Source organism: Podarcis bocagei (genome assembly GCF_964188305.1).
Source record: "Podarcis bocagei genome assembly, chromosome: 1".
NCBI classification, from domain to species: Eukaryota; Metazoa; Chordata; class Lepidosauria; order Squamata; family Lacertidae; genus Podarcis; species Podarcis bocagei.
The window spans coordinates 86,821,174-86,873,446 of NC_138125.1; the positions used below are offsets into that span (position 1 = coordinate 86,821,174).

Sequence of the window (52,273 nt, forward strand, 5' to 3'; positions counted from 1 at the left end):
GACTGAGCCATCAACAGACCACTTCAGCTACCAAGTCTGGGGTTTTCAGACTAACCATAAAAAGTAAATAAATAAGATGTATTTTTTTAATTCTCCCCCCCCCCCCAGTTTAAATTGAATTTAAATTAAATTTATGCAATCTCTTTTTCCCTATCTTTTTGCTAACATGGAATAAACTTCCTATCCTTTCCCAATGGATGTAACCTTTCTGGTGATGAATGTACTTATCATTATTACCTTATGCTTTCTGTATGTTCTAATACTTTCTTACAACTATTTGTACCTTTTTGCTTGTTTTAGACAAGCGTCATTCAAACGCTGCCATAGATATTGTACCACTGTTACTATTCTGTAGATATCTCTTATACATATCCCATTTTTGAATAAATGATTGCCTAGTATTACCTCTTAAAGGTAAAGGTACCCCTGCCCATACGGGCCAGTCGTGTACGACTCTAGGGTTGTGTGCTCATCTTGCTCAAGAGGCCGTGAGCCGGCGCCGTCCGAAGATACTTCCGGGTCACGTGGCCAGCGTGACAAAGCTGCTCTGGCGAGCCAGCACCAGCACAGCACACGGAAACACCGTTTACCTTCCCGCTATAAAGCGGTACCTATTTATCTAGTTGCACTTAAGGGTGCTTTCGAACTGCTAGGTGGGCAGGAGCTGGGACCGAATGACGGGAGCTTACCCCGCCGTGGGGATCCAAACCGCCGACCATACGATTGGCAAGTCCTAGGTGCTGAGGTTTTACCCGCAGCGCCACCCCTAGTATTACCTCTTAGTCTTAGTCAATTGCGCCATTTCCACATATTCCAGGAATTTGCACTTGCCAATACAAGATGTATTTTTTTTATTCATTCAATTTCTATAATAGCCTTCATCCAAGGATTGTAGGGTGGTTTACAATATAAAACACAAAAATACACAACATAGTAACAAACAAAATAACAACACCCACCCAGCCCAGTTTCAAAGGTCATAAATTGTTTAATTAGCCAAAGGCCTGCGTGAAGAACAATGTTTTTGGAGGGCACCTAAAGATATGTAACAAGGGCATCAGGTAAGCCTCCCTGGGGAGAGCATTCCACAAACAGGGAGCCAGCACAGAAAAGGCCTTTTATTGTGTTGCCACCCTCTGAAGCTCTCATGGAGGAGGCACAAAAAGAAGGGCCTTAGATGATGATCACAGGGGCTGGGCTGGTTCATATGGGGAGAAGCGGCCCTTTAGATATCGCAGTTGTGGGCCATTCAGGGCTATATAGGTCAAAACCAGCACTTTGAATTGGGGCCATAAACTAATTGGCAGGCAGTGCAGTCGGGCCAGATCTGCTGGGCTTGATGTATTTCAGGATCAGGATGTAATCTGGCTCAGTCAGAGATCTGCTGGATCATAACTATATTCATCCTGGCAGTTCTAGGATTGTTTCCTTATTACTACAGTTATATACCATTTAATACAGTTTCTAAGCAGTTTACAAAATAACAATTACATAAGAAACAATGAAACTGATAAAATGCAATACAATGCAATAACCCCCTCTAAATAGCAGCACATTTTGAAACATTATTAAAGTCAGGGCTTAAGTTCCTCTTCAGCCTCCCACTTGCCAAGGTGGTACATCCTCATTTAAAGCCCATCACTGAGGCTTTGGTCGAAGAAAATAACATGAACTATACTGTAGATGCAAATCCTTTCCAAACTTATTTTTGTTATGCCTGAAAATTATTGCAAGGCTTGATAATGAGCTCCAACAAAACCGCTTTGTTCCAAAGGAAGCTTTGACACAAATCTCTGATAAATGCCACCCACCACTGCTGATTTATCCATTTAATAAATAAAATTGCAGGCTACATTCTTTAAGAAACTTCAATGGAACAATAAACACTTTGCAATACTTCAGAGTACGATTGTTGTTGTTGTTTAGTCGTTTAGTCGTTTAGTCATGTCTGACTCTTCATGACCCAATGGACCAGAGCACGCCAGGCACTCCTGTCTTCTCAGAGTACAATATACATGCTCAAACAAACACAGTAGAGGTAGATGAAGATCAAAAGGAGGCTACGTAATCTGTCCCAAGGTAAAGGACCCCTGGATCCTTTCAAGGTCAAAGTCAAAGGTGACTATGAGATTGCAGCACTCATCTCGCTTTCAGGCCAAAGGAGTCAGCATTTGTCCACAGACAGCTTTCCAAGTCATGTGGCCAGCATGACTAAACCGCTTCTGGTTCAATGGGATGCCGTGACTGAAGTCAGAGTGCATGGAAACGCCGTTTACCTTCCCACCGGAGCGGTACCTATTTATCTATTTGCATTGGTGTGCTTTCAAACTGCTAGGTTGGCAGAAGCTGGGACAGAGCAACAGGAGCTCACTACCATCATGTGGATTCAAAATGCCGACCTTCTGATTGGCAAGCCGCAGAGGCTGAGTGGTTAGACCATAGTGCCAGCCGCATCCCTATAGAGCTTGTTGGTGAACCTGCTAGTCACAGGAGCTATGACAAAGCACTAAGCACACCAGCGTTCTCTCTTTTCAGGGAACTGTGTGAGTGAGAAATTCAGTTTAGTTCGCATTTAAAAGTGAGCCTCTCCAATTTGCACTATCATAAATAGTACTGGAACTGAAATACGGCCATTTTACAAAATTCACAATGCTTCTAATTTTGCAGTGCAGTTCTCCAACCACGTTATGTGTACAATAATGTGTGTGTGTGTGTGTGTGTGTGTGTGTGTGTATGAATGTGTGTGTGTGTGTGTGTGCATACACACACACACACACACACACACACACACACACTCGTATCTTTCCATGTATAAGACTAGGTTTTTTTTACCAAAAAATAATGTTTAAAATTGGGGCTCATCTCATACACAGGTAGTGCTGAGGGGTGCTTTTTAATTTAGAGTCCCCAAAAATAGGGGAGTCTTATACATGGGGCCATCTTATACACGGAAAAATATGGTGTGTCTGTATGTGTGTGTGTGTGTGTGTGTGTGTGTGTTTGCAAGAGTAAAAGGTGAATAAAAAACATATAATAATAGCATACAAAAATGCATTCTATATGAGGAAATTGCTTTGCAAAATATGTGTGTATAGGGCAAAGGTGCATACAAAAATGTTGCATACAAAAATACTAAGAGAAGCTCACACTCATGAATTTTCATTAGAGCTTAAAAAGAAATGTGAACCCATCATGGAGTGCTGATTGGTTAAAAAGAGAAAATTCATATTGAAAAGTGCTGTTTAAACGGTATTTGTTTTCAAAAGACACCTGGAAGGTGGGGAGGATGGTTCCTTCTGAACCTCCACTGGTAGGGAGTTCCACAGGGCAAGGGATTGTCACATTAAAGGGGACAATGGATCTGTACTCTGCTGTAGGAATGGGGAACCCTTTCCAGGCCAAGGGCTTCACGCCCTTTGGGCAGCTGTCGAGGGACCACATGCCAGGGGTGGGCAGTGCAGAGACAAAAGGGGGCGGAGCAATGCATCCCAATGATATAGTAGGCTAGTTTCTACACACACACCTCTCCTCCATTCAGGGAAGCAAGAGGCATGGTTAGAGTTCACAGACAAATTGCAGCCAGGCAAAAACATTCAAGGAAGACTGTTGGGAGGTCCAAGGAGAGAGGTGTGGCTAAGGAGGGGGCATTACCTGGGGATAATCCCAAGGGGGAGAGACTTGGAGGGTTACATTTGACCCCCAGGCCTGAGGTTTCCTACCCTGAGTCTACTAAATGTCAGCGAGCAAATATTTCCAATCCTACAACTTTATTTGTCAGTGAATGCCATGCATATTGTTTTGAGTTTATGGGGGAGGAAGTAGGACGTATGAAAGATCCTTCCTGCCCTTGAACCCAGCAAGTGTTTAAATATAAACCATTAATGGAAAAAGGGACAAAAAGGACTGTGTGAGAAGACAAATGACTGGGGGCCCTCCCTCAACTCTGAGATACATAGAAGGAGAAAGCCTGAGTTTAGATTTGAAAGTGGCAGTAATAAGACCTGGAGGTAAAGCAGCAAACTGGTGAGTCAGTCAGAACAACTTTTGAGAGCAATGTTTGATTTTGTTTGAATCCGTGGGAGAAACAAGATCCTTTTGGAGAGTGAATGCTGTGAACCTCTGCATCACAGAAGGCTCAGGTTGCAGATATGCGTGAATAAACCATATATCCTAAAGACACCACAGTCTCCACTGTCCTTCATTCCAAGAGGAAATACAAACTGAACCCTGGCTAAGCGCCTGAAACCCCTTGAATTTCACACTGTTCAGAGATTAGGGAGGCACACAACAAGTGCATATTTTGCACATTACCTTAGAACCCACATCTCTCTGGAGCAGGTCCTAACACCTTAATTGCTAAAGCGTAATCATAAAGCTTAGCCATATGTTTACACTGTGCCGGTGTTTAAGTGATGACGAACGACAAAGGATCCTATAAACTGCCACTTTAAGGCAGGTACAGGAAATTCACAAACAGCCGCACAGAAGAAATGAACCAAGAACACCCACCGGTAGTGACCTGGCAATCCTCACATTCATGCAAGTGTTATCCAGTTTGTTTTTATGACGTGGAAGTCAAACGTGCAGACTTTTGCAGCAGGCGGCCCTCCCTCTGCTATATTGCCAATGCAATTGTTCATCCTTTTTGCAAAGTACTTAGGAGAGCTTCGGGGTGTAGGGACATAGGCGTATTTATGGAAGCAAAAATGTTTTGATCATCAGATTTTTTTTCTTTAATCTGCTCTATTCCCCAGGCTTCAATATAAGATAATCCCCTGAAGAGCCTTCAGACAAGTTCTGAGGCAATCAGAAGTGAAACTCTCCTGAAAGCACAAAATGTTCTTCCTACTCTACAGCTGCCTTTAAGCCGTAAATGTAGCCTGTAAAGGTTCAGAAATATAGATTGGACACTTACTCTGGAGCAGAGCCTGTAATTGTTTCCACATTTTCAGGGAGCCCTGAGTGAGACCGCATCTTGTCACTGTGGTCTTTGCTGATCCGCTTGCATCTTCCTCTGGGCCCAGTCCAAATCCCCTGCCAGAGGAAAGGGACAAGGGGCATAGAGGTTACTGCTCCTTCCCCACACTGCTTACCTGCTCAGGTAGACCAGGTGAATTAGGCAACAGCATGGAGGAGAAGCAGCAGACCAGGAGGCTCCCAGGATTGGCAGTGGGGTCTCTACTGGGATACAGGTTTTGACAGGTGCCTCAGGTAAACCCTTATGCTAGATTTAGGTGGAGGGGGAGATATACAATGGTACCTCAGGTTACAGACGCTTCAGGTTACAGACTCCGCTAACCCAGAAATAGTACCTCGGGTTAAGAAATTTGCTTCAGGATGAGAACAGAAATCGTGCAGCGGCAGCAGGAGGCCCCATTAGCTAAAGTGGTGCTACAGGTTAAGAACAGTTTCAGGTTAAGAACGGACCTCCAGAACAAATAAAGTTCTTAACCCAAGGTACCAGCGTACTGCGCTAGAAGATAGGACTCATCTCATGTCCTTTCTAAGAGCATGCATAAACAAGGCTAAAATTTATGTGGCACACCTACTCCCTCTAGTGGCTGGTTTACCTATGAATTTCTGTAGTACTGTACAGTACTAGGTCTCCTCAATGGTTGCACTAATCCTGCTAACTGCTACAACTGCTCGAGGTGTTACCTTTTGCACATTGCACCTGTGGAATCTCAAGCACGCTGTTACCAAAGCTAGGGGTGGAGGAAGCACAACAGTTGTGAAATGCTAAGTTCATTTTAATTATTTTAATTTAGGAGAAGCAAATTGTATTAGCCTATAGACTGATCAATGGTTTCTGGTAATATGTTTGGCTGATTATTTTCCTGCGTCTTGTTGCACCAGTATATAATAGAGTTGCTCCACTTGTCAATTAATGAATTGTCTGCCTATCTCCCTGATCTTACAATGATGCACTAGGTTTAAATAGGGAATTAAGCCTAAAGAAGCCTACTTCTAAACAAATTTGCAAAATTAGGATTCCTTTTTAAGGAAGGATTAAATTTTAAGTTTTGCACTGGGGGAGCCACTTCCATGTGTCCTGCTCTATGCTGTTCTGGTTACATATGAAAGCAGAGACTCATAGTTCCATAAGTTTAACTAGGCACTTAATGAAGACATGGGTGGGTGAGCTGGCAAAATCCCAGCTGAATTGCAATAAAACAGAGGTACTATGAATAGGCAGTTCCTTCATCAAGGAATTGGAGAAACAGCCCATTTTGGATGGGGTAGCATTCCCTTGATGGAGCAGATTTGCAGTTTGGAGGTACTCCTTTATCCACAATTGCCACTGGAGGCTCAGCGCCTATTTCCAGCTATGTCTGGTTCACCAGCTAGTCATTCTTGGACTGGGATAGCCTGCTGTCAATAACTCAAGTTCTAGTGATCTAGTGGTTGGATTTTTGCAATATGCTTGTCTATGTGGGACTGCCCTTGAAAATGGTCAGAGGCTTCAGCTAGGGCAGAATGCAGGTGCCAGGTTATTAACAGGGGCAGTGGGATGGAATGGTACAACACTTTTTCTCAAAGCTTTGCATTGGCTACTGGGGATTTGTGATGCTTTACAAACCTTGGATCCTAAATACCTGCAGAATACCTCCTCCAAAAACCAGCGAATTTGATCTCAAGATCAGCAGGGAAGATGGAAACTCTGCTCACGGTCCCATCAGGATTTGAGGTGAGAGGATGCATAGAAGGTTCTTCTCCATGGTTTCCCCTTGGAGCAGAGGTTTTCAACCTTTTTGAGTCCACGGCACCCTTGACCAGCTACAGTCTTTCTGCGGCACCCCTGTGGGGCTCAGGAACCCAGTTATGTCACCCCTTGCCTGCAGAGCTGGGAGCCTCTCACCCTTTTTCGAACACCCTCCCTTGTGGAATGTTCCCTCAGCCTTCTCTCCCGTCTCCTTGGGAGTTATAGGGGCAGCAGCTGCTGCTGCCTCTGGTCTCTGAGCTGCCGCCCCCACTTCCCCAAAGAGAGGTGTCTCCTCACACTGCCCCACAGGGGCCTGGGAAGCACCCCCTGGCCAGTCCCGAGGCACCATTTGCCTAAGGAGCTTGTAGCCAGGGCTGCTGCAACAAACAGCTGTGCAAGCCTTTGGGAGGCAGAGATGCAAGGAGGGAAGGAAAGAGAGACAGAGGCCAGTGTTGCCCAGAGCACCACTGACTATCATTCAAGGTACCCCAGGGTGCCACGGTGTGTCTGCCTTTCACATTGTTGGGTTTCAGACACCAACCATAATAATGCTTATTTGTCCAGGGTTTCACAAGTTGATAGCTAAGAGGTGCACTCAACATCTGCAATATGCACAGTATATGAATTGCTGTTTTAAATGATCTGCAACTTGTTTATGTTTGTGTGCTTAGCACTATTCTATTCTATTGTATTTTGTTCATATGTTTGGTGTACATCACCCTGGTATCTTTCAGAGGAAGTGCAACTTACAAATAAAAAAAATGTGTTAAAATAAAATGTGCACAAAAGCCTTTTATCACATTGCCTACAAAGTATACAGAACTGAAAACGAAAGTTTGAGAATGACTGTGCTTAAAAGCAGAAGTTAAAAGGGAACTTGGGGAGTGTGCAGCACACACGGGAGAAATGGAACTTGGAGGAAATGAAACCTAAATGATCCATTTCCACCTACTCACCCTTGCAGGTGGACGAAGAGTCTGCAAAAAGATGAGCTCCACTTGTGCAGAAGTGCCATTATTCACTCTTGTGAACTCACTCAGGATCCCTGTGAGATACATGCATCAGATAGCTATTCTCTTTCCCTTGTTAAAAAAAATCACATTTCATTCATATTATCCTGGGATTTATGATAGCTGAATGTAGGGGCAGATGGAATGCAGAAGAAATTTTAGTTGAATCCTTTGTGTCGAAGAAGAATCCTCTGTCTGTACTGTCTTTACTGGGGTGGGGAACACGCAGTGGGCTGGACGCTTAGGTCCCCTAACCCCCACGGGCCACTTTTGACAGGTGGGCAGGGATGCCCATTTATCAACCACCTGACATCCCCATGATGTTTCCCTTTGCCTGTGTGACTTGAAATCAAACCACCCTCACAAAGTCACAGGGTTTTGCAAGCACTTATCATCTGATTGTTGGCAGGGCTTTGCCAATACCAACAATCAGATGATCAGTAGTGCCTGTACACCTCCCTTTTCAGCAAGGAGCCATGTCTTTGCCTGCCCACACATATATCATATATGATGTCTGATGTAGGTCAGGTGGGTGTGGCTTGACTGAAATGGCTCAGGGGCCAAGTAGGGAGGCCTGCTGCTAGGCCTTACTGGACCTGCTCACCCCACAACTGATATAATAAGACTGCAGCATCTTAAATAATGCCTCCCATCTCTGCAGGTTTCTTTCTCTACCTCCTCTTCTTCATCTTTTGCAGCTTTCTTTTGAAAACAGAAAGTTTGGGGAAGATAATAGACCATGTCATCAGCAGCCATTGCATCAGCACCCCTGTTCCCTTTCAGACCTATTTGCATGCCCAGCAAGGGAAAAGGGGAAGGAAGGAGCCATGATCAGGTGCCCATGGAGCAGAAGGCAGAAGCAAAGGTTTAGGGAAGAAGAGGAAGCTACAGCCTTTCTCTGTGGCAACAATCCTTATGTGTCACAGGCCAAGTGAAGAAGTGAGCATGCCAGATTAGCGGGCGCCTTTGCTTTCTGGCATGGACTCCCATGCTTGAATATGATAGCGAGATACTCTATAGGCAAAACTTTCCTTTGGTATAAAGCAACACTGGAGAGAATTTAGCCAGTTGGATTTTTGCTTGTTAAAGCTACAATAACTCTTCTAGGAACCCCAGTGATGATGTTAAATTAGATTTGCCTGAAGGACAGGAAATGAATTCAGCAGAACACGTCCCGATTACTTGGGCTCCTGCATTACATGTTTACAAGGAATGAGAGATTTGGCTTTTTTGGGGGGTGAAGGGGGTAGGAATTGAGAGATGAAGGAGAAAACAAAGCTTTATTGCTGAGTCTCACTTTGAGAAAAATGATTGAGCCTTGCCGCATACATCTCTCTATTACAGAGAAAGCAAATGTTGTGCCTTTCTGATATTGCTAGACTCCAGATCCCATCATCCCTGGCCATTGGCCATACTGGCTGGTGCAGATGGGAGTTGGATCCCAACAACATCTCTAGGGCACCGTGTTGACAGCTGCCGGCCAGTTAGATGTCCTGCTTTAATATGTGCTCATCTCCACAGTAAACTGTTTGATATAGGATGGGGTAGGAATTATCCTGCCCTGGGAGCTGTCCACACTGCTTTGCCTACTGCAGAAGAAAGTAGGGATGTTGGACTGTGAGCAAGGACCCTGGAACAGGGGAAGAGAATGGGTTAGAATCCAGCCTTTGAGTCCCCAGGTGTTGTTGGAATACAACTCCCACCATCCCTCGCTAGCAGGACCAGAGGTCAGGGATGATGGAAGTTGTAGTCCCACAATGTATAGGGACCCTAGGTTGAGAAAGGCTGGGTTACACTGTTCCTGAAGACTAGTGGGCCTGAGTTGCTGCAGTAGTCAAGGTACTGTGATAAAAGAGAGACAGAGCTCTAGGGTGCAGCAACTGACTCCACTGCAACATCTTACTCTCCTCCCATTCTTCCTCCAGCCCATGCCTCCTGCGTTGTTATTGTTTTAATTTTATGACCGTTCTAACCATATTTATATCATGTATCTATATATCTATATATCTATATTCGCAAGGCACATCTAGGCTGCAGAAATGGATGGGAAAGAAGAGTAGGTGCCTTTTTAAAATCGGTTGTTATAAGTACCTGTATTAAAAGAAGTAGTAGTAGTAGTAATCTGCTCCCCGATTTATCAAGAGTATTTTGGGCGAACTATTTCAATGTTTTAATGCAGCCGTTTAAGTAGAGTGAGCACAGAAACCGCTTTGCACACACGCACACGCGCTTACTGTGTATAATATGACATACGTCTAGAATCCACTCCCCTAGCTTGCCTTTCTGATACTCCTACCTCTTTAACAGCTCGCCCCCTCCCTTTCTCCACCCCGCCCACCCCAGTGGAGCCGGAAAAGCGCAGCGAACCCTCCACTTTTTGAGAAGCAGTGACGCCTCTGGAGCTGCCATGGAACCAGGTATACTGTAATTGATCCTTGCGTGGGAGGGGAAGCTGGATCAGGATCCGGGATGGGTGGGGGTGGGGTGGGGAAAACAACCTGGGAATTTGCGCCGCTTCCCCTTCGTGTGCTTTTAGAAGCGCCCTCTCTTTCCTAGAATCCCGTTTTATCCTAGCACAACTTTCTGACGTTCCTTATCTTAGCATCCTTTCTTCCAAAGTGGAGCGAGCGTGACCGCCACCTGTCCCGGCATGAAATCGGTGTCAGTGCCGATGAAGGAAAGATTTAGTTATTGATTACTTCAGTTTGTATATTCGTGTATTTTTCTTTGCCCGGTAAGCCGTAAAACGGTGCAAGCAGAAAACCTGACGTGGTCTAGACGTGTGGGGAGGGGTCTCTTTTTTTACAAAGGGGAGCTGCTGGTCGAACTGCTCCTCCGGGACCCCCGAGCCTGCGGCGGAGTTTGCAGCCCCGAGGGAAGGGAGAGGCAGGCGCGGAGTGTTCAGCTTTCGTTTCCTCCTCGCCGCGTGTTCCCTGCAGGTGGCAATGTGTACGAAGAGGCGCCGGGCCACGGGCCGCCCCCCGACGGCCAGGGGATCGACGTTATAAACGGCCCTATCCTGAATGGCCCTGAGGTTCAGGTAAGAAGCCCCTCCCACTCCCCAGCAAAGTATTCATAATGGATGGAAATTGTCTTTCAATGCGTTTAAGAATGCGATCAGTTCCGCAGAGTGGTTAGAGAGTGTCAGACTAGGACCAGGTTTCGCATCCTCACTGGGCCATGGAGCTCGCTCACTCAGCCTAGCCTACTTCCCAGGGTTGTTGTGAGGATAAGATGAGGGTAACAGGGGCTTGCTTTCTTTGATGTGGAGCGGGGGAAAGCCCCTCCACATCAACATGCTAAAAAAATTATTTTAGGCATGTATGCTGGCTCTTCAACATGCATGCAAGAACACGTGCATACCACTTATTCTCAGCAGCCTAATAATAATACAGTGGTACCTCGGGTTAAGTACTTAATTCGTTCCGGAGGTCCATTTTTAACCTGAAACTGTTCTTAACCTGAAGCACCACTTTAGCTAATGAGGCCTCCTGCTGCTGCCGTGCCGCCGGAGCCCGATTTCTGTTCTCATCCTGAAGCAAAGTTCTTAACCCAAGGTACTATTTTTGGGTTAGTGGAGTCTGTAACCTGAAGCGTCTGTAACCTGAAGCGTATGTAATCCGAGGTACCACTGTAATTCAAAAAACAGCCTTGGAATGGAGAACAGCGCTCTCTAGCAGTGCCTTCCTCACCCTAAGTCGTGGCCTTTTTATTTATTTTAATAATAATAATTTATTACTTATACCCAGACCATCTGGCCGGGCCTCCCCAGCCACCCTGGGCAGCTCCCAACAGAATATTACAAACACGTTAAAACATCAAACATTTAAAACTTCCCTAAACATATTTATTGCATTTATATCCTGCTTTCTTGTCCAGGGAGCTCAAGGTGGTGAACATGGTTGACGGCCTCCTCATTTAATCCCCCAAACAACCCTGTGAGGTTGGTTAGGCTGAGAGGCAGAGACTAACTCAAGGTCACTCAGCTTCATGGCCAAGTGGGGCTTTGAAACCTGGTCTCCCAGCTCCTAGTCTGGCACTCTATCCACTACTTCACAGTGGCCCTCATTTCTTTCTCTCTCTCTCTCTCTCTGAGATGGGACATGGGTGGTGCTGTGGGTTAAACCACAGAGCCTAGGACTTGCTGATCAGAAGGTCGGCAGTTCAAATCCCCGCGACGGGGTGAGCTCCCATTGCTTGGTCCCTGTTCCTGCCAACCTAGCTGTTCGAAAGCACCTCAAAGTGCAAGTAGATAAATAGGTACTGCTCCAGCAGAAAGGTAAACGGTGTTTCCGTGTGCTGCTCTGGTTCGCCAGAAGCGGCTTAGTCATGCTGGCCACATGACCCGGAAGCTGTACGCCGGCTCCCTCGGCCAATAAAGCGAGATATGCGCCGCAACCCCAGAGTTGGCCACGACTGGACCTAATGGTCAGGGGTCCCTTTACCTAGAATCATAGAATCATAGAATCATAGAGTTGGAAGAGACCACAAGGGCCATTGAGTCCAACCCCCTGCCAAGCAGGAAACACCATCAGAGCACTCCTGACATATGGTTGTCAAGCCTCTGCTTAAAGACCTCCAAAGTAGGAGACTCCACCACACTCCTTGGCAGCAAATTCCACTGTCGAACAGCTCTTACTGTCAGGAAGTGCTTCCTAATGTTTAGGTGGAATCTTCTTTCTTGTAGTTTGGCTCCATTGCTCCGTGTCCGCTTCTCTGGAGCAGCAGAAAACAACCTTTCTCCCTCCTCTATGTGACATCCTTTTATATATTTGAACATGGCTATCATATCACCGCTTAACCTCCTCTTCTCCAGGCTAAACATGCCCAGCTCCCTTAGCCGTTCCTCATAAGGCATCGTTTCCAGGCCTTTGACCATTTTGGTTGCCCTCCTCTGGACACGTTCCAGTTTGTCAGTGTCCTTCTTGAATTGTGGTGCCCAGAACTGGACACAGTACTCCAGGTGTGGTCTGACCAGAGCAGAATACAGTGGCACTATTACTTCCCTTGATCTAGATGCTATACTCCTATTGATGAGGCCCAGAATTGCATTGGCTTTTTTAGCTGCCTTTACCTTTACCTCTCTGAGATATGTGGCATGCTGGCTCTCTGCCATGGGGGGGGGGCGAGTTTACCAGGGTGTTTCTCTTAACCCCCATGTGATTCTTCTGTCTTTAGCTGGATGACTTTGTGGGTGCTCACGCCGAGTACGACGAAGAGAAGGAGGAGAGCAAGTACTTCCGCCGCAAGCGCTTTGGTGTGATCAAGAACCTCTTGGCGGCCAGCCTGGGGGGGATGCTGACCTACGGGGTCTTTCTAGGTATGCTACACTTTCATCGTCTTCATCTCCTGCTGCTACCCATAGCCTAGTCTCCCTCAGATGTTCATCTACCTGCAAGCCCAGCCGTACCTCTAGGTCAGGTGTGGCTAACTTTTTTCTGGTCATATTGATCCATTGCCAAGATTCTGGGGCAAAGTGTAAAAGTGGGTGTCATGAAAACTGCAGTTCCCAGGGCTGCCTTCCGAAAAGACTTTCCCACCAGCTATTTTATATTTATTTTTGAAATAATTTGATCCCTGCCTAATCACTGACGTGGAATGGACTCCCTGGGGAGGTTGTGGACTCTCCTTCCTTGGAGATTTTTAAGCAGAGGTTGGATGGTTATCTGTCATGGATGGTTTAGCTGGGATTCCTGCATTGCAGGGGGTTGGACTAGATGACCGTTGGTGCCCCTTCCAACTCTACAATTTTATTATTCTATGATCTTCAAGGGGAGTAATTGTTAGTAATCCCCTATGGTTCAGATGCATGGCTTGTATCCATTAGGAACTGTGCATCCAACATTGTGGACCTAATTTTGCAGAGTTGAGATCAGGCAGGATCCCGCCCTTTTGAATTTTCAAAAATATATTGCATCAGGCATTTTAGCTGAATTCTGGTTTTATGATTTTAACAAGATTTATGTTTGCATTATATTGCGCTTCTTGTACATCACTTAGAAGTCGTTGAAATTAAGTGGTATATAAATGGTTGAAATAACGATGTCTCAAGGCAACTTGCAGCTTCCAAATTTAGTGGTATAGTGAGGCATGGAAGGACCAGGCAGCTGGATGGGAAACTCCAGGATATGTTGGCTAAAGTGGATGATTAGCAGGACTCCACCACCATAGGGAGGTTATAGCCTGCTGAGATGTAGAGCAGATACAGGTTGGCAACCATTTGGAATGGACCGATGTTTCTGCATCTCTCAATACTAGAAGCTGGAGCCATCCAATGAAGTTGAATATTGGAAGACAAAAGGAAGTACTTCCTCATACTGTGTATAATTAAACTCTGGAATTTTCTATCACAAGATGTAGTGATGGCCACCATGTTGGATGGCTTTCAAAGGAGATTAAACACATGAATGGAGGATAAATATATCTGTGGCCACTAGAGGCAGCATGTTTCTGAATAGCGTTTCTGGGAAGGCGAGTAGCGAAGTGCTGTTGTGCTCATGTTCTGCTCATGGCCTTCCCAGAGGCCACTACAGGGAAGGGGATGCTGGTCTAGATGAGCCTTTGGTCTGATCCGGATGAGCTCTTTTTGTGTTCTTGCCTGTCTGTTTCTTGTGGTTCGGTTCCCTATCTTTGTTTTCAGCGGCTGATCCAGTCCTGTGACAGCTCAGTGTTTTTCCTGTGGTTCTGAACACAGCTATTTTATACCAGCTTAGGACATGATGCCGTGTGTTCCTTAGATACCGCCACAATTGTTACGATTGCAGTATTTCTGGTCTCTAAGCCAGGATTGCAACATCTGCTTGGGTGAAACCTTTATTTCCTCTTTCAATTGAAGCTGAAGTTGCAACCTAACAGAAAAGTGTTGGTTTGCTGTGATAAAATTAAATCCGAAATGGTGACCTGTTGCAAACTTAAATCTCTAGTGGTGATTCGTTGCATGGAGCACACCCGTTACTTCATAAAATGGAGGAAAGTGCTACTTTGTAGTTCATAAAGACCCTTTGGGATTACAGGTGTTGATTTGCTTGGTTTTTAGGGGCTCAGTCCACCAAACAACACTGTTTTGAAACTTGTCTTCACTTCCATGGTCCTTGTACATGGTAATTAATGGGAGGCAACACTGGTGTTTAGGTAACTGCATGTGTATCTTTATGTGGGAGCATTAAAAATATGCTGCCTTCCTCACAAGGGCATTCTGGTGGCAAAGTCCCAGAGGGAGCACTATCTGTTTTCATTTTCATTTTGCACATTTGATTCAGATCAAAAGGTTTTGGACCTTACCTTGTTGTGAAGGAGCAGGACGTGCAAGTTGCACCCTACTATTCCTCTGCAGCAGAATAACAGAATAGTATCATCCTGCCAATCTAGAAGGAGCAGATCCAGTGGCAGGGAAGAGAAGCAGCTCATGATGCTTGACATCCTGATGAAACCTGGGCCTCTGCCTCAGCTTCCAAGAGTATATTAAAATGGGTGGCTTTTTAACGATTTCACCCACTTGGTCCTGTTGGATGGTGTGGGTCTCAGTATGGTGTTGAACTCACTGAGGAAGCAAGCAGAGGGATCCTGGACAAGTCAGCTCTTTTTCTGAACATGACTGTATCTTGCAGCCCTGGTGCAATCTCTGAATATTCCCTGCCGCTTGGAGAGAAGAGCCTTCATCAGCCACTGTTAGCTTTTCCCCCCTTGGAGCTAGTTTAGCAGTGTGGTACCTGTACTGAACAAGGTTGTGCCAACTCTGAAGTGCCCCTGTCATCTCCCCTAGGCTTGCTGCAGATGCAGCTCATCCTGCACTATGACGAGACGTACCGAGAGGTGAAATACAGCAACCTGGAACTACAGAACATTGATAGCAAGATGCTGATGGGCATCAATGTCACACCTATTGTTGCCCTGTTCTACACTCCGATGCTCATCAGGTATTCCTCTGCTCTGACTTCCTGATCACCCCCTCTGAATACTTTTCATGCTATTCATACTTTTTTGTTGGGGGGTGGAGCTGTGCCTGGAATACAAATTTTGGGTGCGCCCATGCTAGGGGTTTTCTCGTGGACTTCTCACACTTTACCCTGCCAAAAGTGGGCGAAAACATGACAAGAGATGGGGGGAATGCACCTTCTGAAGCATGGAAGATTATGTAGCTTATAGTACGAGAACAATCAGTGGGCAGTGCTAAAAACCCTCAGTGTGGACGCACCATTCTTTTGTAAGGGGTGAAAAAACCTGAATCCTGTGTCCTGATGTAGCTAGAACACAAGTAATCTCACAGTTGTAAAAACATTTCACCCTGCCCAGAACACAGACCTCTTTTTTTCTGTCTTTCCAGATTCTTTGGCACCAAATGGATGCTGTTTTTGGCCGTGGGTGTCTACACACTCTTTGTCTCCACCAACTACTGGGAACGCTACTATACCTTGGTGCCATCGGCCGTGGCCATCGGGGCTGCCATTATACCTCTCTGGGCCTCCATGGGCAATTATGTCACCCGGTGAGCCTGTTGCAGAAGGGAAAGACACTAGATTGAAAGACCTCCCCCGAGTGTCTGTGTCTTTGCATGGCCCTTACCATACATAAGTATCATTCTGGTCACTGAGCGACTCTCCTTAACAATATTGTGAATTCCCGACCAGTGTTGGCATTGAGATGTTTCATCGTCAGTGTGGTGAATGGGTTTTGGGTGTTCTGGTTGCACCAACCTGCAGAAGCATTTCTTGGCAGCTTCCATGGGAGGAGGAGTTTTACGGCAGGTATAAGGAGCATGTGGCCCTCCAGATGTCCTTAGACTCTTGCTCCCATCATCCACAGCCACCATAGGGGTGGTGGGAGCATCTCACAGCATACATAAACATACAGTCGTACCTCAGAAGTTAAACACCTTGCGAGACAAACGTTTTGGCTCCCCAATGCTGCAAACCTGGAAGTGATTGTTCCAGTTTGCGAATGTTCTTTGGAACCTGAATGTCCGTTGTGGTTTCTGCAGCTTCCAATTTGCTGCAGCCGATTGGAAGCCATGCCTTGGTTCACGAACGTTTTGAAAGTCGAATGGATTGCCGGAACGGATTCCATTCGACTTCTGAAGTATGGCTGTACTGACCTTCGTTTTTGACTTGTTATGCTTTTATTGTATGGTTTTCATTCGGTCGTGCTTTGATGTATTTTTGTGATGTATCAGTGTATACATATTTCTTTTATAAATGAATAAAACAAATAAATCTGGAGTGCCACAGGCTCCCTACCCTTTCCCAGAGTGTGTCCTGGAGAGAGCAGGTGGGCAGCTGGTTGCACTCACCTGGTGATCTTATATGTTCGACTTGCTTCAACAGGATGGCACAGAAGTACTATGAATATGCGAACTACAAGTTGGAACATGTCCAGGAGCAGCAAAGGGCACCACGTGGGGCCTACAACTCCTACATTGTTGGCTTCCAGACTGTCTTTTATGCCATCTTCTATGTGAGAGCTCTATTAAAAGGGTTTGTTTTCATGCACCTTTGGGGTGGAGTGGGATGTGTGTGTATTCCCCATTGTCTCTTCTTGTCTGTTGGGAAATGGCAGCCCTCAGTGATATAGTTCAGTGAGGAGACACCCTCTCACTCTCTGCACATGTTGGGTTTCTCTCTCTCTCCTGCCCACGGTTGGTTTATCTTGCATTCTCTCTCACCCTGTTTTCCAGCTGAGCTTTGTCTGTGCCCAGTTTCCCATGTTTTTCTTCATAAAGGGGCACCTCTCTGATTTGAACCACACACTCTTCGGCGTAAAGCACTGCGGTGAGTATCCTGGCTGAGGGGCTGTAGCTCAGTGGGTAGAGCATCTGTCTTGCATGCAGAAGAGGTGTTTTGCTGGCTGACTTGCTGTAAGGTAGCCATTTACCTCCACCCCCCATTCCTTGAGCAAATGGAGCTTAATGTAAGTTGCCTCTCTGAGATCTTGGGGGTAGGGCAGATTGAAGGAGGAATTTGTTGTAAATTTACCTGTCTATGTATTGGGAGGAGGTTGGGTTACCAAACAAAATCACCTGTGCAGTTAATGAAAAAAATGAATGGGGAAAATAGGAGGATGGAGGGATTTGGAGAAACCTCTTTGGAGTGTCTTGGAACAAGTGAGTCAGTGAATGGTCTAGGGCTTCCCAACTGCTGGCTCCAGCCTCATCCATTGGCATGCAACTTCCTACTGTCCATACATGGCCACCTCTGGGCAATAAGTGTTCCCACCCCTGCCCTTTATACCCATGATCCTAATCTTTGGGAACCCTTTCCCAACTAGGCCTGTGGTCTCTGAAAGTGCTGGGTTTTTTCCTTGCAGGGACCAAGAGCCATGGGATTCTCACAGGGTTCAACACCACAGTTCTGCAGAAGCTGCCACACAGCAATGAGCTCATCACGGTGGAGAGTGTGCTCATGGGAGTGGCCTTCCTCTCCATGCTCCTGGTATGAAGCTAGGGACAAAAAAGCACAAGGGCAAAGGCATGGATTAACTCACCATGCTTGTGATCATCATGAAATCAGTAGTAAAAGCAATACATTCTGCAACCCAGATTCCTCTGCCCCTAAAATGTGTACACAGTTGGCAGGTAAATCACATACAAAGCAAATGTGTGTTCATTGTGCACGTGATAGGGCAATCCTCTTGAACCCCCTACGTGCATAAGAAGAGCCTTCTGGATCAGGCCAGTGGCCTATCTAGTCCAGCATCCTGTTCTCACACCAGAGGGCTATGGAAAGCCTGCAAGCAGGACATGAACATAACAACACGGTCCCCTCCTGCTGTTTCTAGCACCTGGTATTCAGAAGGATATCGTCTCTTGACTGTAAAGGTTATGTGGCTGCATATTGAGGAATATGCCCCAGCCAGAAACATAACTATGAATCAGTGCATTGACCTGTATATCTGCAGCAGCCACACACTAGGATTGCCTCTGTCTTTACCTAGCTAGGTATGGGTGCTCCACCTGTATGGGCTGGAGCATAGGGTAAGCGTTGTTGCTGCTGCTGCTGCTGCTGCTGCTGCTGCTGCCACATGGATTGTGGACCCAGGTAAGAGCTCTCAAGTGGTACTACGCAAAGATACAGCCATATCAAAACTGTCCCTTAACATAGGTGGAAATGAGGTTAAATGAGATGAATAAACAAAATCTCTGGTCTATGTAAATGTGATCCATTTCTTTATTTTACCGTGCAAGGGGCAGAATTAATATGGATACTGGGTTGCCATTGAAAACAGCAGCCCCATGTCGAGTTCTCTTTGCCCCATCTGTAATAGACAGACTTCTGATGTCATCTTGTTTCATATTTCTCTGCCTCACATCATTGGCTGCTGCTGATGTGTATGTTTGGCAGGGGAGGTGATGGGACAATGCAGGAAATTATGCTTAAACATTCCCAGCAGAGATGGGGAATCTGTGGCCCTCCTTATAATTTGTGGACTGTAGCTTCCACCATCCCTGCCCATTGGCCATGCTGGCTGGGGCTGAGTTCTGCCCCCATTCCTCTTTTTAACAAGGAGAGTACATGGAGAGCCCTGGTCATTTTTGCCCAGCTTCTGATATCTCAGTGCCACACCTTTCTGTTTCCACAGGTGTTGCTTCTGTGTGGCTCAGCCTATCGCCCCACAGAGGAGATAGATTTGCGCAGCATTGGCTGGGGCAACATCTTCCAGCTGCCTTTCAAGCACATGCGGGACTACCGCCTGCGCCACCTCATTGTCTTCTTCATCTACAGTGGATTTGAGGTGGTCTTCTTCTGCACTGGCTTCACCCTGGTAATGCGAAGTCCTCTCAGGTTTGGAGACAGGAAGGGCTGGGCATCCACGTACCTCTGTGCTAACCAAAAGGTCCTTCCTCTCCACTTCCCAGAACTATGGTGTCTGCTCCATTGGCCTGGAGCGCATGGCGTACATCCTCACCGCTTATGGACTCTCCTCTGCTGTCTGCTCCACCCTGGGTCTCTCTATGTTGTGTCTGCCTCGCCAAGTTCCCCTGCTTGCCGGAGCATCGGTCCATGCCATCCTCTTGATCGGCCTCTTCTGCTGGGCACCTCAGGCCCGTAGCTTAGGCGAAGAAGCCCTGCTCTACCTGGTAGCTGCACTCTGGGGTCTTGGCAGTGCCCTCAACAAGACAGGCCTCAGCTGTGAGTAAAACAATACCCCTTTGGTGTCGGAGCCTTATACCAAGTCAGATCATTAGTCTGTCTACCTCACTATTGTCTATGGCAGTGTTTCCCAAACTTGGGTCTCCCGCTGTTTTTTTTTTAACTACAATCCCCACCATCCCTGACCACTGGTCCTGCTAGCTAGGGATGATGGGAGTTGTAGTCCAAAAATAGCTGGAGACCCAAGTTTGGGAAACCCTGGTCTACAGTGACTGGCAGCAATTCCCGAGGCTTTCAGCCACGGTTCTCTCCCATCCTACCTGGAGATGCCTGGGATTGAACCTGGGACCTTCTGCATGCGAAGCAGAGGCTGCAAACAGTGCTTGCACTTGGTGTAGTAGCTGTTGTACCTTCCATAGACTAGGACAGGAGTAGCCAATGCTGTGCCCTGCTGTTGGACTCTCAACTCCCATCAGCCCCAGCTAGCATGGTCAATCATCAGGGATGATTGGAGTTGGGAGTCCAACAACATCTGGAGGACATCACCTTGGCTTCCTCTGGACTAGGAGGTACAGCAAGCTGAGCTGGACAATACCATGGTAACAACAACTCTCTGAAATAGTGTGATAGATGCTTGTTACCTGGAAGAGGCTCAATTCTAACTGCTTGAATGGCAGGTAGTGTATTCTGTGAACTTCAGTCTCCCTTGACGGTGTCACTGATCACTAGTCGAGCAAAATAATGGGCTTGTTCACACATGGCAATCAACACAGATGCAAGTGGTTTCTCCATCTGTACAAGTGTCTATGTGAAACACTGTATGCTTGTTGATCTATTGTGTACACAGCTGAATATTACATGTCAACAACTGTGTGAGTGTACAGCTCCTTTGTTTACATGCATTATAGACTGGTCATGCATGGGCACCCCTAGTAACTGCCCCCAAGATATTTTTCCATGGTTTGTTACACATTTTGGAGGGGAGCATTTTATAAGATGCATTGTTTTCCTAACCTTTCATACTAGTCTGTACTGAGAACAGCGGAAATAATGCAGCGGTGTAGCACCTTAGAAGGCTTCACACGTTTATTATGGCATAAGATTTATTGGATTACAGTCTGCTTCTTCAGAATCATGAAGGGTTATCAGGTCCGTGTGTGTGTGTGTGTGTGCGCGCGCGCGCGCGTGCACACGGACATGCGCATACACACACACACATATGGGTGAAGGGCGATTGTGAAGAATAAGATAGGCAATGAAAGCTAATAGTCTCTGAATCTAGTTGCTGCATCCCTGTCCCCTGCCCTTTCCCTACAGCACTCCTGGGGATACTTTATGAAGACAAGGAGCGTCAGGACTTCGTCTTCACCATATATCACTGGTGGCAAGCCATAGCCATCTTCGTTGTTTATCTCTGGTCTGGACTGCCCATGAAGGTGAGTGGGAAGTCTGGCACTGCATGAATTCTTTGACCTCTCTGGCTCTTGGTGGCATATGAAGATGACTTTGAAAGGAGGAGAGTTCCTCTGGCCTGGGGATAATAAGAGAATAAATCTAAAGCCAGTAGTGTTGTGAAGGAACTTGAAGGAATGAGCAGAAAGGGTTCATGGAATGGCGTCTAGGTGATAGTTCTCCTTTGCCTAGGTCATATTTGCAGAACTGACCTTTGTGTTAACTGATGGAGTCTCTTCCTTCTAGGCCAAGTTATCCATCGTGCTCGCTACTCTGGTAGCTGCAGTAATATCTTACCTGTGGATGGAGCGTAAAGTAGCCCAGATGATCCCTCATCGCCTCCCCAAAATTCCCAAGCCCCGTCACAAGGTGCGGGGCTACCGTTACATGGACGATGACAACTCTGACGAGACTGGCTCTGAGAAGGAAGAGGATAAGGAGAGCGACTCCTCTGAGGAAGAGGCAGAAGGGGAGGAACCCAGTGGCCTCCGTGATCGACCTCGCCGAAGGAACAGATGTTCCTATGAGCAGGCCTTGGGAGGGGAAGGGGGAGAGAATGTGGGCTAGTGCCTGCCCTTTTCTCGCCTGTCTGGGTTGGGACATGACTCTCAGGTGCCTTTGGCATCAGCCTCTCTCCATCGCTTGAATCCTCTTTCTGCCATGTTTCAACTTTGTTGGGACCACAGGCTGTTTTTGAGCCATTTCCTTACCTCGCTCCTGACACTTCAGCTACAGTCGGAAGAGAGTGAAGCTTCAAAGGCACACTTCCTGACAAACGTTCTTCATGCCTCCCCTGCCGAATATGTGGCAGGAATCGTAGTCTCCAGCTTCAGACTGTGGGTGGTACAATATATCCAGGCATCTCCCCATGGAAAAGTTTAGGTGGATTGTGAGAAATAAGTACAAGGTACGAAATGTCAACGCTTTAGATGCGTAAGCCCCTGGAGGTTGGGAGAAGGGGGATTACGGTACATCAAACTTTTCTTAGTCTTTAGAAACAAATGGCAGTAAAGTCTTGGTACATTTTCACAGTGGCGTAGCGTGGGGGGTGCCAGGGGGGCAGGCCGCACCGGGCGCAACATCGGGGGGGGGCGCGCTCGCTGCCTCCGGAGTCGCCGAAGAGCCTCAGGCGCAGGCTGTAGCAGAGCCGCATGTCTCGCGGAACCGACGAGCTGTGCGCGCGCCCGGGCTGAAGGCGCCCGGCAGGCAGCCCCTCCTCACAGCCCCGCCTCCGCTGCTGCTGCAGCTGCTGGGCTGTTGCATTTTCCTCGCCTCTCTGCCCCCCTCCTCCTCCGGGCAAGCGGCGTCGTTTGGGCGGCAGCGCCAGCGGCAACTCGCAGGTTAGGGGTTGGGGGGGTGCAAATTACGTGCCTTGCCCCGGGTTAGGGGGCGCAAATTACTTGCGTTGCCCCGGGTGGTGACAACTCACGCTATGCCGCTGCATTTTCATAAGTTATTTTACTGTGTAGGTTGGCTCCTGAAGGTGTTTCTGTGGCCTATCACAGTTGGCCCTATTGCTGGTGGGTATTCTCTCTCTCTCTGATAATATGCAAGTTTACCCACTAAAGACCTTGCAATAAAATTGATCCTGCTCATTTGACACCCAGTGCTCACATGATAAACCAATAAAGAACCTTGCCTTGATAAATTGTACACAGCATAAAAGTTGACTGGCAGAGGCTGTGTGTCAGCTGTCTTACTTAGCAGGAACTTCCAACTGCACAGTTCCTGAGCACTATGCATGCAGTGATTGCTCTCTGGTTGTAAGCCAGGGCCCAATTTTGCCCATGAGGTCTATTTCCCCCAAACTACACTCACCTGCCCCACACCTGATGTCAGCTGCAGGGCAGGTAAAGATGCATCATGATTGGCTGTATGACTTGGGTTCTCCATGAGGAACTTCTACAGTCACACGCTGCAGAGGGCAGCTTTTCCAGCTCTGTGTGTAGTGCTTGGGAAGTGCTGAGTGCAGGACATGGGAAGCACTTTGCACATCACTGACTGGCTGCCAGCTGCTTGGGAAGTGATGTCCAAGGAGGCTTTGACAGGTGTCAGTCATCTGGAGATTTCAGGTTGCCTTGTGGGTTTGACAACCCTAGTAAGGAGAGAATCTTGGTTAGCTTCCTCAAGCTTAGACTTTGAATCCTGAACTGGGGGGCAGAGGGGAGCTTGGCAGGGCATTGTGGGCACCATGGCATCTGCAGGGACCATGTTGGCAAAGCCGGATGAAGGCAACACTGAGCTAGGTAGTCCAGTGGCCTGAAGGGATGCAAGACAGCGTCCTGTCTTCTTAGTGCAAGGACCCAAGTTTAATCCTCGGCATAACACTGGCAGCCGAAAGGAAATCAGGCAATACTGTACATATTTGGGGCAGGGAAGAAGTAGGGGCACTGTGGAAAGAACATCCTCCCCAAGGCAATCTCTTGAGTTGGGTATGTGTGCAGAGGTGAGGTTCAAACGCAAATCTTCATTGCTCATTGTGCCTCAGACAGTGAGCCACTGGGAGCACCAGGAATATTCTTGATTGTAAAGGATCCCCTCCCCCACTTTCTCTGATCCTTAAGATCGGACCCTATTTTTATATGCTCCAGTTCCCTCAAAACCTGTTTTTATCATTTTTAATATGCCTTTATACTACTGTTTTACTGGTTTTGTATTTTTGTTTTAGTTGTTAATAGTGTTTCTACACGGTATAATTCAACACTGTATATATTTTTAAATGGTGGAACTGTTTCTAAATGATTTTAAATAAAATACATTAGTAAAGGTTCGCTTGAAGCAAACACCTTAAGAGATGCAGCAAATATATTTCAATGAAAGGAGAATTTTTCCAAACCTAGGGATCCTTATAAAATTATTTGGGATTGAGGAATTCTCATTGAAAGGCACATCTATGTTTTACATCTGTGTAGGTGTGACAGGCATGGGAATCCTGAGAGACCAAAAAGTTGGCAACTCAAGTAGACAGGAAGGAGCCAACCCTCATTTCTCTTCTGTGCCTCAAGCTGGTCCTACCCCAGCTTTCCTTCAGCCGCATTCTCTTGGAGTTCTTCCCTCCGCTCCCCTATTAACTGCCCCTTGTCCTTTTGTGACATCAGAGGCAGTCTGTAGATAACAGTATCAGCACAGCCTCCCTGAGCCTGAAAATTCTGGGGACACCTCAGCAGTAATTTTTTTCAACTATTAAAAATATTTACAGCCCACTCTTCATGTTTGCTGATATGGGTGCGGCAGGTCTCATAATAAACTCAGGTATTTGATCTTCCATTATCTGTCTTTGGAATATTGCAGGGTGGGGAAACAAAGACGGAGACCCAGACCTAATGAACTTCCTTAAAGATTTTGAATTAATACTTCTACAAGAAACATGGTCAACTAGAGATATTAAAATCAATGGATTCACCTCCTATACGAAACCCGCAGTGAAAACAAACACGAAGGGCCGGCCGAAAGCAGGGTTCTGTTGCATGATCAAAGACAACTTAGGGTTTGAAATCAAGCAGCTAGAAAAATGCTTACCACTTGCACAAGCTCTACTTTTAACCCAAAAAGACGATACTTTGCTACTTGTAAATGTCTATATCCCCCCAACCAAAAACAACAGCAGCAGTGAAAATTGGTCACAACTAACCTTTTATATAGAAAATTTGATCGATAAATACCCAAATGCCTCACTGATAATAGCAGGTGATTTTAATGCCAGAGTGGGAACCAACAATGAACAACTATGTAGCAAACTAAATTGGAATACTGATAATGATATCGCACATGCCCTGAAAATAGGACGATTCTCCAGAGATAGGGTTGTAAACAACGAAGGCTTACGCCTACTTGAATTATGTAACAACTTTAATTTGCAGATTGTGAACGGTTCAACAAAAGGCGATAGAAGCGGGGAGTTTACATACTTCTCCCCCCGAGGATGCAGTGTCATCGACTATATTCTTGTCCCTTATAATATTATAAATTCAATCATGGACCTCAAAATTGGAACGCGTACTGAAAGCGACCATCAGCCATTATTGCTGTCTATTAACTTAAAGGACGAAACCAAAATAACCAAGTACAATATCATAGAACCTTCTCAATACAAACAAATGACCCAATTAAAATGGTCCCAGGAAATGAGTGCAGCAGTGGGGCAAAAACTTACAGCCAACCTGAGAAAACAAGTATTATCCAACTTAAAGACCACTAATCCCTACAGTGATATTCCGAAAATTTATAATGAAATCTTCCAAATGTTTGTAGAGCTTAGTACTCCACCTAAAGTTTGGGTACTTAAACATAGCGCTAGCCCTTGGTTTGATGATGAATGTTTCCAGCTAAAAAGAAAGCTGCGCCAAACATTTAAAAATAATCGCGCTAAACTAGAGCCCTCTTATCTTGATGAAAAAAGACAATACCATTACATTCTGGCCGAAAAGAAACAGAAATATGCAACCCAAAAATGGCTACAATTACTCGACTCAATTCAGAGTAAAAACAACAAAGCGTTCTGGAACCTGGTGTACGGAGGATTGAAAGCCGAAAACCAACTAACTTTACCACCAATTGCAGAATCCAAATGGTCCCAATACTTCACATCTGTATTTAACAATCTACACAGTGAACTCAAAGGAAATGAGACCACTAAAAATAAAATCAATAAACTCCAGGAGTGGCCAAGGGTAGAAGAAGAGGAAATTAGAGAGATAGTTAAAAATTTCAAATCGGGGAAATCTCCTGGGCCAGATGGTCTACCAATAGAATTATTCAAGACCTATATAGATTGGTGGGCAGAACCCTTAGCTCAATTGTTTACTCTCATAGATAAATATGGGATCATACCTGAGATATGGTTAAGATCAATAATTATCCCAATCTTTAAAAATGGTGACCCAAAAGAACCAAGGAATTACAGACCGATAAGCCTATTATCAGTGATAGGGAAAATCTACGCCAAGCACCTTTTATCTAAACTTCTTACCTGGATGAAAAATCTAAATTTACCAGGGAAAGAACAAATAGGTTTCTCCAAAGGTTGCTCTACATTAGACCACTGCCTTATACTTATGCATTTGGTTGAAAAATATAGATCCCAAAGGCAATCTAAGATATATGCTGCTTTTGTAGACTTTCGTGGTGCATTCGACTCAATTGACCGCCCAAAGCTGTGGAGGAAACTCGCAGAATTAAAAATTGATCAACGCTTATTGATTCTAATACAAAATCTATACTCTTCCAATACCTGTCAAGTCAAACTTAACACCAAAGGTCACCTTTCATCAGACATCCCAAACTCGAAAGGGGTAAAACAAGGGTGTATTCTCGCTCCCTTTCTATTTAATTTATTTTTATCAGACTTGCCAGATCACCTCCAAAAAATAGAATCACATGCCCCTAAACTTAATCAGAAACCAGTTCCTCTCTTATTATACGCAGACGATGCTGTCCTACTATCATTAACGAGCTTGGGTCTGAAACGTCTTATATCTTCTCTGATCCTTTACTGCGAATGTAACAAACTCTCTATAAATTATGAGAAGACAAAAATTTTGGTCTTCTCGAATGGTTGGAAATTAGAGAAATGGAAAATAAGAGGGCAAGAAATCCAACAAGTGAAAATCTATAGGTATCTGGGAATCTTATTCCAGAGCAATTTAGGGTGGGCAAATCATCGCACAAATGCCATAAAACAGGCAAAGTGTACCTCATCAGCAGTTGCCCGTTTTTATTATCAGAAAGGTAATCAATTTATTCCTGCGGCCAATCAGATATTTCAAACAAAAGTGCAATCCCAGATATTCTATGGAATCCCGCTATGGGTCCAAGCATATAACAGTGATTTAAAAAAGATTCACTCCAGCTTTCTGAGACGTATTCCTGGACTCCCAGCTGTGATCAAATATGAAACAATGTGTGCAGAAATAGGCATACACACAATGGAATATTGGGCATGGTCCACCTCAATAAAGTACTGGTTACGCTGCCATTTTCGCTGCCCTCCATCAAGTCTGCTCGCTGATTTGCTCAAAGACTCCTATAAATCAAGATGGTATCAGTACCTCGAAAAAAAGATTGAATCTCTAGGCATCGAGCTGGAGCCCCTGTACAATTCTAATGAGCAATACATTTTCCATAACATCCTAACTAGACTAAAGGATGTCGAGAGACAAAATATTATGGCAGCTGTAAACAAAATTTGCTCCCCAATATTCTATGATTTAAATATCCTAGACAGCAGAGCCAATTACGTCACTAAATTAATAATCCCAGCCCAACGTAGGGCTTTCATGCTGGCCCGTTTGAATGTTTTTCCCTCAGCATTTGTCAGGGGAAGATATCAAAACATTCCTAGAAACAAGAGATTCTGCAGATGTTCTATGAATGTCCCGGACACTGTAGAGCATATTCTCTTTCATTGCCCATTGTATAGTATCCCACGTCAACGCGTGCTGTCCCCTCTTTTGGGTGGTCTGGAACCCCAGCAAGGTGAATGTGTGGGATTCTGCCTATCCGACGTCGACCAAAGGGTAACGGCGGGGGTAGCCGAGTTTTTGGCAGCAGTCCTCCAAGGAGCAGGTTAACAACGAAAACCACTGATTTTATATGTATATATATATATATATGTATGTAGCCAACTGCTGCCTTTTATATATATTTCAAAGCTTTTATATGTTATTTCCTCTTTTATGGTTTTATTTGCACAATGCCTAATAAAGGTTTGATAAGTAAGTAGTAAGAATAAAAAGATAGAATAGACACTACAGGTTGAGGTATATAGAAAAATATTTACCTGCTAACTTCCACAGGTTTCATCTGTTCATGAATATCCACCAGTTTCCTTTCACATGCATACACTCACATGACCATATTTTAAACCTTCCATACACACACACACACACACACACACAGAGAGAGAGAGAGAGAGAGAGAGAGAGAGAGAGAGAGAGAGGCATAAGCTAACCAACATCCATGAATAATTCCAGCAGACACATTCACTCATATTTCACTCTGCATTCACGTTCAAGCAGAGTGGCCCAGCGGAAGCGTGCTGGGCCCATAACCTGTTGTTGGGATACTGCCAGGGAGACAAAGGCATCAGGCAGCCTATACGTCGTCTCCAGACAATCTCTCGATCTCCCATAGAACAGCATCAGTCAATTAGTGACATGAGCCTCAGACACATTCTAAGACTCATGCACGCCCTTTCTGCAGAGTTTCCATAACGGAAGATGCACCCAGAAGAGCATATTTACAGCTTTATTCAACATTGGTCAGAACAAAGGAAAAACATGACTGCTTACTTTCATGTCGAGGAAACAGCCAGAAGCAAAGGCTATATACAAAACGGAAACTCCCTGTGAGCAGGAGGTATGCAGGCTTGTGACACATAACAGACTGTTCCCTTTTTAAGGAGGAACGGAAATATCCTAACAGCGTTTACTCCACAAACATCCACCAGGTTCAGTTGACCAGCTTCTGAAGGTGAATTTCAACCAACTTCCATTCCCAAATATCAGCCTGCTTCAGCCTTCCGACACCCATGGGCTTCTAAATGTGAACTCCACCAGCTTACATCCACCAATATCTGCCAGCTTTTGTTACATAGATCACCAGACATCAGCCAGCTCCTTACCGTGGATATCAGCCACTTTCAAGCTGTGATCCTGCTCATCAGGTAAGGTTGCCTTATCACTCCATAGCATCCCACAGCCAGATGATCACATTTGTCCATCTGCCAATTCACATCCTCCATGTGGAAAAAGACCAGGCAATGCTGAATGTCACAGCTGTTGCTTTCTGTATTCTGTTGGGAAAGAGTAAAAGGCCCACATTTATAGTCACTAGGTTGCCATGTTCTTTTGTGATGTCACAGTCTGTAGCCAATGGCAACAGCTGAGGATGCTGCATCATAATCTCAGGCCTCACAATTATAAAGGCAGCTCAGCAGAGATTTATCTATGTGCTTGTTTATTGTTTAAAATATTTATAGACCAGCCTTCATTTGTACTGATACCATGTGGGAACAACCTTAAAATTGTTGTAGGGGATCTTTTTCAGCGCAGAGGCCACATCTCCCTGAAGAGTGTTGCATGGCAGTGGTGGTTAAGGGTCAGAGTGGAGTGGAGCAATGTGACTCATATTTTTGTGCAAAAGCCAACCCTAAATTTTCTATGACAGTTGGGAAGTCTGGTTATGAAGACTAACTTTATGAAAAACTTTTGTATTGTGTAAACAAAATCTGCCCTTTTCCCCTTATGAGGTATCCAAGAGCCCATATAGAGTCCTTATGTAGGTTCCCTATTGGTAGGAGAAAATAGCAGAGGCCAACCAGAGAATATTGAGAAGCAAAGCAGCTAGTAAGCCTGATCTTTATTAATCTGTTGCAAGAGGGTGCTCCCCTCACATGCAGGAAAGGAGGAGGAACCCAGAACAATGGCGCGCAAGGCCTTATATAGACGTTTTAAATTCCCTGCCCTGGAGCTCAAGACCACCCCTCCATATATCATACATACATCACAGAAGGGGAGTAACCAAAGACCACCCCCACATACCTACATCACAGAAAAGGTGGTCTAAAACAGAAATCTGAATGACTTGTTTATCTCGTCTGACAGGCTACCTGTTTAATGGTCACTTGATTGGATTGCCTGCTTACTTGATTAGATACCCTGGGGAGCCTGGCCATTCTTTTGTAATGATAAATACTTAGTAATGATAAATACTTAGTTCCTAAGTCAGGTCACAGGCTCACCCTGTTCAAACACAGACATACCTTTAAGACAGGATTTGTGAAGGAAAAGACAATGGGGAGGCTTTTCCATTTTCCTTTGACCTTGCAGTGAAAACATTTGGTCAGTTTGGGATCAAAAATGGTTCCAGGTCTGTCTTCCTGTGCTGATCTATGTACGTGCATGGTTGGTACACTTATGAACATTTAACATATATCTAAGACCTCAAAATTCTTATCACAGAATGGCAGTTTAGGGTTTGCCAACAAATGTCTGACTGTACATTTGTCTACTATGTTTTGTGTGAGGATTCTAGTACTACAGGTAACATTCTACATCTGGGCAGCCCAGATCCTGCCAATGTAGTAATCTCAGCTACACAAATGTAATCGAGTAGAAGAGCCTTCCTAAAAAATATGGGGGGAAACCAAAACACACAACTGAAAACAAAAATCATAAACACTTAGAAACAGCAGCAACTTTCGGCAATGAAATGGCCATTCTTAGTCGATTGGACTGGAGTGTCAGACCGGAAGTGAATTCAAACTCAGCCATTCTGTTAGAATCTCCTTTTTGAAGTAAGACAACTTTCCAGTTTGTTACAGAATATCCAGGGAGACCAAAATTCTCCCATCGGTGGTTTCTGAGTGTCACCATTTTTTTAACGTTTGGTTCGTTTCCTTCCATGTATTGACTGATATCTTGCATTGAAACAACCCAGTTTGGCTTATGTAGATAACTGCCAGAAGTGGCCTTCTGCTGTGTTTCCTCTTCCTAAGAATAACAACGCTATTCGCTCTTTAAAGGGGAAAAAAAGTCAATAGGAGGCGGGGGGAGGGAGGAGACAGATGATGCTTAAATAGACCGTGCTCGCTTTCCTCCCATCCACGTGTCCCCTCCTTAGGCTGCCGGGAAGCAGAGTCCTTCCTCTTTTGCTGAGGACTACGACCCCCACAATGCACTTCGGCAGGCACTGCGCAAGCGCATGAGGTGACCTCAAAGGCCCTCCGCTGCCTAGAGGCTTCCGGGAAGTATAGTTCGGAGCTGCGCAGCGTCTGCGGCGCAGTACGCCGCGGCGGACTCCATCCCCCAGCATGCTTTGTGGGGAGGAAGCGACGGCGTGAGGGCAATCCGACGGCGCGGGGTCAGCCAGTCACGTGCAGTACGAGGTGCGTGTGCCGTTGATACTAGAGGAGGAGGAGACGACGACGAAGAAGAAGACGACGACGGTGGAGGCGGAGGCTGAGGCTGCCGCTGCTGCTGCCGCCGCTGTTTCCGCCGCTGTTGCTCTGGCTGCGCTGCGCGGGGGCTGTTTTCGTCGCTCTCCGCGGCTGGGCCCGCAGCGCGCGCCAGGGAAGCCCCCGAGCCGCTCGGCCGGGCGACGGCAGCACCATCGGCAGCATGAGCGACAACGATGACATCGAGGTGGAGAGCGACGTGAGTCTCTCGCGGCGTTTCCTTCCCGGCCTTTGCTTGGAGTCGGTGCGCCGACAGGGTCTCTCTCTCTCTCTCTCTTCCCGTCTGTGCGTCTCTCATTGCAGGGAGAGAAGCCGAGGTCTAAGCCCCCGGTGCTTATCTCTTCACAGGCCTCGCTTCCCGGCCCCCACCCGGCTCCTCAGGCAGAGAGAGAGGCCCGGCGGCCGGAGCCCCTGCCCGGGTTGGCGGGGAGGGGGAGGAGCAGCAGCGGGGGGGGGGGTGTTTGTGTGTGTTGTTGGCAGGCGCCTCGTCCTGGCCCGCAGTCTCGCCTGAAGGGGGAGGAAGAGGGGCGGGGGGCGGCTGCGTCTGGGGTCGGAGAGACAGACAGACACCTGTTTGGGAGAGATTGTGGCGGTGGCGAGGCTGGAGCTGCTCCCGGGCTGGGCTCCAGGGGAGGAGACTTTTATCTAGGCCTCGTGCAGCTTGGCTGGGTAGTGATGGTGATGCTTGGAGGTGGGGGGAGGCGAAGGGATTAGAGGGGGAAGCAAAGGACGAGGTGCTCAGAGGTTTTTTTTTGGGGGGGCGACTGTGGGCTGAAGGCCAAGAGTGGAGAGTCGAAAATCTGGGGCAGGGAGCAGCCATTGTCGTGTTGAATATAGATGGCCGAAACCACAATTTTGCGGTGGGGTGAGGAGGGTTGGCTGTGATGGGAGCCCTGGCAGTTTCACCCTTGAGCTGCATCCTGCCTCCCAGGCCAGGCATGTGATGGAATCATATACTGCACAGGGGAATTGCCTACATTGGCAGAAAGCATATAGCACTATTTATTTCCTTGGGAGTCTGGAAGAGACGAAGACACGCTGTTTGGAGGAGCAGGGGATTTAGAGAAAAGACATCCACAATCGGGGGTGGGTGTTTTAAAATGTATATCCCTGGTCTGTAGCCTTATCTTTCAGGGCAGCAAAGTGCACTGTCTTTGAAAGGCCTCTTTGGGGCTTCGAAGGGTTTCTGCTTGCAGGATGCTGCATGCTGAAGGTTCCAAGAGGGTTGTGGAAGAGCCCCCTCCTGCTGCTGCTGCCAGGGGATTTAATGAGTGAGAAGCTGGGAATTCTCTTATTTTGGTGTTTAATCTCCTTAGTGGATTATAGTGGAAATGCTGGCCTCTACAGAAAACTTCCACAAAGCAGCTTACTCTGACTCAGTTGTTGAATATTTAATTTTTATATGTGTGTGTGTGTATTCTACTTGGATGTGCTTTCTAGCATCCCTAGCAATTTATAGTAAAAGCGAATTTCAGGTTTAAAGCCTTCTTATTCTTGAAATCTACACTATGATGCACAGCTTTGTTTGTGACCATGCAGAACAGCCAGTGATAGGGTTTTTCTGCGTTGCCTTTGCCTGTTGGAAAGTTTCTTGTAGTGTATTGTAGCACTAGAAACTTGTGGATGCTGGTATACTACAGCCTCTATAGGAATTTAATTAAGTAACTTTGCTTGTTGAGTGTGGATAAAAGTGCAAAGGAGAGTAGTGTTTAATGTATAGTCAACATTTTAGAAAAAGGGTGGATTGAGTCTCCTTCTTTGGAGGTCTTTAAGCAGAGGCTTGACAACCATATGTCAGGAGTGCTCTGATGGTGTTTCCTGCTTGGCAGGGGGTTGGACTCGATGGCCCTTGTGCTCTCTTCCAACTCTATGATTCTGTGATTTCTAATTAAATTGTAAAGAAAAAATGTCAAACTTAAGTCAAGTTTCCTATTTGAAATCCACATGTCTACTGAACATACATACATACTGACTAGTTTCTATAGCAAAGCATATTGACTTGCAGCTAAACACAGCTTTTATACAAACCAGCAGTATAATCCAAAACCTTCAGCCATTCAGTGCAGGTTGGCTGCAAATTTGCACCTGCTCCATTAAACATTAATTATTGGGCAAAAAGGAAACTTCACTAAAAAGTGAATGTCCAGGCTGATTGTCAAAAATATCAATAATTTGAAAACTCCCATTAGAAGAAGGATGGGGAGGCTCTTACTTCCTGCAACTTCCTCTTTTCCCCTGGAAAGCTCCTCCAGAGGATTGGTGGGAAGGGGCTTTGTGACCCCACCTTCCAGCAGGAGCATCCAGTAAATCTCAGTTCCTTCCACAAACAGGAGTAACTCCTATGCTGGAACCATACAAACCTGTGCCCCTTAGGATGCAACAAAAAAGTCATGTATTTATATTGATTGGTATCAGGTTTCTTTGTTTGTTTTTTGCCAAAATACGTATTCCCCCTTATATGTATTCTTCTATGCATCTTTAAATAGAAAGGCATTCTTTTTAACAGTAAATGTGTTTAATAGATTGCCATGATTTAGTTTTAAGAGATTGTAAGTGTAGAGCTTAACATTTGTATTAAATTAGGATTCCATTTTAAAGGATGTTATATAAAATCTGGTTTTTAATAATGAATACTGATCCACCTTGAGAAAAACTAACATAGTTGCTGTTGTACATGCCTATCCAGTTCAAATTGCCTGGCTTTAGAGAATGTACAGAGGTCCAGCTTAATATTTACTCACTTTAACAAATCAAGGAGTAAGACACTTTTCCTCCTTGTTCTGCTAAACAGGAAAACATACCTTAGAAAAAGAATTCTGTTTCCATGGTGAAATATGCAACCACTGAAATTCATGTTGCTAAAGAAAGAAGCAAAATTATTTCTACTTACTTTCTGGTGGATATTCCTAGGAACAGTAGGTCTACAGAAGAATTTTAAGCTATTGAAATTTTCTTTAAAATATGACTGGGTTGAAGGCCAGTGGGTGATGTTTCACAGAGAGCTGCTAGGAAGTTGACTAAAGCTGAATGGGTGAGAAAAATCAGCATTATGTTTTCCAAATTTTGTATGAATGGTTACATTAAATTTATTGATCATTAATGGAAATGTCTATTTTGTTTTATTCTGGCAAATTCATGTTCACAATGTGCAGTTGCAGGTGTTGAGAAACCAGTTGTGTTGGGGGGGGGGGCAACTAACAGGTAGCACTTCACTTGCATTAAAAGCACTTCATATACCTCAAGGATGTGTGTTGTGTTTATGGTGTGGTGTGTGTGCTGGAACCCTCCCGGCTACCTGTAGTTGGATTGTTTTGTTTCAAGTCCTCCCATTTTTGCAAATTGACTTTCTAACTGTGGTTCACTTTTTGAGGGGAAAGGGGCTGTAGCTTAGGAGTAGAGAATGTGCTTTACATGCAGAGTGTTCCAGGTTCAGTCCCCAGCATCTCCATGTAGGGATGAGATAGACCCCTCTCTGTGAAATACTGGGGAGCCACTGCCAGTCAGTATAGACAATATTGAGTTAGATGGAACAATGGTCTAATTTGGTATATGGCAGCAATGTTCCTGTGAGATACTGAACCTCCTTTTGATTCTTATGGTGGGTGAGCACCATGATTTAATTCACTCAGTGTACTTGGACTACTCATTATATTTTAGGAGAACTTTTATTTGAGCTTTGTAACATAGCTACATAATTTAATTTGCGATGACTACAAATTCAGAGGCACTTCTCTGTTGTATTGGTGAATGCCAGTATGTGAAGAAGAGTACTAAATATTTGCCAATTGCATGAGATGAGCATAGGCTTGTGGCTGCCATTCCATATAGAAATTTGGGAATATTGTCCCAAAAAGTCATGTTTCTGAGAAACATCATGCTTTCAGTAGCTAGCAGGGCTGAGCGATGTCTGAAATAAGGATGGAACTATTGTAGAGGTGAACGGGTTAATGCTTTGGCAACTGCTACTACTCAGGAGTCTGAAACAGATACATTTTTATTTACTTTTAACATTGTTACAACTGTTATTTTATAGTACAGTTGTACCTTGGATCCCAAACACCCTGGGACTCAGGCGTTTTGGATCCCAAGCGCCGCAAACCTGAAAGTGATTGTTCCGGTTTGCGAACGTTCTTTTGGAACTCGGACATCTGGCGGGGCTTACGCGGCTTCTGATTGGCTGCAGGAGCACATGCACACATCATAAATCGTGATATATCACCATGCCGAATATTATGAAACTGTTACCACAATGTGGACTTCCAACCAATTTTGGACAATTTACTGATGCATCGCCTAGCCCTAATGATAAACTTAGGCCAATTAATTTCAGTGGGGCTACTCTAAGTAAAAGTTAAGTTGGATACAACAGTGAAATAATAAAATACCATAAAAACTGACTATACCACAGCATTCATAAAAACCTGAGTTCGGGCAGCTTTGCCTGCATTATCTGAGTACTTTGAACTGATTTTCGACCATGTATTGATACATCGCCCAGCCCTAGTGGCTACCTATATTGCCTCTGGCATTTTATATTTTATGGGGGCAATTGGGGCACTAGAAAGCAGAAGTAGACCTCCAGTGTTGTTGCATGGTATCTCCCATTATTCCTGAGCATTGGTTACGCTTGCTCTGGCTGATGTGGGTTGGACTTAAACAACATCTCAAAGGCCATAGGCTAGCCCACCCGGTTGTAAAGACCAAAGAGTTCTGTTTTAGGGCAATATGGAATACAAACTGAAGTCACATCCTGCTTGCTATGTCAATCTCTAAGTTTTTGGATGGGTGACTGTTTGATGCAGAGGTCAACAAACTTTTTCAGCAGGAGACCGGTCCACTGTCCATCAGACCTTGTGGGGAGCCGGACTATATCTTGAAAAAAATATATGAATGAATTCCTATACCTCACAAATAACACAGAGCTGCATTTTAAATACAAGGACACATTCTACTCATGTAAAAACACGCTGATTCCCGGACCGTCTGCAGGCCGGATTTAGAAGGCGATTGGGCCGGATCGGGCCCCCGGGCCTTAGTTTGCCTACCCAAGGTTTGAGTCTTGTCTACTTAGAAGACTAGGGTAAAATTACTGTGTGCCACAATTGTCACATGTGGTTCAAAGCCTATTGTGCTGCTGTGGATGCCTGTAAGAGTTGCTTCTTTTGAGAACTGTCTCTTCAGGTCGAGATAAAGCATAATGTTGCGAGGCTACCAAATGCCCATTGTGATATGATAAATACCTATTTTCAGCTGCCAAAGACGGAGCCTTCAATGTGCAGCATTAGGGCTAGATTTCAAAGGACTTTCCCCAGCATTTGGTTCAATGTGGGCCTAGTTGCTGTCAAACTCATGATACGTCTTAACATACCTACCTGAATAAAAGACTAAGATCCCTCTTTTATATTCAGCTGCCTGACTCCTGGCAAGTTATAAAACCAAGATTGGGTTTTCAGAGCTAAATTCCACTGTTTCTTTTCTGGTTTGAATGGGTTCATATCCATGAGTTCATGTACATTACACACAGTTCTAACTGTCAGACTCTATTAAGACAGAAGAATATTGGTTTCCTCCCTCTTCTCAGCCCTCTTTCCTTGCCAGGAGCTGATATTTTCCTGGACAGTCCAATGGTTTTGAAAGGAGCTGATGAGGTAGTAATGGAGAGCGGCATGGCAGTGGGCCACCGTACTCTGATGAATGGAGGCTAGTGTTTTCTTGCTATCCTTATTCGGCATTTAGTCTGGCATGTGCCAACCAGAACTCATTGGATTAGATTTGGCAGTCTTTCCTAAATGCAATTCACTTGCTTTGAATTATTGCCAGTAGTACATCACAGTAGGGCCAGGTGCTATATCCACTGTTAACTGGGCCCCTTGTTACGAAGTGATTTGAGGAAACGTGATGTTTAGCATACCACAACCAATGGTATCTGTGTCACCTTGGCCATAGTTGTGCTATTGGGCTTCTCTTAATAGAAAAAGAAAAGCTCACCTGCATCACCTTGGTTTTCTAGGTTCCTGAGAATTCCCTAGAACTACCAATGAAATGTACCAGCTATGAAATGGGGAGCAGGGTTATATTTTCAGTGGTCAATGTTTTTATAGTTTGCCTTTAAATTATTATAACACTCCTAAATATGGCAATACATACCTGCTTGGTGAAATTAGCTAGTTGAACTGGCTTTTGAGATCAGCATCAGTGTTAGAAACTCACCTATATAAGCCAGATGGCACATTAAACCTAGGTTACAGTTGCCACAACTCAATATCTCGGCACCATTTCCCCCTGCCCCCCCCCCCAGAATTTCTTCTTCTTCATTTCGTTTCTATACCGCTTTGTATTTTAAAGAAAAAAACTCAAAGCAGTTTACAGCACACTAAAACATCAAATACAACAATCCAGAATAAAACAAATTCAAGCTTCAATAAAAATATTTCGGATCCTTCTCTAAGTGACATTTTGCTTTCTGCATATTTATTTACCTACTTAATTTATATAGCTGCCCCATAGTAGAAGTACCCTAGGTGTAATGGTTGGAATGTTGGACTAGGACCTAGGAGATCAGGGTTCAAATCGCCACTCAATCGTAAAGCTCACTATGTAACCTTGGACCAGTCACAGCCTCCTAACCTACCTCACCAGTTGGTTAGAGGGTGGTGCTGATAATACCAGAGCTGCAGGTTTGATCCCCATATGGGACAGCTATATATTCCTGCATTGCAGGGGGTTGGACTAGATGATCCTCAGGATCCCTTCCAACTCTACAATTCTATGATTCTCACAGGGTTGTTGTAGGGATGAATTGATGAGGGGGGTGAATCATGTACAGTGGTGCCCCGCAAGACGAATGCCTCGCAAGACGGAAAACCCGCTAGACGAAAGGGTTTTCCTTTTTCAATGCGCTTCGCAGGACGAATTTCCCTATGGGCTTGCTTCGCAAGACGAAAATGTCTTGCGAGTCTTGAGATTTTTTTCCGCTTTCCTCCCCCCCTTTTTCTAAGCCGCTAAGCCTTTAATAGCCGCTAAACCGCTAATAGCGCTAATCCGCTAATAGGGTTGCTTCGCAAGACGAAAAAAACGCTAGACGAAGAGAATCGCGGAACGGATTAATTTCGTCTTGCGAGGCACCACTGTACTCCTTGGAGAAAAAGGTGGGATATAAGTGCAATAAATAAGCTCTTTTGCTTACCTACTTGAGAAAGCTGGAGAGGCCAACCAGATGGCGATGTCAGTCACCAACCTGGCATCTGGAGATCTCCGCATGGTCACAATTGGACCTGCACCAGTAGCAAAATGCACCTGCCTAATTTCTAACACCGCTCAGCATGCAATAAAATTGCCTGAATGGACATGTGATAACATAAATTTTAGAGTATCTCAGCGCTGCTGTGACTGGCATTAACATTTGTTAGTGGCACTAATAATTTTAGCAGTACTACCCCATGAACTGTGGACAATTAGGAAGTGGCCTTCTATCATATTTGTTTATGACTATGTGTTGGGCACTCTCCAGCTATTTTGCAACCTTTTTATGTCTATTCATTTAGGCTTCTATAAAATTCTTAAAAATAAATAAAATCCTAGTTATTTCACTGAAGTAGATTCTTGTTATAAGCACACACATGGCCAAGTATTAAAGGGTAACTGGAAATAGTTACAACTACTGTGGTCCATGGGAAGATTCTTGGCTATTTGCTGAACTGGTTGTAAGAAAGTGGTGTTATAGATGCAACCAGTAATCATTATCACACTACCTCAGAATTAACTCCTGCATGGGAAAGTGTCTGCAACTAGCACTTTGGTCATTCTGTGGTAACTTGACTACAATGCAGTGTGTCAGGTAGAGTTATACCTTCTCTATTTTATTTCTCTGGATGCAGATAATATCACCAGTATATTTTTCCTTACCCTATTTTTACCATGGTCATTCATGGCTTCTTATGTAATCTTAGAGACCAGTGCAGCCACTTGGCAACTGTAGATGGGCTGACAACAGATATCATCGGTATCCCTCGAACTTGTTCTTCCTTTCCTTTCCTTTTTAAAGTAGTAACTGTCTGGCAGATCCAAGTGACCTGTGAGTCTCCTACTTTGCTACCACAAAGTTCTGAACCTTGTAGTGACCTGTGTCGGAGGAAAAGATTGGACCACTCCTTGTTAGTCAAGCTCTTCCTCTAACAAGGTGACCTAAAGGGAACTATGACAGACAGAAATAAGTTCTTTGTGCTTTGGATTTGGGGTCCAGCCACACCCAGAGTGCCTGTTTACATCTGGCAGACAATTTCTGCGTCTGGAGCTGGGTGTGGGATCATTGCCAAACCTGTGTGACTGGAGACTGCCTTGACATTTGAAAGGTGGGGTTCCATTAATCATAGTTTGAGTTCAGTGTGCCACCGGAATTGCCTTTAAAAGGCATTGAAAACAAAAGGTATCAGTCAGTCCAGAAAAGAGGAAGAGGAAGCCAGAGATGGCGTAAATGTGATGTGCTTCAGAAATACTTTAAATGTATTTTAAAGCTGCTTCAAAAAGCTATCCGAAAAGCACACTGTGAAAACACTGCATTTCCCGACACACCATATTTTTCCATGATCAGTCTTCATAATTAGAGAGGGATTAAATTAAACAGAAATGAGTCTTTTTCCTGAAGGAAAAAAAATGACTTAAAAGTGTGAGATTTTAATGATAAATTCAGGTGTGACACTTAAAGCAGCAACTTCTGTTGCACTATACAGTGGTACCCTGCAAGACGAATGCCTCGCTAAACGAAAAACCCGCAAGACGAAAGGGTTTTCCGATTTTTAGAGGCTTCGCAAGACGAATTTCCCTATGGGCTTGCTTCGCAAGACGAAAGCCCATAGGGAAATCTCCCAGACCTGTCCTGAAGGCTTGTGGTGGGAGGTCCGGGAACAGAGGAGAAGGCGCGCAGCGCTTCTCCTCTGTTCCCGGGGCTTGCGGTGGGAGGAGGGTTTTTCCTCCCCACCGCCAACATTCAGAACAGCATTCTGAATGTTGGCGGTGGGGAGGAAAGCCCTCCTCCCACCGCAAGCCTTCAGGACAGGTCCGGGAACAGAGGGGAAGGCGCGCAGCGCTTCTCCTCTGTTCCCGGACCTGTTTTGAAGATTTGCGGTGGGAGGAAGGTTTTCCTCCCCACCGCCAACATTCAGAAGGCTGTTCTGAAGGCTGGCGGTGGGAAGAAAAGCCCTTCTCCCCCGCCAGCCTTCAGAAGAGTTCCCGGAGGGCTGCCTAGGCTGCGGATAGCAGCATGCTGCCCCGCGCAAGGGGCGCTCTTAAGCAGAGCGCCCCTCGGGCGGGGCAGACATTCGCAGCTTGGGGAGCCCTGCAGGACTTCCCCGCAGGGCTCTCCAAGCTGCGGATAGCAGCCTGCTGCCCCGCACGAGGGGCGCTCTTTAGCAGAGCGCCCCTCGCGCGGGGCAGACACCTGCAGCTTGGGGAGCCCTGCAGGACTTCCCCGCAGGGCTCTCCAAGCTGCGGATAGCAGCCTGCTGCCCCGCACGAGGGGCGCTCTTTAGCAGAGCGCCCTTCGCGCGGGGCAGACACCTGCAGCTTGGGGAGCCCTGCAGGACTTCCCCGCAGGGCTCTCCAAGCTGCGGATAGCAGCCTGCTGCCCCGCACGAGGGGCGCTCTTTAGCAGAGCGCCCCTCGTGCGGGGCAGACATTCACAGCTTGGGGAGCCCTGCAGGACTTCCCCGCAGGGCTCTGCAAGCTGCGGATAGCAGCCTGCTGCCCCTCGCGTGGGGCAGACATTCGCAGCTTGGGGAGCCCTGCAGGAGTTCCCCGCAGGGCTCTCCAAGCGGCGGATAGCAGCCTGCTGCCCCGCACGAGGGGCGCTCTTTAGCAGAGCGCCCCTCGCGCGGGGCAGACATTCACAGCTTGGGGAGCCCTGCAGGAGTTCCCCGCAGGGCTCTCCAAGCTGCGGATAGCAGCCTGCTGCCCCCGCACAGAGCGCCCCTCGCGCGGGGCAGACATTCACAGCTTGGGGAGCCCTGCAGGACTTCCCCGCAGGGCTCTCCAAGCTGCGGATAGCAGCCTGCTGCCCCGCACGAGGGGCGCTCTTTAGCAGAGCGCCCTTCGCGCGGGGCAGACACCTGCAGCTTGGGGAGCCCTGCGGGGAAGTCCTGCAGGGCTCCCCAAGCTGTGAATGTCTGCCCCGCACCGGGCAGCAGGCTGCTATCCGCAGCCTAGGCAGCCCTCCGGGAACTCTTCTGAAGGCTGGCGGCGGGACAAGGGCTATTCTTCCCACCGCCAGCCTTCAGAAGGCTGTTCTGAAGGCTGGCGGTGGGGAGAAAAGTCCTTCTTCCCCCGCCAGCCTTCAGAAGAGGTCTGGGGACAGACTATCCCTGGACCTGGTCTGAAGGCGGTCTCCATAGGAACGCATTAATTGATTTTCAATGCATTCCTATGGGAAACCGTGCTTCGCAAGACGAAAAACTCGCAAGAAGAAAAAACTTGCGGAACGAATTAATTTCGTCTTGCGAGGCACCACTGTATTTGACTTTAAATGGCATAGACCATTAGTGGTGTGGTGTCCATTCTGGTGAGGGATAGGAAATAAAGGTGGGGTTTGGCGGTGGTTTTTTTGACAAACAGTTCACTTCAAAGGGCCTAATGACAATGATCTTCTATTTTATGGTAGAGAATGGCTATTGGGAATTATTGGATCTGGGTTGTAATAAGTGAGTCCTAGGTACATGGTGGGAGTTGAGGACTAGGGTAGCTGATCTTGCATGTGTCAGTAGATGGTGGTGATACTTTTCTCCCATAAATTCTCTGAGCAGTATTTGATAGAGTTGCAGCTGTGTTCACATCCTTCAGCTGCTTCTACTATGAAATTTGAATGGCATTCTATCACCATGGAGCTCCTACATAAAAATAATCCAGGTGTTGAAGTCAGTTTCTTCAATCAAGGACCTAGCTTTGGATTTTGAATGGCATTGAATTTTAAATGTTCAGCTGCGGTGCTATAGTGAAACAAAGTAGTCCTATTTTTTCTTTTTTATTATGAACAGATAAGGTGATATTCCATGTTTCCTGCAGTGCTTTGGCAGTTGCACTTGAAGTGTCTCTGTAGTGCAGTCCCCAGAAATTCTTGTTACTGGGAACAGTCTTCTAACTCCCGTCCTTAGCGAATCATGGAGCATATTTTGAAATCTTAGTGCTCTCTTTGGGGACAGATAATCTCTAGTCCAGGAGGCGTCACAAAGGTCTTTCTGAACAATCATGTGCAGATAAGTTTGATCAAGGAGCTTGCTGCAGGGCAAAAGCCCACCCTCCTCTTTACTAATCATACTTGTTTTGTGTGCTTGCTCTGGACTTGAACAGCCTCGAATGCTTCTTTTGCTAACCCTTTGTTTCTTTCCCTCTCTTAGCAGAGTTTTGATTCAAAAGAGCATTCCTTTTTGTTCTGTGCACCGTAATCTAGGGGGCTGTGATCAGCGGCAGCCGCATGCCTTGTTGCCCACTGGGACAGTGATGATTCTAATACTTGTTCTCTGTTTTGTCTGTCTTAGGCTGACAAACGTGCTCACCACAATGCACTGGAGCGCAAACGTAGGGACCACATTAAGGACAGTTTCCACAGCCTGCGGGACTCTGTGCCATCACTTCAGGGAGAGAAGGTGAGTTTATTGAGAGAAGTGATGATCTTCCCCTGGGTTCTGTCTGTTAATCACAAAAGAATTGCATCCCAGTCCCATTTTGCCTTAAGTTTCTGAGCAGGAAGGAGCCAGTGCCAATACAGCTTAGAAGGTACTTCTGCGAAGGTCCCAAAGAGTTTGCATATAGAAATGTTTCTGCTGCTTCAGAAAGCTAATAGTAAAATGAAGATGAAATATTGTTGTGAGAAGTAACTTACCCTTCCATCAAGCATTTCTAAATAATGGAAAGTCTTTTACCACGTGGCTTCACAGGCCTGAAGAGATGGTGCTTCTTCCTGATCCATCTACCTCTTCCTTTATGAGGGTGATATAGGACCATTTCATTGGATCTCAGCTTGTGATTAGTCATCTGTGTTTGCCTTACCCACATTTAAATTTGCTTTTGTTGTAGGGGTGTTTTCAGTTATTTGCCATGAGCACATGACCGCCCCTCAATCTGCGCTTAGAAATATTGGCATGTAGAATTTCAGTTTAGGCTTGTGGCAAACAGTTGATACAGGCGTCCTTCAGTCTTGAGAACGAGCAAGCACCCATGAGTAGAGAGATTGTATGAATTAGCCATAGGTGTGCAGAGAATGTGTGAAGGTTGACGACTTCCTTGCCTTTCTTCTCTATACTTGCAGGTAATGAATAAATAATGCTAGCAGGTAACTTTTAGCTTTCCTTAGTGGTAAAGTGGCTGTTCTAAAAAGGAATGAGGAAATTGTGCTCTGTTAATCACCAGTGGTTACAATACCTACAGGGTTTTCTGCAGAAGCTCAGTACAAGGTACTGAGCTTGATAGGCAACATTTTTTATGTGCAGTCACCTCTGATGACACTGTCCTAGACATTGTCAAGACACACCCACTTAGTACTCAGGTCATGTAGGCAAAGCTGCCAGAACTCAGGTTTTTATTAATGCTGTGGTATAGTCTGTTTTTATGGTATTTTATTATTTTACCGTAGTATCCAACTTAACTTTTACTTGGAGGAGACCCACTGAAATTAATTGGTCTACATTGGTTGTTAAGGCTGGGCGATTTATCGATACATTGTCCAAAATTAGTTGGAAGTCCACATTATGTTAAAAGTTTCATAATATTGGACTTGGCGATATATCACAAATCATGATGCGTGTGTGTGCTGTGTAAAAAATTGTGATGTGGGGAAAATTGTGAAGCCTGTCATTGCTTCTCTCATGAGGTCTGCCGCCCCTTGTTGCTTTGTACTATAAAATAACAGTTGCAACAGTATGTTAAAGGTAACTAAATGTATCCGTTACCCCATTCGCTTCTACATAGTTACAGCCTTATTTCAGACATTGTTATATATCGGTGTATCACAGGGGTCAGCAAACTTTTTCAGCAGACCTTCCCTCAGACTTTGTGGGGGGCCAGTCTATATTTTTTTGGGGGAAATGAACTAATTCCTATGCCCCACAAATAACCCAGAGATGCATTTTAAATAAAAGCACACATTATACTCATGTAAAAACATGCTGATTCCCGGACCGTCCACAGGCTGGATTTAGAAGGTGATTGGGCCGGATCTGGACCCCGGGCCTTAGTTTGCCTACCCATGGTGTATAGTAATGCTTATCTGGTGATATGTCATTTTGAAAAACAGACATCTCTCAGCCCTATTGGTCATGTTCATGAATTTCATTGGGTTTACTCTTACGTATGACTAATGTTGGATACATTTCTGTATTTAATGTGTTACTTTATAAGGCTATGTACACACAGTAAATTAAAAGTACAGGATTCCCCACCCAGTTGCTGGGAACTGTAGCTTATCCCTCCCAGAGTTACAATTTCCAGTACCCTTAACAAACTGCAGTTGCCAACATTCTTTGGGGATTCAAAGTCATGTGCTTCAAATGTATGGCATGTACACAGCCTAAATTGTTGTGACTTTGACTCATAAAGGTGGCCTATAAATGTTTCTAAATAATAAATAAATGAATGTTAGTTAAAATATGTGGCCTGCTTTTCTGCTTTTTGAATTCCCCTTTGAGGTTAGTGCAAGCTTCTGAGTAATGCGCCTGGAATTTTATGCCCTGTTTGGGGAGATTGATTGGCAGGGTTTCTTTATGGTGATGTCAACCCCATTGGAGTTCAAAATATTTGAAAGCCATGTTGCTTATATTGTTCTGCATATCTGGGATGCAGTGACAGCATGGGGTCAACACCAGTTTCTGTTTAATACATAAAAATGACATAAGCCTATTGTTGAACCCTAGCAGTGGTATTTTACCACTTAAACACTTTAGTTACAATTTATTTGATGAACATCTGACTGAATTTTCTAATGCACATCCACATTCTCGTACAAAGCCTACTAAACATTTGGGGTTTGGGTTTATTTGCAAATTCGATAAACTTTTGAAGGGAATATCTCACACACTGTACATATGTTGGAACCTATACAGTGGTACCTCAGGTTACATACGCTAACAATCAAATAAACAATAATGGGAGCTTATTGTCTCCCAGGTTAGAATTCATAAACACCTCTAGCAGAATATGCTTTTATTGTTGACAACAGGAGTTCATTAGAAAGAAATGAGAAAATGGCGCATGCAGTGTCCCCCCCCCCAAATGTTGAGAATTAAAAAGTAAATTGAATTAAAATTTGTACTATGTAGCAATAATAATAAATAACATTTACATATTGCTTTCAAGTGTTTAAAGCACTTCATATGCATTATAAAATTTTCATATTTACAACAGTTGGTATATCTCCCACCACCCAACCCCACCTCTGCAAAATGGGGGATGAAACAGAGCCACATAGTGAAAGTCAAACCAAGATCTTCTGACTGGCTTGGAGAGTGGCATTTTTGCAAGCAAAATTAACATAGTAGAGCAGGCTGGACAATGAAGAAATGTTTCATTATACTGGGACCATGAACCATAAAGTACCAAGTTGATGCATGCAGGTGCTGGGGGAAGTAGAGTCACTTGGATTAATTACTAAAAGTGACATATTTGCTGCTGTTTCTCATTTGCTAATTGTAGAGACTGTCTTGCCCAACCTTAATTGCATTCTGAAGAAATGCTGCAGCCATCAGTAGAAGAAGAAATGGGCAAATTCCAGTAAAAAAAGGTATTTCCAAGTCCCATTAACTTTAATGAGAGGGTTAAGGACACACTTAACTTGTCCACCAAACTCAGTGGGACATATAACTTTTGTCAGGTTATACACAGTGCCAGGAAATATTAAGAAAGAACATGATAGATGTGGGTCAATATAAATGCTGCACATTTTATGATACATTCATGTACGACCAAATGTTCCTGGAGCACTGGTAGAGAGGGACAATACATTTAGTGGCAGGACAAGACTGAGAAAGAATGTTGGCATTGTTGCCACATCAGAAATGAAACCTTTTTAAAAAAACCAACCACAGAGCTTATGCCTGCCTAACTACGTTTCTCTGTGATTGCATTATTCTTTAGCTTAGAGCTGTGTGTTCCTGTTATAAAAACCAGAAGAAAATGTTAAAAACAGGAATATCTGTTGGCAAATACAAATGTGACTATTCAAAAATTAAATACAAATATGTGTATTATTGCCTCTTGTCTGCCATCTTATTGCACCACCATAAATATCCTCCTTCTTTAAATGTTTGCAATTTGAAAATGAAACTAAAACTTAACTGCATATCAGCATTGTTTTTGTGTTATGCAGCTGTTTAGCTAACAATGATACTTTAAAATAGGCCTGCTTTTTGTTTTCTTTCTTTAATAAACAGTTTTTTACAGGTGATAGGGGTGTGCTTTGCCAGCCTTGCTGCTTCCATTCAGGAACAGTGTGAAGCTACTGAATACGTAACCGAGCTCAAGTATTGCTGTCCAAATCTGTAGACCACTTAGAGGTTATTACAATTAAGCAGTATACAAATCTCGTAAAATAGATGCAACTTTCTATGCAAGGGACCCTGGCCCTCTAAAATCTGCCATAGCTGCTTATTCAGGTTTGAGCTTCACATATTTTAATGAGAGCCATGATGTCTTTCATAAAACATCTTCAGATAAAGCGCACATGATATAATTTTAGTCCTGCTTACAAGGGGAAATTGAAGCCCATCAAAACAAAGCAGTTCCAACCAGTCCTTTGGACAGTACAGCCTGCCTCCTTGACCTTCCATAGGGCAGGTTTGTCTGATCCAGCAGCATCCAGTAATGGAGAGAGCCTTCCCTCAAAAATGCCTTCAGACTAGGTTCTCCTTCCTTTTCTTTCCAGTCTCCAGTTGAAGCCATCAGCAGCCCTTTTTCTTATTTCTCATCCCACTTGAGTCTTCCAGTCAGTAACTTCAGTATAAATATGAGTACTGCATTAAAAATATACATGCATATATAGTCTACAAGCAGCTTTGAAAAACTTTCCAAGAACATTTTACGAACCTGAGTTCTTATGAGAGCAGGTAAGCAATTGCCTTGTATAGCTTCAGGCTGCTGCTGAGTTAGATGGCCAGCATTTTGCAGTCCCAGTTGCTGAGCGAAAACGTAAGCCAGGAGAAGTATAGGTGCAGCAGAGCACTGCATTATTGTTTTAGGATGGTATCCAGTGGTGTTCATACAAGAGTAGAGAGGACTTTTGCTCATGCCATGGGCCTTCCTATTCCTGTTCCTCTCCTTCCACCTACATGCCCCAAAATCATCTTTGGGGGCTGGGGGAGGACCCTCTGGATCCATTCAGAGGATGGAGGACAAGGGGTCCCACAATGTGAGCAAAGATTTGGTAGCACAGTGTTGAATTTTGCTGTTAAGTGATCTGAGTGTCTGTTTTGATGGTCAGGGAACATTATGCTCAGATGCCAATAATGTGGGAATAATTTGCATTTTGCTTTATCTCTATGGAGGAAAACAGCAGATTGTTCTGTGGGTACTGAATAGCAGTTGGAAGACTCTACTTTGCTGAAAGAGTTCTTGTGAGCAGAAGGATTTGTTTGCAGAATTGCTGGCATGGGGAATGATCCAAGTCTATAGCTCCCTGTAGGACTTTCATTGATTGCTCCATCTGGTGTTGCTTTAGTACTGGGAACAGGTGTCATTAGTACAATTGATTCAGGAGCTCAGTATAGTGGGATTGGAAAACAGTTAACATATTCTGAGTCTCAAAGCTGCTTTCTCTAGTGCTGAACTTTTTGCAAGTATTACATGGACTTCAAGATTGAACCTAAGTCAAATGTGGACTGGGTTGAGGAATCAGTTCTCTAGCCTCCCTGCAGAAGGGAATATCAGACTTGCTGCCTACGTGAACTAGGACTTTATCTGGTGTGTGTTTTTTCCTACTATTGCAACAGGCATCCCGGGCCCAAATCCTAGATAAAGCCACAGAGTACATCCAGTACATGCGTCGGAAAAACCACACACACCAGCAGGACATTGATGACTTAAAGCGCCAGAACGCCCTGCTGGAGCAGCAAGGTGAGTGAGGCTGCGTTAGGGCACTCCATGTGCCATCTTATGGATAAGGATACTGTGCCACCTCTCAACAAAACCCTCTGCTATCTGTGTTTCTCTGCCAGGGAAGCTTCCCCAACCTGGTGCCTTCAAGATGTCTTGGTCTACAACTCCCAGCCTGCATATCTTTGCTGGCTGGGGCTGATGGGAGTTAGTCCAAGAAACCTGAAGGAAACCAAGTTGGGGTGACTGCTGTAAGGTGTCCATTGATCAGGAACCCATGAAGTAAGGCTGTGGTTGGAGTGAGAAGATCCAAAGTTTTGCACATTGGCAATGAAGCCATTGAATACTGTCATTCAAAACAGCCCAAGGATTGGGGTTTGTTCTGAGGAGTCTTTCTCCCTTGCCTAAGATGTACAGTTTATGCCAGGATGGTGATTATGGTGGGATCTTTTGATGGAACATTGTAAGTGAGTGGCATGTTCCTGTTTTGAAGCATACAAAGTTTTCTCAAGCCAAATAATTATGACATATTTAAAGCAGACTGATAAGTTGCTGCTCACAAGGGAGGACTAATGGTTGCCACTAGGCAGAAGTATAAGTAGCAAGTTTCACAGTGCTGGGGTGTGGGTGGGTGGGTGCGCGCGCGCATGCGTATGTACACATACACACACACACAGAGGATTTATCAAACCTTAAAGCCCAACTTCCCTGCCCCTCTGCTTCTGACACTGGGAACAGGGGGCATAAAACAACCCAATAATAGTTAATTGCAAAGGTGTATTGATGGAAGATTCATAGTCTAGCACTGAACTACACTGGTTCATTTCAGAGTGCAGCAGGCATTTGTTAGATTTTTTTTGCTCCACTTCTCCTGTTCCAAAAGGAAACACAAGGCAGCTTACATAACTAAAACTAAATATACAATCAAAATTCAGTTATGGAAACAGTTGAGTAAAAGAGCAACAGACAAACAATTAAAGAGCCAGTGAACCAACAGCCATTGCTAATTTGCAGGCAAGTTGAAAGCTTGCTAAAAAAATGAATGCTTTGATGGGCAGCAGAATAATTTTAAAAATGGAACCAAACTTCCCAAGACAGAGAGTTCTACATTCTGTGTGTAACCAGAAGGCTCTCTCTTGTGCATTGATGACTTAAAGTGCCAGAGTGTCCTGGCTAGGACACACATATGGGCCATGGGCTGAGCTGTCAACAGTATGGCAAAAACTGGAATTACTGTACATGGCTAACTTAGGTCCATTCATTTCAGTGGGTTTACTCTGAGTAGAACTTAGTTGGGTTCAGTCCTATGATACAAACAGAAAAGAGAGGGATGAATTTCCCCATAACATACTTTCACTAATCTTTCTGAAAAAATATAATTTATTTCACATAATATTTCCCAAACTTATGACTGTTTTTTTATCAGACCTTAGGAAAAAGTGGTATATTTCCAAAACTTTCTCAATCTTCCCCCAGTTTGGGCCTTAACATCTTTAGAGGTACCAATCTTAGTTATAGAACTGAAAAATACTTGGGAAGCTTCTTAATTTTGATTTTTAAAATTGTATTTATACTACCTTATTAACTACATTTAGTTTTTAAAAAGCAGGGTATGCCAATCAATAACATTCTGTCAGCCAAGTGTTAAGATCACCAACATGAGAGCATGTTCGTGTTATGTGCAACACCTACTTTTCCCCAGCCTATTTCCATATGCTTGTTCTTGCCTTTTAGTTCGTGCCCTGGAGAAGGCAAGGTCAAGTGCTCAGCTGCAGGCCAACTATTCCTCTTCAGACAACAGCCTCTACACCAATCCCAAGGGCAGCACCATCTCCGCCTTTGATGGAGGCTCCGACTCCAGTTCGGAGTCTGAGCTGGAAGAGCCACAGAGCCGGAAGAAGCTTCGTATGGAGGCCAGCTAGAAGAGGCCCCTGTTCCCGCTGCCATTAGACACTCGCTGGCTGCTTAAGGACTTTCCTTTTTTTTCTTTAGTAGAGGCTCTCGGACTGCAGCTTCCCCTGTTCCTTGCCCCTATGTGGCCCCTTTTGAGTTAACCCAACCCCTTGGCTTGGCAGCTTACCTTCTGGAAGACACCGGCCATAGCTTGGAGCAGGATGTAGTTTTGTCTTGTCCTGCCTCATGGCTGCAAGTTCTAGTGTCAGGAATGCCCAGGCCATTCGATGAACTCATGAGTCTATGGTTGCCTGGACTCTGTGGTGACAATGACCCCTCCATCCTTTCACTAGAGCCACACCAGTCACTGTCTCATCAAAATATGTTTATTTATGACAACAAAGCCAAATGTCCCCTGAAGGATCTTGGTGGGGGAAGGGAATCATGCAGATCCATGCGAGTGCATGTCCCTAGTTTCCTGAAGGGATGGTGCAGGATTCAGGGTGAAGCAGGGAGATGGATTTCCTTTTTGTACTTTGGCAAGTGATTAATTGGTATTTATTTCCTTCTATGGAAACTCAATCCGATCAGATTCCTCCTCTTGCTGCGGACATTGGTGACATGACGCTACAGATTCATACCGTGATCAGTTCTTCCCTCTTAATGAATTTCTCAGAATTAGAGCCAGCTTTTATAATGTAAATACACACCACAAGCTTTGTTACTTGGTACTAATAACTGCATCAAAGCGTGGACCTCCTGCCCTCTGGCAAATGGGCCAGTTACCCCATAACGACTTAAATGGGCACAGGCTGTGAGTGAGCAAAGGCCACTGTGTGTATGTGTGCATGTGCACGCACATGTGCATGAGTGTGCATATGCGTGTGTGTGTGTGTGCGTGTGTCGGTGTGTGTGACCTTATATTTTTGTCTTCTTCCCACTCTTGTTTGTGACGTTTTCTGAATTTAGTGTATACAAGTGTAGCTTGGTCTCTGTCCAGGTGTGAGTCTATTCCATGAACTGAAGTATGTTGTACATACTGCCCAAGAATTGTCTTGCAAGTTAAGGCTTCCCTTTACTATAAGACTATAAATAAAAAAGTATTTTATCCTTTTGAGTGGTACTGGTGTCTTTGTGGAAACCGATAGGGGCGGGTATGCCTCTTGGCAGTTTTGCTTCCACTTTTCTGACGTTAGAGACAGAAGAATTTCTATTCCCACGTGAGAAAAGGCTTAACCTGTTGAAATAGAATTATGAGCAAGGCTTCACAGGCAAACTCAACATTTATTTAAGATCTCCAAATCTTGTACTTCTCCAAAATGCTGATACAGGGGAGTTACCGTAAAGTGCTTCTGTACTTTTAGTAAGTTGATCAAATAAAGGAAGAGCTTTGCATGTATATCTCTTCTAGTAGGATAAGAAAGATTGCCTCTGCTACATGTTTTCAATTGCACATACTACCCCAAAACCAATGGGGTGGGGGGAGAATGGCTGTTTCCCTTTGTTTTGAGGGCAGCATGTTTTGAGCTGCAGCTTGTCACATAATGGTGAGAAATATCTTTCTACAATTAAGAAAGATGGAGGTCTTATTTGTGAGTGGTGCTATCTCAGAATGGTTCTTTGGGCCAAATGAGTAGACACCTTTGCAGAAAGATGCTGATAAAAAAACAAGCAGGTGGCTAAAATGGTCCTGTGTCACACACACATATGTAACAGGAAATGGCAAGAGTTGCTTCCTAGTTTCAGTGTGAAATATTGCAACATTTCTGGTCCTGGGTGCTTTCTCCTCTTGGGCGGCAGCACTCTCAGCAACAGCCCCACATGTGCAGGGAGTGCAGGAGGCATCACTAGGATTTTGCTCAGTTTTTGGACATACACAAGCTTTGTACGAGGTACAGCATCTGGCTTGTTGGTGCAGTTCTAAAAGCCACAAAATGGGTGCTAGCAGTTTCTCACCTCTTGAAATTCAGAAGGTGACAGGCTTTTGGCTGCAGGGCAGCAGTGTCACCGCCTCTGCACACACTACTGATGGCGTATGCAAGAAGGGTGGGGGTGGGGCATCTGGAACAATAGTTAAGCAGGAAGAGGGATCCAGGAAGCACTTCCTCTT

The 52,273-nt window shown here is 45.1% G+C and overlaps 2 protein-coding genes and 1 long non-coding RNA gene across 4 annotated transcripts; 2 read left to right on the forward strand and 1 right to left on the reverse strand.

Moving 5' to 3' along the window:
* Window positions 1-10,047: 10,047 nt before the first annotated feature.
* Window positions 10,048-22,067, forward strand: UNC93B1 (unc-93 homolog B1, TLR signaling regulator). Its single transcript, XM_081203698.1, has 12 exons — window positions 10,048-10,130; window positions 10,653-10,753; window positions 12,892-13,033; window positions 15,476-15,629; window positions 16,037-16,198; window positions 17,034-17,163; window positions 17,384-17,477; window positions 18,013-18,137; window positions 19,285-19,467; window positions 19,562-19,835; window positions 21,114-21,232; window positions 21,495-22,067. Exons 1-12 carry the CDS (start codon window positions 10,121-10,123, stop codon window positions 21,813-21,815), a joined length of 1,815 nt encoding a protein of 604 aa, XP_081059824.1. The 5' UTR covers window positions 10,048-10,120; the 3' UTR covers window positions 21,816-22,067.
* LOC308592379 lies at window positions 20,856-21,967 on the reverse strand. Its single transcript, XR_014010490.1, has 2 exons — window positions 21,834-21,967; window positions 20,856-21,327 (listed from the first exon to the last, which is right to left on the reverse strand). It is a non-coding gene; the product is annotated as an uncharacterized lncRNA (long non-coding RNA).
* A 9,074-nt stretch (window positions 22,068-31,141) lies between the features above and the next one.
* Window positions 31,142-51,276, forward strand: MAX (MYC associated factor X). Of its 2 annotated transcripts, none has more exons than XM_081203734.1 (4): window positions 31,142-31,402; window positions 42,729-42,835; window positions 48,161-48,291; window positions 50,005-51,276. In XM_081203734.1, the coding sequence occupies exons 1-4, from the start codon at window positions 31,367-31,369 to the stop codon at window positions 50,190-50,192; spliced, it is 462 nt and encodes a 153-aa protein (XP_081059860.1). In that variant the 5' UTR covers window positions 31,142-31,366; the 3' UTR covers window positions 50,193-51,276. The 2 variants fall into 2 exon arrangements, with proteins under 2 accessions (XP_081059860.1, XP_081059861.1); XM_081203735.1 differs by having other exon boundaries at window positions 31,146-31,402; window positions 42,729-42,836; window positions 48,168-48,291.
* Window positions 51,277-52,273: the final 997 nt, after the last annotated feature.

Excerpts from the sequence above, each read along its gene's own strand:
- UNC93B1 (XM_081203698.1), top strand. Across the intron at positions 15,630-16,036 it reads TACACTCCGATGCTCATCAG|ATTCTTTGGCACCAAATGGA; the intron begins GTATTCCTCTGC and ends CTGTCTTTCCAG. Across the intron at positions 21,233-21,494 it reads GGTCTGGACTGCCCATGAAG|GCCAAGTTATCCATCGTGCT; the intron begins GTGAGTGGGAAG and ends TCTTCCTTCTAG.
- MAX (XM_081203734.1), top strand. The coding sequence starts at position 31,367 with ATGAGCGACAACGATGACATCGAGGTGGAGAGCGAC. Across the intron at positions 31,403-42,728 it reads ACATCGAGGTGGAGAGCGAC|GCTGACAAACGTGCTCACCA; the intron begins GTGAGTCTCTCG and ends TGTCTGTCTTAG. Across the intron at positions 42,836-48,160 it reads CCATCACTTCAGGGAGAGAA|GCAACAGGCATCCCGGGCCC; the intron begins GGTGAGTTTATT and ends TTTCCTACTATT.